We start from the raw sequence: 64995 nt of genomic DNA on the forward strand, positions 1-64995 counted from the left end.
CAGCAGGATATGACTCAGAGAACTTGTAGTGATGGTGTGCTCCTTGACAGATTGTAATTGTGTCACCCCCTCCCCCTTTCTCCAACAAATTCTGTCTATCCCTTTGGCGCCCTAGTCTTTTTAGAATTTCCTGAGAAATAGGTTTCTGTATCGAGTAACTTTTTAAAGGTTGCTCTTGTGGCCAAAGCTAAAGATGTTTCCTAGAGATGAAGGATCTTCCATCAATTGCCATACCCAATAGTATTTTGCTAATAGCCTGGTGGCACAATGTCCTCAGTGATCCACTAATTAAACGGGTCAAATGTTATGTTCGCTGTCAAATCCTTTTTGTATTACTGCAGTGCATTTAAATTAAAGATTAAGCAATTTTTTTTTAAATCCTACCGTATTGTGTATGCAGCTTCAAGGCCGGCCTATTTCATACTTAAAACCCTGTGGGTAGCATACATGCTCCATCTATCTACACTAGTGTTGAGCACTAGTTCTGCACCGAATTTTGCGAGTACTTTGCCGGAAAAGTTCGGGTTCGAGTTCGGTGTTCTGGCATTTAATAAAGCTTTTGAAAGGCTGCCAATTAGCAAGCTTTTAAGCTGTGGGCACTTAGAAGCCATCACAGCCATGCTTAGTAATGGCATGGCTGTGATTGGTTGGTGCATCATGTGACCCAGCCTCTACACAAGCTGGATGACGTGTAGCACCGCCCATCAGCTCTGAGTAGTGCAGGGACAGGAAGTCAGGGACAGTGTTAGGAATCCAGCTATTTGTTTTGTGGGGGATCTATAATGGTTTTTTGTAGGGTGCAATACACCAGCTTTGCATCCTTGACAAAGAAATATAATAATAAATCTGGCTGTTAATTCTGTGGGTGACCTATAGCAATTTTTTGTGGGTTCAATGCACCATTTTTTTACCCCTGACACAAAAATATAATAGTTAATCCGTCTGTTAGTTCGATGGGTGACATATACCCATTTTTGGTGTGAGATACACGTGCACTTTATATGTAACAGGGAAATTAATATAGTTAATCTGTCTGTTAGTTCAGTGGGTGACATATACAAATTTTTGGGGTAAGGTACACCTACACTGCATATGTGACAGGGAAATTTATATAGTTAATACGTCTGTTAGTTCAGTGGGTGACATATACAAATTTTTGGGGTAAGGTACACCTACACTGCATATGTGACAGGGAAATTTATATAGTTAATACGTCTGTTAGTTCGGTGGGTGACATATTCCCATTTTTGGTGTGAGATACACGTGCACTGCATACGTGACAGGGAAATGAATATAGTTAATCTGTCTGTTAGTTCGGTGGGCGACCTCAAAGAATGAGGAGAGCATCAAGTAAGGGACGTGGCCCTGGTCGTGGTGCTGCTGAGGTTGGTGGAGCTCCTGTTGCAGGGAGAGGACGTGGTCGATCTTTGCCAGCTACACGCCCAAATGAAACACCTTCCTCAGGTGCACGTAAGCGACAGGCCGTTCAGCGTCATTTTGTAGGCCCGAATACCAGTGTACGAATGGTGTGGCCAGAACAAGTTGAGGTGGTATTAGATTGGGTGACTGACAGTGCCTCCAGTTCCTTCACATTGTCTCCCACCCAATCCCCTGCTGAAACCGCAGAGTTGGCACCTAGGCATCTGTCTTGGCAGGGGTGAAGAGTGGGTGAAAGATGATGTGGAGGATGATGAGGTCCTAGACCCAACATGGAATCAAGGTCATGTGAGTGACGTGTGCAGTTCAGAGGATGAGGTGGTGGTCACACAGCGCCAGCCGCACAGCAAAAGAGGGAGCAGGGTGCAAAAGCAGAGTGGCCGTCCCCTAGACAGTACGCCTGCTACTGCCCACCGCACCCAGGGACCGAGCACACCAAAGCCAGCTCCAAGGAGTTCCCTGGCGTGGCAGTTCTTCAAACAATGTGCTGACGACAAGACTCAAATGGTTTGCACACTGAGCAATCAGAGCCTGAAGTGAGGCATAAACATTCTAAACCTGAGCACCACCTGCATGACCAGGCATCTAAATGAAAAGCACGAGCTGCAGTGTAGTAGACACCTGAAAAAAACACAAAAGATCTCAGGTTCCTCCTGCTCCCTCTTCTGCTGCGGTCTTGGCCTCTTCCTACCCCTCTGGAGTGACCGTGGCACCGGCCACCCCACAAACAGAGGATGTGGCAACAACACCACCACCTCCACCACCGAGCATGTCCACACTGTCCCATGGAAGCGTTCAGTTGTCCATCACCCAAACACTGGAGAGAAATGGCCTTGAATGCCAGCATTTCAAAATTCCTGGACTTGCTGTCATTCTGTCTGGTGGAGACAGAGACTTTTAAAAACCTTATGGCGGTGGCTGTCCCACAGTACGTGGTTCCCAGCCGCCACTACTTTTCCAGACGAGCCATTCCTGCCCTGCACAACCAAGTGGCGGACAAAATCAGGTGTGCACTGAGCAACGCCATCTGTGGAAAGGTCCACATAACTACCAATACGTGGACCAGTAAACACGGGCAGGGACGTTATATGTACCTAACAGCACACTGGGTAAATGCAGTGGCGGCTGGGCCTGAGGCGGATAGCAGTTTGGCGCATGTCCTACCGCCACCGAGGATTGCAGGACATTTCTCATTGCCTCCTGTTGCCTCCTCCTCCTAATCCGCTTCCTCCTCTAGTTCATCCTCTACCGCCTCTGCATCCGGTCAGCGTAACACCTTCACCACCAACTTCAGCACGGCCAGGGGCAAACGACAGCAGGCAGTTTTGAAACTCATCTGTTTGGGGGGGAAAACCCAAACCGCGCAGGAGCTGTGGACGGGCCTTGAACAACAGACCGATGAGTGGTTTGTGCCAGTCAGCCTCACGCCCGGCCTGGTGGTGTGTGATAATGGACAAAATCTCGTAGCAGCTCTGGGGCTAGCCGGTTTGACGCACATCCCTTGCCTGGCGCATGTGCTGAATTTGGTGGTGCAGAGGTTCCTGAAAAATTACCCCGATATGTCAGAGCTGCTGCATAAAGTCCGGGCCGTCTGTGCGCGCTTTCTGCGTTCTCACCCTGCTGCCAGCCTGTCTGCGTTGCAGCATAACTTCGGCCTTCCCGCTCACCGCTTCATATGCAACGTACCTACAAGGTGGAACTCCACCTTGCACATGCTGGAGAGACTGTGCGAGCAGCAGCAGGCGATAGTGGAGTTTCAGCTGCAGCACGCACGGGTCAGTCGCTCTGCGGAACAGCACCACTTCACCACCAACGAGTGGGCCTCCATGCGGGACGTGTGTGCCTTGTTGCGCTGTTTCAAGTACTCCACCAACATGGCCAGTACCGATGAAGCCGTCCTCAGCATTACTATCCCACTTCTATGCCTCCTTGAAAAAACACTTGGGGCGATGATGGAAGAGGATGTGGCACAGGAGGAGGAGGAGGAGGAAGAGGGATCATTTCCACGGTTATCAGGCCAGTCATTCACAAGTGGCTCGGAGGGTGGGTTCCTGCACAAACAGAGGCCAGGTACACAACTGTCCAGCCAGGGCACAGTTCTGCAGGATGAGGAGGAGGAGAATGATGAGAAGGAGGAACTGTGTTCACATCAGGGTGGCACCCAAAGCAGCTTATGGGCATCAATGGAGCTTGGCTGGGGGGATGCAGAGGACACAGACAATACACCTCCCACAGAGGACAGCTTGTCGTTGTCTCTGGGCAGCCTGGCACACATGAGCGACTACATGCTGCAGTGCCTGCGCGACAACCGCCGAGTTTCCCACATTTTAACCAGTGCTGATTACTGGGTGGCCACCCTGCTGGATCCCCGCTACAAGGACAACGTGCTGTCCTTAATTCGTGCTGTCCTTCGTGATCGGAAGATGCGGTGAGTAGAAGCACACCCTGGTAGACGCTCTGCTGATGGCATTCCCACCTGACATGGGGGGCTCAGTGGAAGCACAAGGCGAAGGCAGAGGAAGAGGAAGAAGTTGCCAATGCAGCTGGGGCACCTCCAGGACCTCAGAAGGGAGGGTTAGCATGGCCAAAATGTGGAAAAGCTTTGTCAGCACGCCACAACAACCAGCACCACCAGCTGATACGGAAGGTCTTAGCAGGAGGCAGCATTTCAGCAACATGGTGGAACGGTACGTGTGCACATGCCTACACGTACTGACTGATGGGTCTGCCCCATTCAACTTCTGGGTCTCCAAATTGGGTACATAAGCTTGCCCTTTACGCCTTGGAGGTGCTGACCTGCCCTGTGGCCAGTGTATTGTCCAAACGTGTGTTTAGCACGGCGGTGTGGTGATCACAGACAAACGCAGCCGCCTGTCCACAGACAAACGCAGCCGCCTGTCCACAGCCAACATGGACAAGCTCACGTTTATTAAAATGAACCAGGCATGGATCCCGCAGGACTTGTCTTAGTAAACAAGCATACCGGCCCCACCCAGCCATTGTTATACTCCAGCGCACTTTCTCTTTGCATTCTCTTTTCTATTTCCCAATGTTTTGGGTTCTTCCCAAATTTATAAAAAATAAATAAATAAATGGGGAAAAAAATATAATAAAAAAACAACAAACACAGTGTTGGCTGCCTCCTCCTCCACCACCACGTCCACCGCCTCTTCAACCTCCTACTCCACTTTGACCTCCGCCTCCTAGTTCAAGATTATTATTTTTAAATTTTTTCTATTCTGTTATTTTAAGTCATTTCCCTGTCCACATTTGTTTGCAGGGCAATTGTCCTGCTCTTACCCCCATTTTGCTTCCTTTTGCAGCCCTCTAGCCCTTACTACGATTATTTTACAGCCATTTTAGTGCCACAACGTTCAGGTCCCCATTGACTTGAATGGGGTTCGGGTTTGAGTTTGGGTCAAGTTCGAGTCCTGAACCAGAACTTTGACCCGAAGTTCGGCCGAACCCAGCGAACTCGAACATCCACGGGTCCGCTCATCCCTAATCTACACCCCATCTTACTGTCTATTGGTTAGGACACCAAAAGAACAGAGAAAATGGAGTAACAGATGACTGCACGATCAGACTACACACAGGGCTTGTCTGTAGTCTGTAACCATTGAGATGTGTAGGTCTGCATAGGAGCCGTATACAGAAAACTGGAGCAGATTCGCAAAATTGGATGCAAAAGTATAGATGTCCTTTAAAGGGTTTTCCGAGATTATTTTTTTGTACTGATGAGCAATGGGTTCTGACACCCGGGACCCCTGCCGATCAGCTGTTTTGAGAAGGCGCCGCTGCCTTCTCGTAGCTCACCAGGCACAGCGCCATACATTGTATAGTGGCTGCGCTTGGCGTCACAGCTCAGGTCCATTGACTTGAACGGGGCTGAGCTGCACCTAGGCCACGTGACACGTGAACGTGTCATCACTCAGCCTAGAAAAAGCAGAGAGACGGCCGCGGTGCTCACAGGAGCACCAGTGCCTTCTCAAACAGCTGATCAGCAGGGGTCCCGAGTGTCGGACCACCGCCGATCAGATACTGTTAACCTATCCAGAGGATAGGCCATCAGTTTAACAATCTCGGAAAACCCCTTTAATTTCCGCTTGACGCAGTTATTCAGAATTAAAGGGGTGGTCTCATCAAAGGCATGATCTCATACTGGTAAGATCTGCCACCAACATCCTACTCCTGTGACCTCTGCTGTCTGCCAATCACTAAGGCTCATGCAGTGGGTCCGCAATATACAGGCACCGGCCGTGTGTGCTCTGTATCACGGATGTGGACCCATTCACTTGGGGGTCCGCAAGATATGGAGCACAGGCAGGGAACGGAAACCCACGGAAGCACTACAGAGCGCTTCAGTGGGATTTCACTCTGTGCTTCCAAACGTTCTATTTTTTTGCGGTGCGGACTGAATCTTGCGGATCGTGGATCCATTCAAGTGAATGGGTCTGCAACCGCATACAGTTGGCCCGGCCCATGTTCCTGAGCCCTAAGAAAGCACTGTCCCGCTTCCTCTGCTGTCGGCTCCACTTTTCCAAGCAGCTGCACTGATGACCCCCACCAATCTGATATTGATTGTTTATCTTAAGGATCTCCATCAATATCAAAGCTCTGAAAAATGACATGTCACCTATGTCTTTACTAAGAGAACCCCTTTAAGTCCCAAAGAGCCTGGGCCTGAAGAATTCGGTGGTTGCCATAATACGGCCCAGTGCCATAGGGATGTCTAATACAATCATAGTTTGGTGTGCAGTTCTTGCTTAAAGGGAATTACAAAGTGGGTTAAAGATGAAATAAAAGTCATATTCACCCTCCCCATTCCTCTATTGCTTGCGCTCCGGCACTTGCTTGCTCTTTACTACTTGGTCCCAGCTCAACACACAGGAAATACCTGCTCATCCAATCATTGGCTGCAGCAGAGACCCGCCTCAGTTGGTGATTGGCTGAGTGGGTCTTTCCTGGCATTTCCTGCTGTCCAGCCTGGACAGGAAGTGGAGAGCAGTGGAAACCAGGGCAGCTGTGGTACGGCAGCAGCAGGGGAATGGTGAGTGTGATTTTTTACTGAGTGCTTATTTTTTTTTTAAATACAACCCCTTTTATGACTTAATTTGAAGATCCACAGATTAGCAGCAGATCAGATCCCATACACAGAACATTATCCCCTTTCAGTCCCTGCTGGGACATATCACAGCTAGAATCTGACTACTACATACTTGTCAAAAATTGTACGAAAAAGTGAAATAACTACTAAACCCATCATCCACTGCTATGTTGTAAAAATAAAAAAAAACTCCAAAGAAATATCTCAGAGTAAACTCTAATAATTTGTCTTTTTTTCGGCTCGCCAGAGCCATACCAGCTTATTATTTCCCCTCCCCTTTTCCTGTTTTCGTTAACCTGGGAATGCTGAATAATAAAAACCATCTTACATTTTGTTTGCCTTGAGACTCATATTGCAAAGTCTGCAGTCTGGTTTAAATTAGCGACTCATTTTTCTCTGCAATAGTTTATGTAATTTTCTTTCCCCTTTTGGATGCCTCTCTCCTGCCTCTATCCTGGTACCGGCAATATATTAGCAAGTTCGTTGGGTGACCTTCATAGCATATAGAGCCGAGACTTGCACCAAATTCTTTCCATATTATCCAAGTAGATGTCTTGGATCCGTTTTTTGAGATGCTGGAGGAAGCCAAACCTTGTCCTGTTTTAATACTTGGCCTCGAATGTCAGACCAATGGTGTAACAATAGGAGTACCAGTTCCACCCGAAACGCGGCTAATCGCCCCACATAATTAGGCACCAGTATCATAAATGGCCCTGTTACACATTTTGCATAATGGGCAGAAGCTTCAAATTATATCTCTGGTTAGAACTTGGATGGCCAGTCTTAGGGGTGTGCTGCCAGTGTTGCAACTACAGAAGGGAGCACCTCATTGTATGAGTGTATTATCTGGAAAACAAAATCAGAAGGTACTGCACAGGGGTACCATCCAACCTATGGTTGACCCTGCAATTGGTTAGGGCCATTGCTCCATGCCACCACTGGTTTTTTCATATTGCTATATCACCTGGCTGAAACATATCAGTATACATCAGGAAAGTGGAGTTGGTGTGCCTGCACATGCATGGCCAACTCCTGGAATTACCACCACCACCACCATTTAGATCTCAGCCAATAGACAAATCACACCAAGCAATAGGACCTCCATCAATATATTATATATATACAGTTGCAAGAAAAAGTATGTGAACCCTTTGGAATTATATGGATTTCTGCACAAATTGGTCATAAAATGTGATCTGATCTTCATCTAAGTCACAACAATAGACAATCACAGTCTGCTTAAACTAATAACACACAAAGAATTAAATGTTACATGTTTTTATTGAACACACCATGTAAACATTCACAGTGCAGGTGGAAAAAGCATGTGAACCCCTAGACTAATGACATCTCCAAGAGCTAATTGGAGTGAGGTGTCAGCCAACTGGAGTCCAATCAATGAGATGAGATTGGAGGTGTTGGTTACAGCTGCCCTGCCCATTAAAAAACACACACCAGTTCTGGGTTTGCTTTTCACAAGAAGCATTGCCTGATGTGAATGATGCCTCGCACAAAAGAGCTCTCAGAAGACCTACGATTAAGAATTGTTGACTTGCATAAAGCTGGAAAGGGTTATAAAAGTATCTCCAAAGCCTTGCTGTTCATCAGTCCACGGTAAGACAAATTGTCTATAAATGAAGAAAGTTCAGCACTGCTGCTACTCTCCCTAGGAGCGGCCGTCCTGTAAAGAAGACTGCAAGAGCACAGCGCAGACTGCTCAATGAGGTGAAGAAGAATCCTAGAGTGTCAGCTAAAGACTTACAAAAGTCTCTGGCATATGCTAACATCCCTGTTAGCAAATCTACTATATGAAAAACACTAAACAAAAATGAATTTCATGGGAGGATACCACAGAGGAAGCCACTGCTGTCCAAAAAAAATATTGCTGCACGTATACAGTTTGCACAAGAGCACCTGGATGTTCCACAGCAGCACTGGCAAAATATTCTGTGGACAGATGAAACCAAAGTTGAGTTGTTTGGAAGAAACACACAACACTATGTGTGGAGAAAAAGAGGCACAGCACACCAACATCAAAACCTCATCCCAAATGTGAAGTATGGTGGTGGGGGCATCATGGTTTGAGGCTGCTTTGCTGCATCAGGCCCTGGAGGGATTGCTATCATCGAAGGAAAAATGAATTCCCAGGTTTATCAAGACATTTTGCAGGAGAACTTAAGGCCATCTGTCCACCAGCTGAAGCTCAACAGTAGATGAATGTTGCAACAGGACAACGACCCAAAGCATAGAAGTAAATCAACAACAGACTGGCTTAAATAGAAGAAAATATGCCTTCTGGAGTGGCCCAGTCAGAGTCCTGACCTCAACCCGATTGAGATGCTGTGGCATGACCTCAAGAAAGCGATTCACACCAGACATCCCAAGAATATTGCTGAACTGAAACAGTTCTGTAAAGAGGAATGGCCAAGAATTACTCCTGACCGTTGTGCCCGTCTGATCTGCAACTGCAGGAAACGTTTGGTTGAAGTTATTGCTGCCAAAGGAGGTTCAACCAGTTATTAATTCTAAGGGTTCACATACTTTTTCCACCTGCACTGTGAATGTTTACATGGTGTGTTCAATAAAACATGGTAACATTTAATTCTTTGTGTGTTATTAGTTTAAGCAGACTGTGATTGTCTATTGTTGTGACTTAGATGAAGATCAGATCACATTTTATGACCAATTTGTGCAGAAATCCATATCATTCCAAACAGTTCACATACTTTTTCTTGCAACTGTATTCCGTATAGGCATCCTATATATCCTTTAACAGGTAGATATTTAAACTAGTAAAATAAAATAAGGTCCAGTGACCCATATACAGTCCAGAGATTCATTCCAGTAGTCGAAAAATATTTCTCTATCTTCAAAAAAAGAGCAGTTAATGCCATCTTCTGTATAAATGAACTTAGTAAAATCCCATCAGTCCTTCTCGGTCAGTATAAAGGGGTTGTCTACTAGAGTCAATCCTTTCTGTATGGCCTATTAGGTAATTGTATGGTGCAGTTGAGGTGAATCCATTAATACGTCCTTCCATTAGCCATAGCAGGTGGCTACTGATGACATGTCCAGAATAATGTAAGCCCATTGATTTGATGTACAACATGATAATATATAGAGTAAGATCCCACCAAAACTTGGTTTTCCAAGTCATACAAACATGATCTAGAGAGGTAGATGTAGTAGAGGTAGTGGGACTCGAAGCAGGGGCATGATGTAGGCCCGAAGAAGCAAAAGCATGATGATGGTCAGAAGATGTAGGACCATGATGCAGGCCCGAAGAAGCAAAAGCATGATGGAGGAGGCCTGAAAAAGTAGGAAAATTAATTAGTCCAGAGGAAGCAAGAAAATCAAGCAGGCCGGAAGAAACAAGAGCATGGTGCAGGCTTGAAGAATCCTCCCAGCTTGTCCTGCTCACCTGGCCGAAAGACAAATACATATAAGTTGGGAACCAAGACTGTCAGCAAATCCTGAGGCTAGCTTTTAATATATTTGACAAAAAGTAGCAAGATATTAGGTATACATTAATTAATATTATAGTATATCTCACTCAAGAAGATGTCCTTGTTGCCCATGAAACTCATTGATATGTCTCACAAGGTTCTCGGAGTTCCTAATATCATTGATAACATAAGCACTCTGGGCCATACAGTGCTAAGTGCATTAACAGTCTCAGTGGGAGAGAACATACTGTACATATACAGTACATAGCACATTATACAGCAAAATCGTTATCTTAGTGGGCCGGTTCTAAATCAGAATTTATTCTTAAGAGTAATTTGAGTGTCTTCTGGCATTTTATACCCATCAGGATGGAAGCCAACAAGTTCTGGATTAAACATATACATCAACCTTCTGTTTTTCATAAAATGTCAGAGCCATAGATGTATCTCAAGTGACTTTCATATGAATTCTGAAATTAAATAATCAACATAAATTACATTTTTGGCAGGGGAAGACATAATCAGGAGGAATTAGTGTGCAGTACACTGCAGTTTACCATGCCAAAACGGCTGGGAGTTCCTGTTCTGCCATGTTTAACACTTGGCAGGGTGGTGATGTCCTTCACAAAAGTCACCATAACAATGATATGCAGGCAACAATTCTAATCAATAAATTGATAGTTTAGAGTAGACTTTAAAGGGGTTCTATGCTTCTTCTCAAGGTGGGTTCATAACTACATATACAGTATATGACAGTCAGACACAACTGAGGACAATTTGGTTATCTGGCAGTGTATCCAGCACACGATAGCCTCAGATGGGGCATGGCAACACACCTGGACAGCTTTACTGCTGTGACCCCCAGCAATCCCATGTAATTTGTGGAGTAACTGAGCAGTAGGTGTTGAATTTACCAACAGCACCAGCACAGGGTAAATGAAGAATTACACAGTTTCCATTAAAACACCGGGTCCTCCACGATTTGGAGCAGTTCTCCCCTATGGCATTAGTGTACTGAATGGTGGAAACTCCAATATTAACTCAAAATTCCCTAATAATTTAAAAAGGATCATCTTACTGAATTGGTCTTCTGTGTTTCTGATGACTTTCACTGGTTTTCTTGAATACCACAGTGAAGCAGATGGATTTTGGAGAGCGGTGGTCTTCTAGAACAATCAGCTTGTGCCAAAGAAGTACTCAATCTATGAAAGTTTTACCAACAGCAGACACCCCTTTAAATAGTTGACATATCTTCACCCATGTTAAACTGGTTCAAGAAGGACACTTTCACATACCAATCCATACTTCATTCTGGTGATATCAACTCTTTGTCTGGAAGACTTGTAAGGTGTTGGGTCACAAACACTCAACCTGTTTTTTTTACTCAAAGCTGTGTTTCCGGAAGTATGCAATTTTAAAATGAGGTCAGTCTTCTTAACATTAGACTTTTGGCAAATCAACACCTGAGAAAATAAAATGTGTGGTTTTCATGCATTCAGATTTGGCTCCTTTAATCCTTACATTCTGAAGCTTAGGATATATTTCTATAGCATTTTCTTGGACAAACATAAAGCTGAAAGCCCTCTGAGGACTGACTCTTCGTTTACTTTTATTTTCATCCAAAATTCACAAACTTGGGTAAGACGTGATAATCCCATCATAAAATATACAGTAAACTTGGAATATATGAATATCTAGCACAGAGTACGATTGCCAGATGTATACCTCGCCTGTATCCAATTGTGTGCTACCTGATCCAGTCCCATTAAATTTCTTTCCAGAACCACATGAATATTTTAGCTTTATTTTCGGCCTTGTTCCCAGGACATAAAATTAGTCCAAAAACTCACCAACTTGTGCCATTTCTGGCAATAAAGTTCTGTATTTCAGTCCTGGACTGAATTTTTTTCCCTTAAAAATATGTTATTGCTTGTCAGAATCCTGTAACTTAGACATGGCTATGATGTCTACACATGAAAAAGACCTATCAAATATTCCATGGGCTGACCATTTGACTGGTTGTCAAGAGCTGTCAAACTTTAATCTCCTAGGACGTAGGTTGTTTGGACGACTTGAAACAGAAAAATTTGTTCAAGTCTTAAGATGACCACACCCTAATAAGTAACGGGGTGGCTGTAGAGTTATGGGGTCTGGACACTTAGAGAATCTTTCCAATAAAGACGTTTCTGGAAAACTGATCAGAGATGATATCTCTTTAAGCTCTGGCTTGGAGATGTTCCTAAAGGGGTTTTCTCATGAAGGTCTTTCCTCTCTAACCCCAGTTGGTCCTTGCTGGAGGAAGCAACAGTCAACTACACATTATCCCTGCATCAGTTCCTGTAGGGGAAGGGCAGTATTACATGTTGACCATTCAAATGAATGGTGGTCCATTTAGTGCTTGGATGTGGCAAGTTTCCAGAGTAGAAGCCCCTTTTAGAGTGTGTTCCCCAGCGATCCTAATAGGGCATATGGACATGGTAAGAACGCCTTCAAAGAGGTATCGACTATTGGACACCCATTAATTAGGATCATCAGATTGTTTATGACTTTCTGATGGACATGACATTATAGGATTTCTCTGACAAGTCCCTTTATAAGGGGTTTCTGTAAAGAAAGCATAAAGGCTTATTCTGAGCATTGAAATTTACTGTATGGGGAATCCATCCTGTAGGTGGAGGATGCAGTGGTGGTTGACTTTTAATGTGAAACAGGGGCCTAAAATATTTAGTTGGGGCCTGTGGGGATTGGCTCTGGTAGGCAGGTTAGCGGACGCAGTATAGAGGCAACAACAAAGTCTTTGAATTAAACAGTTCAGTGTTTATTCACACATTAAGTAAATGACAAAACAAAAAGTCTGCTTCAAGGAAAATAGTTACCTTGTGATTCTGGTGTTCGTTCACACCATGCGTCAAAGAAAAAGTCCTTGGCAAAGCCGAATCCATCTGCTTTCACACCAACAAGGTAGCAGACCTTAATCCAGGCCCAAACTCCCAGGTCCCAACACAGAGACTGACAGAGCTGGCTGGGTTTTTTATAGGCCAGTCAAGACCCGGCCTGGAACCTGGGGAGTAGTCACCCATCCATCACTTTGGCTACTCCCAGTAAGAGCCGTCCCGGATCAGCTATACAGCCACACTAAAATATCAAAGTGTCAATCAGCATTAGCTGTCGCTGACACCTGAAAATACTATCTCTTACTTCACCAAGGCTAGGAACCTTGCTGACACATACCTACTGTAAAAACGACGGACCCTTGCGCCTTCCTACAGGCCCTATAGCAAAAAACAACATGAACACCAAGGATTTGGGAGAAATACTGCAGCACTCGATGTCTTCAATGCAATTCCTAATTTATTCACCAAGAATGCATTGAAGACAGAGTGCTACGGTATTTCTCCCAAATCCTTGATTGTCAGGGGCCTGCTGGGCTAAGGCCTAACACCGCTGGCACAGCCACTTCATGGACTGTCCAATTTGGACCTAACAGTAGTGTTGCTTCATTTTTAGAAATTACCAACATGAACACCTTCAACAGCAAGAGCAGAACATGATAAGCTTATGATTTTGGCATGGATAATGTACAGGATAAATGCACAGTATACTACAAAGTACAGGGATAATAAACACAGTGATGTCACAGTACAGGGATAATGTACACAGCGATGTCACAGTACAGGGATAATGTACACAGTGATGTCACAGTACATGGAAAATAAACACAGTGATGTCACAGTACAGAGATAATAAACACAGTGATGTCACAGTACAGGGATAATAAACACAGTGATGTCACAGTACAGGGATAATAAACACAGTGATGTCACAGTACAGAGATAATAAACACAGTGATGTCACAGTACAGGGATAATAAACACAGTGATGTCACAGTACAGAGATAATAAACACAGTGATGTCACAGTACAGGGATAATAAACACAGTGATGTCACAGTACAGGGATAATAAACACAGTGATGTCACAGTACAGAGATAATAAACACAGTGATGTCACAGTACAGGGATAATAAACACAGTGATGTCACAGTACAGAGATAATAAACACAGTGATGTCACAGTACAGGGATAATAAACACAGCAGTGTCACAGTACAGGAAAATAAACACAGTGATGTCACAGTACAGGGATAATAAACACAGTGATGTCACAGTACAGGATAATAAACAGTGATGTCACAGTACAGAGATAATAAACACAGGGATGTCACAGTACAGGATAATAAACACAGTGATGTCACAGTACAGGGATAATAAACACAGTGATGTCACAGTACAGAGATAATAAACACAGCAGTGTCACAGTACAGGAAAATAAACACAGTGATGTCACAATACAGTGATAATATACACAGAGATGTCACAGTACAGGGATAATGGACACAGTGATGTCACAGTACAGAGATAATAAACACAGTGATGTCACAGTACAGGGATAATAAACAGTGATGTCACAGTACAGCAATAATATACACAGTGATGTCACAGTACAGGGATAATACACACAGTGATGTCACAGTACAGGGATAATACACACAGTGATGTCACAGTACAGGGATAATACACACAGTGATGTCACAGTACAGGGATAATACACACAGTGATGTCACAGTACAGGGATAATAAACACAGCAGTGTCACAGTACATGGAAAATAAACACAGTGACGTCACAGTACAGGGATAATAAAGACAGTGATGTCACAGTACAGGATAATAAACACAGTGATGTCACAGTACAGGGATAATAAACACAGTGATGTCACAGTACAGGATAATAAACACAGTGATGTCACAGTACAGCAATAATAAACACAATTATGTCACAGTAAGGCTACTTTCACACTTGCGGCAGGATGGATCCGACAGGCCGTTTCACCATGTCGGATCCGTCCTGCGGCTATTTCGCCGTGCCGCCGGACCGCCGCTCCGTCCCCATTGACGATAATGGGGACGGGGGCGGAGCTCCGGCGCAGCACGGCGGTGAACGGGGAAAGCCGCCGGACTAAAAAGCCTGGCATGCAGTAATTTTAGTCCGGCGGCCTTTCGCCGTGCACCGCCGTGCTGCGCCGGAGCTCCGCCCCCGTCCCCATTATAGTCAATGGGGACGGAGCGGCGGTCCGGCGGCACGCCGAAATAGCTGCAGGACGGATCCGACATGGTGAACAGCATGTCGGATCCGTCCTGCCGCAAGTGTGAAAGTAGCATAAGGGATAATGAACACAGTGATGTCACAGGTACATGTCGAATAATCACATGATGTCACAGTACAGGGATAATAAACACAGTGATTTCACAGTACAGGGATAATAAACACAGTGATGTCACAGTGCAAGGATATACAACACAGTGGATGTCACAGTGCAAGGAGAATAAACACAGTGATGATCCACAGTACAGGGATAATAAACACAGTGAGGTCACAGTACAGAGATAATAAACACAATGATGTCACATGTACAAGGATAATAGACACAGTGATGTCACAGTACAGGGATAATAAAACACAGTGATGTCCACAGTACAAGGATAATAAACACAGTGATGCACAGGACAGAGATAATAAAACACAGCGATGTCAGCAGTAAGGTATAATATACACAGTAATGTCACCGTACAGGGATAATAAACACAGCGATGTCACAGTACAGGATAATAAACACCAGTGAGTTCACAAGTACAGTGGATAATAACTACAGTGATGTCCTACAGGATATACCAGTGATGTCACAGTACAGGATATTAAACACAGTGATGTCACAGTAAGGATATACACAGTGATGTCACAGTACAGATAACACAGTGATGTCACAGTACAGAGATAATAAACACAGTGATGTCACAGTACAGGGATAATAAACACAGTGATGTCACAGTACAGGATATAAACACAGTGATGTCACAGTACAGGATAATAAACACAGTGATGTCACAGTACAGGATAATAAACACAGTGATGTCACAGTACAGGGATAATAAACACAGTGATGTCACAGTACAGGGATAATAAACACAGTGAGTGTCACAGTACAGGGATAATAAACACAGTGATGTCACAGTACAGGATAATAAACACAGTGATGTCACAGTACAGGATAATAGACACAGTGATGTCACAGTACAGGGATAATAACACAGTGATGTCACAGTACAGGGATAATAACACAGTGATGTCACAGTACAGGGATAATACACACAGTGATGTCACAGTACAGGGATAATAACACCAGTGATGTCACAGTTACAGGGATAATAAACACAGTGATGTCACAGTACAGGGATAATAAACACAGTGATGTCACCAGTACAGGATAATAAACACAGTGATGTCACAGTACAGGATAATAAACACAGCGATGTCACAGTACAGGGATAATAAACACAGTGATGTCACAGTACAGGATAATAAACACAGTGATGTCACAGTACAGGGATAATAAACACAGTGATGTCACAGTACAAGGGATAATAACACAGTGATGTCACAGTACAGGATAATAAACACAGTGATGTCACAGTACATGGATAATAAACACAGTGATGTCACAGTACAGGATAATAACACAGTGATGTCACAGTACAGGGATAATACACACAGTGATGTCACAGTACAGAGGATAATAAACACAGTGATGTCACAGTACAGGGATAATAAACACAGTGATGTCACAGTACAGGGATAATAAACCACAGTGATGTCACAGTACAGGGATAATACACACAGTGATGTCACAGTACAGAGATAATAAACACAGTGATGTCACAGTACAGGGATAATAAACACAGTGATGTCACAGTACAGGATAATAAACACAGTGATGTCACAGTACAGGGATAATAAACACAGTGATGTCACAGTACAGGATAATAAACACAGTGATGTCACAGTACAGGGATAATAAACACAGTGATGTCACAGTACAGGATAATAAACACAGTGATGTCACAGTACAGGGATAATAAACACAGTGATGTCACAGTACAGGATAATAAACACAGTGATGTCACAGTACAGGATAATAAACACAGTGATGTCACAGTACAGAGATAATAACACAGTGATGTCACAGTACAGGGATAATAACACAGTGATGTCACAGTACAGGGATAATAACACAGTGATGTCACAGTACAGGGATAATAAACACAGTGATGTCACAGTACAGGATAATAAACACAGTGATGTCACAGTACAAGGATAATAAACACAGTGATGTCACAGTACAGGGATAATATACACAGTGATGTCACAGTACAGGATAATAAACACAGTGATGTCACAGTACAGGATAATAAACACAGTGATGTCACAGTACAGGGATAATAAACACAGTGATGTCACAGTACAGGATAATAAACACAGTGATGTCACAGTACAGGGATAATAAACACAGTGATGTCACAGTACAGGGATAATAAACACAGTGATGTCACAGTACAGGATAATACACACAGTGATGTCACAGTACAGGATAATAAACACAGTGATGTCACAGTACAGGGATAATAAACACAGTGATGTCACAGTACAGGGATAATAAACACAGTGATGTCACAGTACAGGATAATAAACACAGTGATGTCACAGTACAGGGATAATAAACACAGTGATGTCACAGTACAGGGATAATAAACACAGTGATGTCACAGTACAGGGATAATAAACACAGTGATGTCACAGTACAGGGATAATATACACAGTGATGTCACAGTACAGGATAATAAACACAGTGATGTCACAGTACAAGGATAATAAACACAATGATTTCACAGTACAGGGATAATACACACAGTGGTGTCACAGTACAGAGATAATAAACACAGTGATGTCACAGTACAGGGATAAAATACACAGTGATGTCACAGTACAGGGATAATAAACACAGTGATGTCACAGTACAGGAATAATACACACAGTGGTGTCACAGTACAGGATAATAAACACAGTGATGTCACAGTACAAGGATAATAAACACAGTGATGTCACATTACAGGGATAATATACACAGTGATGTCACAGTACAAGGATAATAAACACAGTGATGTCACATTACAGGGATAATATACACAGTGATGTCACAGTACAGGGATAATACACACAGTGATGTCACAGTGTAGGGATAATAAACACAGTGATGTCACAGTATAGGGATAATAAACACAGTGATGTCACAGTACAGGATAATACACACAGTGATGTCACAGTAAAGAGATAATAAACACAGTGATGTCACAGTACAGGGATAATAAACACAGAGATGTCACAGTACAGGGATAATAAACACAGTGATGTCACAGTACAGGGATAATAAACACAGTGATGTCACAGTACAGGGATAATAAACACAGTGATGTCACAGTACAGGGATAATAAACACAGTGATGTCACAGTACAGGGATAATAAACACAGTGATGTCACAGTACAGGGATAATAAACACAGTGATGTCACAGTACAGGGATAATATACACAGTGATGTCACAGTACAAGGATAATAAACACAGTGATGTCACAGTACAAGGATAATAAACACAATGATTTCACAGTACAGGGATAATACACACAGTGGTGTCACAGTACAGAGATAATAAACACAGTGATGTCACAGTACAGGGATAAAATACACAGTGATGTCACATTACAAGGATAATAAACACAGTGATGTCACAGCACAGGGATAATAAACACAGTGATGTCACAGTACAGGGATAATATACACAGTGATGTCACAGTACAATGATAATAAACACAGTGATTTCCCAGTAGGGAAATAATAAACACTAATGGCAAATCACAGAGATAAGTGCAGCAAAAAGTTTTTCGGACATTTCTCAGACCACATCCCTTTGTAATAGGCTACACCACTTTTTGTCCCACGCACCACCCCCTCAATACACTTGGGGAGGATGCAACATCCCAGCACCACAAACAGTTAAAGTTCTTGTTCTCCAGTAAAGCAGTCCCTCCATGTCGCGGCAGAGAGATTTGCCATTTTTTTCGAGACTCTGGATGGTCTCCCCTTTTACCTGGAGCCTCCCAGATTTCTGGTACAGTTGACAAATATTAGATAGATTTCCCCCGTGGTGGCTTACTGCCAGGTTTCCCAGAGTACAGCTAATCCCTGGGTTTCCTGGCAGGAGAACACTTTGTAATCAGTTTATTGTCAAAGAACCCTTCCAGGGATTGTGCAAAGCGGAGAACCCCTTAATGAACAGACTAGTTGGTTATATCAAGCCTGATAAGGTTCTTTGCAGTTGCGAATAGGAGATAAAGGGTTTGGCCTCTAGGAGTTCATCTCAGCAGGAGCCCAGGTCCTCTAGCACCCCTGACTGTCATCTGGTCTCCTGGGTCCTCTTCCACCCCCTGCCTATCATAAGGTCTCCTGGGTCCTCTAGCACCCCTTGCCTGTCGTCTGGTCTCCTGGGTCCTCTAGCACCCCCTGCCTGTCATCTGGTCTCCTTGGTCCTCTAGCACCCTCTACTTGTCATCTTGTCTCGTGGCCTCTTTGCTGCTGTTCTTTCTCCAGAACGAAGTCCAATGAGCGGTCAGTCTGGTTCTTCCTTCATGTGCCCCCATTGTTCAGAAATCAGCAGTTGCAGCTTTGTTTATTCAACTCACTTTGAATCACGTTCCTTAACTTTGCCAAGTAGTCTAGACCTATAGTCATTCCAAAGTTATTTAAGATTAATTTCCCTCTTAGCCTGACGGGGCACCTCCCTTTCCTCAGCTACCAGCAGAGAGATAAAGTCATGTTTGATGTTAGCATTGCAGCTGGGAACATTGCAGCCATCAGAAAAGGCCTCTCTCAGCATCTGAAGCTCTGGATGAACCCAAAGCATCTTGGCTCGTTTACTCTGGACCACATTATAGCCAGGTGGTCAGAGAGAGAACATTGGGCAATGTCGGGGCATCAATGTGTACAACATATGGACTGTTGAAGTGGTCACCCATCATGAGGTCAAGATGACGTGCAGCAATTATAGAGATACTAACCTGAAGCTTTTTTATCTTATTGCAAAATATGTAAAATGTCCCACCTACCATGTGTTATATCTAATGTGTCTTATTATATGGTAAAGAGGTTTTTGAGCCTCCTCAGGCACTAGAGCTCAGGGGCAGCTGCTAACGCTACACCCCCAATAACTACACTCGCTAAGTCTATGACCTTTAAAAGGGTTCTCTGGGAATTAAATATGGATGACCTATCCTGATATATGATAAGTGGTGGTCAAACTCACGGCACTCCTATCGATGAGCTGTTTGAAGGGCCTCCGTCGCTTAGCCTCATCCAAACACAACGCCGTCCATTCTATAGTTCGATACTGAAGTGCTGTAGAAAGGCCATATGATCAATGAAAGTGATGTCATAGGCCAAGGAAGAGGCCACAGCCCCAGGGCCCTCTGAAAAGGCTGATCAGGAGGAGTGCCAGGCGTTGGATCTCCACCGATGAGATACTGGTGACCTTTCCTATCAACATTTACTTCTTCAATCCAGCTCTTTCAAATACCACCTATATATATATATAATATACTATCTAGGGAGGTCCCTTATTTGGAGCTTTCATCCATTAGCTACAAAGAACATCTCACTCTTAAAAGACCTACCATGTGCATGTGTTATATCGATAGCTTATTGATTCCAATGGGATCTGTGTAAAGCTACATGCACAGGACCTTATGTACTTTGCAGTCACCTATCTGCGGATACTGAATGTGTGCACCCCTAGTTTCAGTGGCTTCGTTGTCAAAATGCCAATTCTTGTCTGCAAAATGGACAAGAATAGCACATGTTCTATCATTTGTAGCATTGACTATATCTGATTGCTACAGTAAGACAACTATCTTAAGGGGTTTCCCAGGATTTGGTCCCTTTTTATGTAGGACCCCTAGGGTGTAGCAGCCAGGGGCGGACTGGGAACTTAAAGAGGCCCTAAAAAAAAATTACTAAAAGTGGCCCGTTTTGTAGTCAGTTCCAAATCGATGGAAGGCAGGGCCAGTAATACCATATTGTGGCACATTATACCCCCCCAACAAAGCAAAATATAACAGTCTATCACAAAATACTGCTAACAGCACAAAATACATCCCCAAAAACTTCCATTGGCTGGCCCCCTGGGCATCGGCCCACCGGGGAGTTCCTCTATAAGGTCTATGGCCAATCCGCCCCTGGTAGCTGCTAATAAATAAAAAATCATACTCCCCTGCTTCCGCCACTGCGGTCCTGGCACCCCGGCTCTGCTCATTAATCTGTTGGTCCCCGGCTTACTTCCGGTTGAATTATGGGTTTATGTGCGCTGCTGAAGCCAATGACTGGCCTCAGCAGCATGTGACCCAGCAGTGACATGCCACTTGGGCACACGTCACTGTGGTGTGTCTGGTATTGCAGCTCAGGTCATTTGAAGTGAATGGGGCTGAGTTGCAGTACTGTACAGAACCTGTGTGTTGGCGAGGTGCTGTTGTTGGAAGAAGGTTCATTACTCTGCTGTTTGCTCATGCTTCCATTGTATGAAAGAGATCTCATGGAGCAGTGAATGGGAGCCAACTAGGAAAGGTGGTTGGGGCCAATCTGAAATGAGACCCAGCTAAATATGCCCCCCATAAGAGCTGAGGACATGATAAGCATGTCTTTTCTGCCTACTGTTCCCTCCTTGTTTGGTCATTTGTGGTATGGTGGGAGTCGCGTACAGACCTTCCCAGTCTACCCAATAAAAATGTCTCTAACAACTTTTCTTTAGGACCCTGATCATCAAATCCTAGGTTTTCTGCACAATGTTTGAAATATACAGTTGCAAGCAAAAGTATGTGAACCCTTTGGAATGATATGGATTTCTGCACAAATTGGTCATAAAATGTGATCTGATCTTCATCTAAGTTACAACAATAGACAATCACAGTCTGCTTAACCTAATAACACACAAATAATTAAATGTTACCATGTTTTTATTGAACACACCATGTAAACATTCACAGTGCAGGTGGAAAAAGTATGTGAACCCCTAGACTAATGACATCTCCAAGAGCTAATTGGAGTGAGGTGTCAGCCAACTGGAGTCCAATCAATGAGATGAGATTGGAGGTGTTGGTTACAGCTGCCCTGCCCTATAAAAAACACACACCAGTTCTGGGTTTGCTTTTCACAAGAAGCATTGCCTGATGTGAATGATGCCTCTCACAAAAGAGCTCTCAGAAGACCTACGATTAAGAATTGTTGACTTGCATAAAGCTGGAAAGGGTTATAAAAGTATCTCCAAAAGCCTTGCTGTTCATCAATCCACGGTAAGACAAATTGTCTATAAATGGAGAAAGGTCAGCACTGCTGCTACTCTCCCTAGGAGTGGCCGTCCTGTAAAGATGACTACAAGAGCACAGCACAGACTGCTCAATGAGGTGAAGAAGAATCCTAGAGTGTCAGCTAAAGACTTACAGAAGTCTCTGGCATATGCTAACATCCCTGTTAGCGAAACTATGATACGTAAAACACTAAACAAGAATGGATTTCATGGGAGGATACCACAGAGGAAGCCACTGCTGTCCAAAAAACATTGCTGCACGTTTACAGTTTGCACAAGAGCGCCTGGATGTTCCACAGCAGTACTGGCAAAATATTCTGTGGACAGATGAAACCAAAGTTGAGTTGTTTGGAAGAAACACACAACACTATGTGTGGAGAAAAAGAGGCACAGCACACCAACATCAAAACCTCATCCCAGTTGTGAAGTATGGTGGTGGGGGCATCATGGTTTGGGGCTGCTTTGCTGCATCAGGGCTTGGACAGATTGCTATCATCAAAGGAAAAATGAATTCCCAAGTTTATCAAGACATTTTGCAGGAGAACTTAAGGCCATCTGTCCACCAGCTGAAGCTCAACAGAAGATGGGTGTTGCAACAGGACAACGACCCAAAGCATAGAAGTAAATCAACAACAGAATGGCTTAACCAGAAGAAAATACGCCTTCTGGAGTGGCCCAGTCAGAGTCCTGACCTCAACCCGATTGAGATGCTGTGGCATGACCTCAAGAAAGCGATTCACACCTGACATCCCAAGAATATTGCTGAACTGAAACAGTTCTGTAAAGAGGAATGGTCAAGAATTACTCCTGACCGTTGTGCACGTCTGATCTGCAACTACAGGAAACGTTTGGTTGAAGTTATTGCTGCCAAAGGAGGTTCAACCAGTTATTAAATCCAAGGGTTCACATACTTTTTCCACCTGCACTGTGAATGTTTACATGGTCTGTTCAATAAAAACATGGTAACATTTAATTCTTTGTGTGTTATTAGGTTAAGCAGACTGTGATTGTCTATTGTTGTGACTTAGATGAAGATCAGATCACATTTTATGACCAATTTGTGCAGAAATCCATATCATTCCAAAGGGTTCACATACTTTTTCTTGCAACTGTAATTTCTATCTAAACTTCCGAAGCCCAAAAAAAGATTTAAAAAAAGCCTTAGTAGAAGCACATATCCAACCGAGGCTCTCGAAATGGCCACAGTCAAGTGACAGAGCCTGAGCAAAGCCTGAGCCCACGTCACCCCAAGGACCATGTGGTGACATCGCTGTTTCTTATTCCAGGCCGGAAGTCCATTTTCTTTTGAATGAGATCAGATGTCCCCGTCCTTTGAAGCTATTTTTGTTATGCGCTGACTTGATGGAGCTACAATCAGTAGGGACCCAGACCTCAGCCTCCGTTCTTACGTTGGCATGTCCTTTTCAAAATATGTCCAATATGTGGGCTTAGAGCTTCGGTGGCGTGCCGTGTTGCAGACTTCATGCCACGGGGCAGGCATTTGGTTTAAATTGAACACGCCAAATGTCTTCCAGTTGCTTTTTGTTACGGCGATTAGATGAATGATAATCAGTCTGGAAGAAGGAGTCGTAGAAATGTCAAACAGTTTCCATAGTAGTTCATATTTTCATAATGATATTATCCAATAGTCTTATTACCATGAAGTGGGGTTTGTCCGGGACCCCCAAAAACATTTTAAGATCTTCACTTACCTGCTCAGTCCTGCACCAGCACCACCGATGCTCCTGGAGTAGCCGGGCATGTCATCACTGCAGCAGAGGAAACATTGACTGCTGGATCCACAGATGAGTAACGATTCTTTTATTTATTTATTTTGGGGGGGGGGGGTGCACATGGCCGTGTCCATGTGTGTTCTATATTTTTCTCACTTCCATCGATAGAAAGGTCAAACATAGCCATAAAAATACAGACGTATGCGTGGCCCCATAGATATGTGCTCCCGACTGGAGCTTCGAGTGCAAATGCAACGCCCATGTTGCACCTATGGGCTCATTTACATAAAGTACAAAGGCTTATTTCTCCAAATTGGGGCCACATGTGCTCTTCTTTTAACTGACAAGCACACATCTACACAGTCAGAAGGTTTTATTTCCAGGTATGTATTGGCAGAGTCCCTAAATTCATTGCACCTGATCCGCGACCACTTGCGGTTTGGTCTTGCACTTTCTGCATTCAGACAAGGAACCTGGACTCAGTCTTTGGATCCCCAACGATCAGACACTTCTCTGCGGATAGGTTTTCATTGTGAGAAAACCCCATGAAGAAATCTTCAGCCACCACTTATAGTAGTTCCTTTTCTGTCCACCTCAGGAACGTTAGCGATGCTCAGACAAGTGGATATAGATAAATCACGTATTCTTGAGGAATATGACCCAATGCATCTGCAGCGGGCCAGTCCCGTGCCAGGGGTCTCTTCTACAGGTGTTATGAGAGTTTTTTTGTGACGCCAGTTGCATTTCAACAATGAGGGACTAGGTCCCCCTAATGTAGAAGGTAGTAGTGGAACCCAGGTGTAGGAATGCCAGAGTGGTGTAAGGGTTGCCTATAGTGTCCCTTTAGGTGTGGCTTTTTCACTTGTCACGGTGCTCCTGCCTGGATATCCGGAAACCCCAAGCATGGTCATCCGCAGCAGTGCAAATAGGGTTAACAGTTGCGGGATTGGTAGAATAAATGGAGTCCAGACTTTTATTGAAGTTGAAACAGCTTTAATTGAACTTTACTTCAGGGAACAGTCTTCCAACTTTATCGTGGTTATCAGCAGATTCTCCGCAGGGTACACATTAGGCGGGGAAAGTAACACGCCACTCAGACTTCCACCCATCTTAACCAGTGCTAGAGTCCAGAATTCTAGATCAATCAGTCTCTTCCCTCTCTAGGGCCGGACTTCGCCGTCAGACATAGCTCTTGGTACCCTGTACCAGACTAGAGTGGTCAATGTCAGCTAGACTGCAATTTAAGTGTACGTTGCTATGGGCAACGGCAGCAGAATTGGTGCATGGCTCCTTTAAGATTCGCTGCAACTGCTCGATTGTGGGGAGTATGATGCTCTAGCAGGCAGATTACAGTCTTTAGCAAGGTTATTTTCCCCAGAAGTACTCACTCAGACCTCTGGACATTGCTTTTCAGAGTCCAGGGAAGAAGGAACTGTATTTTTTCCCTTTTCCAAGATGGACACTGCTTCACTTCCTCTTTGTCCTCCTGGGAACTTGTACCGAACACTTTAGTTCCTTCTGCTGTAAGAATGGTTCCTCTGTGGTGGCTGGCTCTTTGGTTCCCTCCCCTCCGCTGGATGGATGCCTTCCTTTCACTACACAGGTCCAAATCCAAGATGGCCGATTAACCCCTGTTTTGCCACAGTGCTGCAATCGCTGCAGATTCACACTCTCCAGCACTGTGAGTAAATGCAATAAAGTCTCTTGTAGGGGGTTTTACAGGCACTAAAGTAGATCCTCTGTAGTCCTTGAAGTATAGGGGCACACATGTAATCCTGTTCGTAGACGCCACTGGATTGCAACATACGGGCTTGGTATAACGTTGAACAGCAGCAACGTTCATCAGAAAACAATCGTGGTCACCAGCAAGCTTTGGCATAAGTTTTGGCTGGCAAACACATTCAGCTCTGCTACATCTGAACTCTTCAGCTCTGCTATGCTGGCTGGATTAACTAGAAACTTTTCCTTCTTCTGCTGTAGGCTGCAACGTAATCTTCTGTAGTCCGACTCTATCTTTATCTGTATCTCTGTCTTTATCTTTGTCCAGGGAATCTTTTCTTCCTGGCTTCTGAGCCCTTGGGCCCAGCAGAGCAGACAGTGCTCTGCTGGCCGACACACAGCCTTCCCCTTACAGGGGGTAAGCTAGACTGACTTCTAACTAACACCTCCCTCTCTAGTAGAGGGCTAGAATGGATAGAAGGTTCCACTCCAGGAAAACTAGCTCTGCCAATGCTGCCGCCATCTGCTGGTAGACCAGGTACATTACACTTTAACAGTTGCAAGATAGGAAATACATCTTCACATTATGCAGGACATGGAAATAAATGCATATGATGACACAGGATAAACCATAGGAGATAGTGGAGGTGCAAAAAGGTGGTAATGCCACTCTGGGGCATTACACACCATTTCCAGCTCCTTTGTTGAAGCCAGGAGGTGCGCAAACATGGAGACATCAGCCACTAACTGCTACAGTGTAGAAACCATACTGTGGCAGGAAGCACAAAGGTAAGGAACCCATACAGATGCTACAAAGTATGCAGCATTTTTTAGGTATTTTAAGGTAACCCCTGTGGTCACAAGGTATTTAATAAAAAATAATTTTTGCAGTTTGTTCTAATATTATACTTTATTAGATGCAATTTAGCAGGTAATGGTAATCCATACAGAGGATGTTAGACGATGCAGGCAGCGCGGTAGTCGGAACAGCAGTCATTGTAGCTGCTGCATGAAGCATTACAGTTACAAGGGAAACTCTTCCCGCTTGCTCCACAGCGCCCCACACAGGATTCAAGATTCACCCCTTCGCAGTCACATACTCCATTAAGAGAAAGGCCTCCACTTATACCAATATTAGAACTGACGGCAAAACGTTGACCAATGTATGATGCTGCAAAGGAATAGGAAAGAGAGACTATTATCATATATTCTACATGGACAGCCTGACTGTAAAATATGACTTTTGGGACTTAGGATAGGGCATCCATACGTGATCAGTGAGGGGCCGCTTCTGCCACTTTTGTCGATCAAATGACTGAAATGGCCAAGGATCGGACAAGGAAAGAAATGCCACATTCCTGCTTCTCTTACTGGTCAGGGGTCGGTCTACTCATGTCTCATCAAAGTCCTATTTTTTGGGTTTCGGTAAGGAAATCTCACGTTCCTGGGTGTGGTTCTGTCTCACTCCTGTAATTGCTAGAGCTGATTTAATGAGTACTCCGTGGATTACAAAGGGGTGGTTGTGTAAGTAATTCTGGAACCAATTCATCATCCGAAAGGATCCATTATAATCAACTGTCATCACGGTGGCGGGTCAATATTTCCAACCAGTTAGAGGGGTAGCCCCAAGATACAATCGCATCCTCTGTAACCAGGAAGGGCATAAATAGCTGACTGGTGGGACCCCCACCAATTATGAGAGTAGCAACATCATGCCTTAGGTCAGTGATGGCTAACTCCAGCTGTGTTGAAACTACGACTCCCAGCATGCTCCATTTATTTCTATGGAGTTCTGAGAACAGCCAAGCAAGAGTACGTCATGGGAGTTGTAGTTTTACCACACAGCTGGATAGCCATCACTGGTCTAGGTCTAGCTTTTACGTTGCTGCTCCATTCATTCTGTATTAGACCGCCGATGATAGCCGAGAGCTGTATCCCTGGCACTCCTGTATGAATGAATGCTCAACCTGCCGCTCTATTCGTTTGGGGGAGACCTTTTTCAAGTGTTAGACCCCTTTAATTGTGAATTCTGGGACATATACAAGGCCCCATAGTAAACGTAAGCAGGCAGAGTTTTATTATTTAAAGGGACACTTCCATCAAAATTGTTTAGCACATATTAACAATCTATATGTGAATATTCTATGGATTTTTTATATAAAAATATGGGTGGGTGGGTTGCTGGATAGACAGTATATTTTGTCTCCCCAGATATTCTAGTTCCTGTCTTTGTCTGGATTTTAAGCACGGCAGAGAGTCTTACATAAAGCGTCACTAACTTTTCACTAAAATTTGCATTACTCAATAGTAAAGTGTGTATAAATGAGGAATAACGCTACTTCTGGCCATTATATGACTTGTATCTGGCATTTTTTAGCAGCATTCTTCTGTGCATAGTGACTGTGTAGTTTGCAGTTCTCTCAGACATAGTGGTGGAGAATAGCTGACATCCACTTCACACACAGAAAGTAAAGGAGAATCTGCTTCCTAACCTTCTCTTACTCATTCAGAACCAGCCCCAGAATTATGGAGGACATTACAGAGAACTACTTACCTGTATGTCTGTGCAGTTAGCACTTGTGCTAAGATAGAAACTCCCTATGTTGCTATGTCGCTAGGATATGCCCCCATTGTCTGATAGGGGCGGGCCCCACCGCTGGGACCCGCACCTATATTGAGAACGGAGCCCCAAAAGTGGTGGAGGGAGCACTGCGCATTTGCAGCCGCCCTTCATTTATTTTCGATAGGACTGACAAAAATAGCAGAGCACTGGCTCGGCTGTTTCTGTTGGGCCCATAGAAGTGAATGGGAGCGGTGGCCGATCATGTGCAGTGCGCTCCCGTTCACATCTATGGGGAGAGTGCTTGGTGGTGGCCGGACCAGAGTCCTCCAGCCACCACCTTGCAGGGCTTCATTCCCGATATAGGTGCGAGTCCCAGCGGTTGGACCCGCACCTATAAGACAATGGTGGCATATCCTAGCGATATGCTCCCATTGTCTGAGATGAGACAACCCCTTTAAGACCATGGGAGTCATTTACCAACTGATATGCACCGGTTTTCTGGCGTATATCTGTTGCAGACTGCGCTGTAATCTGTGACTTTTCCCTGCTCACGTTGGCGGGGAAGGGGGAGGCCACTCAGACCCATCTCATTTATAAATTTCTACGCCTGCTTTAGGCCGAAGAAAATGTTCTAAAGCTGGCGTAGATTTAGACTGGTAGTGGATGCGCCAAAGTTATGAAGAGGCCGGCACCTCGCCAGCGCAGGGGTTATTAGGGCCGGCGTCAAAAATGCTGGTCTTAGTAAATGACACCCCCCGTGTGTATATATTTGTATGTGAGTAGATACTGCATAGGTATACATGCCCTGGGTAGATACTCCTAAACTGGGTACATTTTACTCTGAATTGAATGTTATACACCAGGGATGCCCAACCTGCCCAACTATAACTCCTAGCATACATCTATCAGGGCATGTTGGGAGTTGTAGTTTTGCAACAGCTGGAGGGCCGCAGGTTAGGCATCCCTGTAATACACAATAGTAAAACAGCAATAGAAGGAGAGATGTTGGGCTAAATAAGTACAGCTCCACGGTGCTCATCAGGTTCTGTTTATTGGCAGCAGGATCATCGCTCCATCAAGATCACACTTTACAAGACGCCCCATAGTCCGCACAGCACCTGTTACTGCTGCTGCAGGAAGCATTACAGTTACATGGGTAGCTACTGGAATTGGCACCACAGCGCCCCACACAGGATGTGAAATCCACCCCCACACAGTCGCAGACGCCATTTAGGGACAGGCCTCCACTTATACCAATACTGCCGCTGATCGGTAACTTCTGATTGTTGTACAAAGCTGAAAAAGTAAGGGAACATGCCCCATTCAGTATCCCACAGACCACATGTTTTACTACATCAACATCTGGCATTCATATGATTTAGGCTGCAGGGTACCTGGGTGGCACAGACCTGATTGGTCCTAATCCATGGGTATTATACTGAAATAGATGCCCCCTGTGTCTGTAATTAAAGAGGTTGCCCGCTTTATTTATATTGATGACCTATCCTCAGTCAATATCAGATCGGCGGGGGTCCAACACCCAGAACCCCTGCCTATCAGCTGAGCAAAGAGAAGGCCACGCTCACTACGGGCGCTGCCTTCTCTTCACCGTTTACCTGCTCACTGCGATTGCGATGACGAGCAGGTAAAGAACGAAGAGAAGGCCGCGCTTGTACGAGCATGCCCTTCTCTTCAAAAAGCTGATTGTCGGGGGTGCCAGGAGTCGGGGGTGCCGATCTGATGTTGATCACCTATCCTAAGGACCTAAGGATAGGTCATCAATATAAATAAAGCAGACAACCCCTTTGAGGGATCTAGTAGATAGGGTACTTGAGATAGTGACGATCCTGACAAAGAAGGCCAGGAGGACCTCATGTGATCAACACACTGTGGGACAAGTCCACCGAAAAAGAACTGTCAGATCCTTCCAGGAGGTTGGTTAGGGCAGGTTCACAGAACAATGGGTCAGTGTGACACGGCATAAGGACAGCCATACATGGAAGATAGCTGACGGACAAATCCTTTTTCAGCCAACAGCTTTGACTCCCAATCTTGTCAGGTTTGGCCAATGTCTCCTTGTCCCTATGGGTTTGGCTGACATAAATCTAATGTGCATGAAGAAGCCGATAAAGTGTGCAAAATCAAATAAGGATAAAGGCTGGGGAATACATAGAGTAATCAAGATGGACGCTTTGGGTACTGTATTTTCACACAGTCTTATCCTACATTCATAGTTGGGGTTCCTACTTCCATCCTGGAGGAGAGAAGAACCTGTTCCATCACCTTGTCTGGGGTTTCTGAAGAAGGTAAGGCCTGTGCAAGTCCATACTGCCCATTGAGTAACCTGAGGCTAACCTGAGCTGGACCTCTCACATTTCTAGGGCCAGGGGTAGACATAGACTGGCCATAGACCCTACAGGAAAATATTCCAGTGGGCCAATACCCAGGGGACCACCTGAGCTCATGGTCGCCGGCTGCATATATAATGAGAGGCAGCAGTAGAGGCAGCAGTATTTTGTGCTGCACTGTGGTATTTGGTTCTGCTGAGGCGGTATTTTGTGCTGCACTGCGGTATTGCTAGCCCCACCTACTACTGTTGTCCTTGCCTACTTGTGTTGCCCACTTTCTGTTCATTTGGACCTGCCTACAACATAGGGCCTCCTTTATGGGGTTTTTTCAGGGCCACTTTAAGCTCCCAGTCCACCCCTGCCTAGAGCCCCAAAGCTGGGCCATATAGTAAAGCCAGCACCTGGATCTTAAATTTTTTGTAATTGCATGTAATTAAAAATCTACTACAGCCAGTGAGCTATTCAATAAAATGTAGCACCAACTGCTGTTTGTTTTTTTCCTTATTTCTTGTCCACCTCACTGAGATGGTCGCACGCACTCATGTTTAAATCTTCAACTGTCATCTGCCGTATGTTCTGTTAGAAGCTGTGGCAGTTAGAAGGAAAGAGCTGCAGCAGAAAGGACATTCCTCCTGAGCTGTAATAGGGAGAGAGCTGCAGCAGAAAAAAGAACACACCCCTCGATAATGGATATGCTCCCTCTGAAATAAATCTGTTAGAGCAATTGGTGCAATGAATGTGGAGATCTCTGGATCCATCTGAGGTACAGGGCTGGTTCTAGCTTTGGTAGGAAGGGATTGTCATCTAATATATGATATCTGGCATAACCTTTTTAAAGGGGTTAGAAGAACATAGCTGGTTTCTGCCAGGACTGTATCTGGCGAATCTGCTCAGCTCCACGGAAGTGAATGGGGCTCATCTGCAATACCAAAGACAACCTGTGGGCAGGTGAGGTGCTGTTTTTAGACTATGCCTCATAGTCATCTAATACAATTTGGAATATAAAAGGAAGAGCCTCAGGCTGCCATCTTCTCTTCTCTTTTGCAATCTACCGTATTTCCAAATGGAGCCCCCAAGCTTTTATGATCTGTTACTCACAATCATCACGTATCTCCATCTCCACGGGGTAGTGATCCGAGACAGGCATCGGCCTAAGGCGTAAAGATATGAAGCAGAATAACCAACTGAGTAGATCGTTCAGATTAGGCATCTAAAACAGGCAAACCCAAATGTCATGTAGTCCAGGCCTCACCATTTCATATGTAAGACCGTATGCTACGTGGTAGTTGAAAGCTTTAGCCGTGCCTGGAATGACTGTGTCCTGAAAACGAGCTCCACCAACCACCAGCCTGCAATCAGAAGATGTAAGGAGAAGAAAGAAGGAAGAAAAGGGGTTGTTCCAAGTTAGAAACTTATCCAAAAGATCACGAGAACAGGGTCCACATGTCCCCGTAATAATGCAGCAGCAAGTCACACAGGCGTGCTGCCATTGCCCTCATTCTCGAAGAGACTGTCAAGAGACAGCTGAGTCCTGCACTTCCAGCGAGCCCGTGAGGAGTCGAAGCAGAGGATGGGAGTGGTAGTGGCCCTAATGATGTCACAGTGTACTCCCTCAGGCCATTGCTCCCTGGGGTCGGTGCAGTGAAGGAAGGGCACCCTGTGTTCCCTTGGGTCACTCCCTGTAACTGTGAGCTCTCTGCCCGATGGTAGTTTGGGGGTGGCCATGGTATATTAATGTCCATTTGGGTGCTAGGCAGGGTAAGTGTTGGAAATGCAATGGACAGATTAAGCTTAGCAAGAGTCTCTCTTTACTGTATGTTGGATTGAAGTTGTAGTAATATCCAACAGTAGTTTGTATACAATGCAAAGTCCTCCCAGGTGTCCCATCATGAGCTAAGCAGATGGACTTGGCCAATCTGTGGCCCTCAGATTACTCTGCCAAAAATATCTGCTATACGGATCTCTGGTTATTAGCTTTGCTCTGGCAACCCTGGGTATAGTGTTGACTATTCTGTGGAGCATAGGGTGTCTTAACTTGTTATCCCTCTTCAGAAGCAGGGTTTGTATCTCCTTAAACTGGGTTACCTTGCTGACTCTCTTTCTGTAGCCATGCAAATCCTCCACCTTTAGGCTGGGTTCAGACCTGAGCATTTTACAGCGCGTTCCTACGCGCTGTAAAACGCTCAACAGGCAAGAACCAATGATTCCCTATGGTTCTCATCTGAGCGTTTTACAGCGCGTACGATCACACTGTAAAATGCCCAACGCCCCAAGAAGTACAGGAGCTTCTTTGGGGCGTCTTGTCGCGCGTTCCCGTACATAGACTTCCGGGAAAGCGCGACAATGGGCGTTCGCATACTACCGGAGCCGCGTATGTGAGACACCGGAGAATCGCGCATACACAGCGCTCAGGCCAGTTCGCTCAGGTCTGAACCGGCTGTTAGTTCTTGCTTGCTTTCATCTCCTGGAGCAAGCAAGGCTCCAGGGCTTGGAGCTGGAGTATATTGGAGAGGAGCACATGGAGACTGCTCCTTCTTCTCCCTCTCTTCAGGTACTTGTGGCTGGGATCTTCTGGAGATAGGTGGTGGAGTTGCCCCACACCCTGAGCTCCAGAAAGGGCTGGGCCAGTATTGTTGACTCTGGCCATGCCTGGCTCATGCTGGAACAACTGAGTGCTCGGTACATAGCATTAACATTACAAACATTATATAACAAACCAAATTTTGCAGATACCCCCAGGTCTAAGGTACTGTATACTCAGCTGTCTCCAGCAGTCCCATGGCATTTGGTCTTGGTTAAAAAAAAACAATGGTCATCTCCAGTATGCTATGAAAAATCCACAGCGCTCCTTCAAACAGCTAATCGGCAGGGGTGCCGGGAGTCGAGCTGCCACCAATAAGATATTGATGACCTACCCTGAGGATAGATCCTCAATATTTACCTCCCAGAAACCTTATATCCTCACCTATCGTATGGGCAGTGAGTGTTGGTGCTCACAGTAGAGTCTTCAGTATCTCCAATCAACCACTGGAGGCTGGATTCCTGACGGAGTCGAATATTTGGCCAATGGGAACTCTTCACATAACTGCAGCCTGCATTGTAATCTCCAAGGATGAGGATGTCCTGCAGGGATAGCATGCTTAGAAACCATTCTTTGCTAAGGAGGTTTGTTTCTTCTTAATTCTTTTTACAATTCAAACTACAGCAACCATTATACAGGTAGGATGCAAAAGGTTTAGTCACTAAGTCACCCCAACATTAAAGAAAGTCCTAGCCCCTGCTTTCTCCGCCCTCCTCTCTCCTCCCACCTCATCATTCTGAATTACAAAAGAAAGGCCTGGATTTGTAACCTACTTGCACAAGCTTGGGCATAGGTTGAGATAAGGGTGAGAAAGACTAAGGCTGCCCGTACACATTCAATAGCTGTTGGCCTTACGATCCTTTGGCCAACAGCTATCTCTCCTGGCTTCCCCATAACTATACACGTTCAGTTCGGCCAAACGTGTCTGTGTATTCCATGGGGAGAGGGGGGAAAGTCGCCGGCAGACACTTCTTAAGCTACTCACAAATGCGTCAAAGAAATCCGGCGGGCTGTTCTCTGGATCCATGATAGGAGCCGCACCATTGACTATGACAGGATGCGGTGGAGACCGCTCCCCGGAATATATATCAGGATTCATAGTCTAGCCGAATCCCAGCTGATATGCTGGGGAGCAGCCGGATCCTCGCCACATCCCATTATAGTCAATGGGGTCAGACGGGCACATGGCACTATCTGGCTATGCCAGATCCGGCGAACAGCCTGCCTGATTTCTTTGACGCATATGTGAAATGTAGCCTTTTCTCCTGGGGGAACAAACAGATCAGGCGAAAATATTCATTTTGCCCGATATCATCTGTCGGGCGAGAGTCGGGAACTTAATGCGTCAACCAAACCCACCATTCACAGATTTGGCTGACTTGTGTAAAGATAAAGATTTAAAGAGAGACTGTCACCAGGAAATTCCCTGATAAACCAGGTACAATGTCCTGTAGGGCTAGCTCAGCTGGATGCAATGATGCCTTTCACGTAGTGATCCCTTTTTCCTCATTCTGCTGAAAAGGTGCTCCCCCTACTTCCTTTGCCAGCCCCTCCCCCTCCTTCTTGATTGACAGGGCCAGGTTCCTGCATAGTCATCTCGCCTGGCCCCTAGTCAATCCAGGAGAGGGAGGGGCTGGCAGAGGAAGCAGGAGGAGCAAGGGTGCACACAGTGGCCTGGGCCCGCCCTCTATGAACTTTACTGCTCATTTGCATATAGATTAAAAACTGTCATAAAGTATAAAGATGCGCTACATTTATCGTACACCATGAGGTGCTGTTATAAATTTGTCTAATTACGTTCTAAGCTGTCTAAATATTAGACAGTACTAACAAATCTACTCCAGTGCGTTTTACTATTTTTCTTCAACTTGCGATAAGCACTACCAGTCAGATTTGTGGGTGACCATCCACCTTTTCTCACCATAAATTTTTTTAGATCCAATGTAATGTGCCAATTTCTCAATATCTCTTTATAGCAGCCTGAAGTACATTTTTTAGATACAAAGCTCCAAACCCAGAGTAAAATTCTGGCTGCCAGTTGCCACCACTAGAGGGTGCTCAATGCATACTGTTGTAAAGAGGTTATCCAAGACCTAGCAGGTTCTGAAAACAGACCTTAAAGGGGTTTTCCGGTACATCAGCGATGGCCAACCTGAGGCTCTCCAGCTGTTGCAAACTACAACTCCCAGCATGCCCAGACTACCTAAGACTACCTACAGCAGGGCATGGAGGGAGTCGTAGTTTTACAACAGCTGGCAGTGGAGATTGGCCATGCCTGCCATAGATTCATACTTACCTGCTTCATGGCGCCAGCCAGTTCTCCAGCGGTGATGTGGCCAGAAGCAGCACGTCACCACTGAAGCCATTCATTGGCTGCAGTGGAGCACATGACCGTGCTCATAGCCAGCCAGATGCAAACAGTGCAGGTTCTGGAGGATAGCAGGGGCAGCGCTGAGGACTGGAGAGGTGTGGAGCAGGTAAGTACAAATCTTCTGTCTCACAGCTATGCTGCGGGCACTTGATAAAAAAATTTTTTTACTGGAATTACACATAACACCCCTGTAGGAGAAAGTTTGTAATTTACTCACTGTTCGAAAGTTGTGTGAATCGGTCTTTTGGGAATCCATGATTCACCTTTTCTGAAAAATCCATCTTCCACCGACGTCCTGTCCTTTTACTAGGTTCTCGACCTGTTCTATGGACAGGACATGACTTCTGCTGATGTGGACGGGTCCAGAACAGTTCCTCTCCATGGCGCATGAGTAACTCCTGAATCCGCCTCTGCGTATGCACCAGGGAGAGGAAGGGGTCAGCGGAAGTGATGTCCCCATCTATAGTCCAGGCTGGGAACCTGGTAAAAGACATGATGTCATCAGAAGCTGGATTCCCATAAGAGAAGCGTTATGTGACCGGGTTCCCAGGAGGAAGCTCCACGGCGCAACGTCAGAATGAAAAGTACAATAAAAACTTCATCCTACAGATGTCTTATGTGTAATTAAAGTGAGTTTGGGGGACCCGCTGTGTCGCAAAAAGCCCTTTGATGTTAAAAGGGTTTTCCGAGATTTTTCTACTGATTACCTATCCTCATGATCGGTGGGGGGTCTGACAACCAGGACTTTGGCCGATCAGCTGTTTTGGAGTGACACCAGTGCTCCTGTGCGTGCCACGGCCTTCTCGCAGCTTACCAAGCACAGCGCCGTACATTGTATAGCGGCTTTGCTTGGTATTGCGCCCAGCGCAGTTCACTTGAATGGGGCTGAGCTGCGCCTTGGCCACGTGACCGATGAATGTGTCATCACTGGCCTAGGAAAAGCTGAGAGAAGGCCACGGAGCTCACAGGACCACGGTGCCTTCTCAATCAGGTGATCGGTGGGGATCTCAATCAGATACTGATGACCTGTCCTGAGGATAGGTCATCAGTATAAAAATCTCAGGTCAATGTATTAAAGGGATTCTGTCACCAGGTTTCACCCTCTGTCAGATACAAATATGCTGATGTTCAGGGCATCTTCACGATTCCTAATGTGGGCTTATAAATGTCATCTGTAGGCTTATTTTGCTAAAAAAAAACAGCTATTACTAACCTGTCAGTCAAAAAAATAAGGTGCCCAAGGGGATGTCAATGGATGCAAAGGTGCCGGCCGCACCCGCCGCCGTTCGTGCCCAGCGCCGCCTTTCCAGACTTCTGCTGCCGCCTCCTAATTCTCTGTGCCACCTCTCGCTCTCCCTCCCCCCTCCTCCTGCTGTAAGATCTCGCGCATACAGGGGTTGAGCGAAGTGCCGGCGCATGCGCACTTCGCTGTATGAAGCCAAATGGAGAAGTCCGCACGGGCGCATCAGGCAGAGCCCTGTGTGCAAGCGCGAGATCCTACAGCAGAAGGAGGGGGGAGGGAGGGAGAGCGAGAGGCGGCACAGAGGATTAGGAGGCGGCGCATAAGTCTGGAAAGGCGTCGCTGGGCACAAACGGCGGCGGGTGCGGCCGGCACCTTGCATCCATTGACATACCCTTGGGCACCTTATTTTTTTGACTGACAGGTTAGTAATAGCTGTTTTTTAGCAAAATAAGCCTACAAATGACATTTATAAGCCCACATTAGGAATCGTGAAGACGCCCTGAACATCAGCCCATTTTTAACTGACAGGGGTGAAACCTGGTGACAGAATCCCTTTAAGTAAGCTCCCCCTAGTGGATGCAACAGGAAAACAGAATTTTATGTTTTGCCTGTATGTCTCAGCATGGGATTTGGTGCTCTGTATCACAAAAGCATATAAAAAAAAAAAATGAACGTTGACTGCTCTGCACAGTTCAGCAGGTCACATACAAGGGATTCAGGAAACATAAAAGGAGGCCCAGAGGTTACTACTGGAGGGGAGCACAGGGAGAAATAATAGATTCTGGGAGTGAAACGCTGAATTCATCAAATATGGAAACTTCCAGAAAGATTTACCATCCCACCGGATTGCTCCTTTGTGGCCCTGCTCCCCCAAGTAATCATCTTGTCTTTCTCTTTATAGCAGAGGTGGGTTATTCAATGCAGGAGACTGCAGAGCTATTATGTTCAGTGCTACGTGTCTGTCACTGTCATTCATCTGCTGTAATGTCGAGAACGTAGGAGCCTCATAAATACAAGAGAATGCAGCAATAATAAATCGAGGAACCTCCAGAAGTAGGCGTTGCTTGGCGTCTTCCCACACGTCATAGAGACCGTCCACCTCCCGCACTGCATAATCTGGGCTGGTGTGAATGGAGACCAGGGCAAAGTCCTTCAGCTCTAAGGAAGAAACAGGACAACAAAGAGTTTCTATACAGCAATTGTAAGAACGTGTTTCTTGAGGTTTACTCAAATGTTATATTATTATTGGATTGCACTTTGCTTTACTTGCTATGTTGAACGGGAGCTGAGATACAGTAACCAGGCAGGATCCTTGTCGTTCCAGAGCTTGAGAAAACAGTTGATCGGCGATGGGTGCCAAGGGTCGGACTAACACCAATCACATATTGATGACCTATGCCTATACCTGTGGGCTTCCAGCTGTTGCAAAACTACCATTCCCAGCATGCCCTAATAGCTGTAGACTGTCCAGGCATGCTGGGAGTTGTAGTTTTGCAACAGCTGGAGGCCCACAGGTTGAGCATCCCTGACCTATGCTAAAGAAATGGGCATCGAGTCTTGGAAAACCACTTGATGCACTAAAAAAGAGGGATAGACTGAGGTAATAAGCCAATGGCCACCAGGAACTGAGGACAAAACCAGTGGATGTGAGGGAACACACAACCAATGCACGTTAAGGACTAAAATACAACATAGGGCACATTAGGGACTTCAACACCCAGCCAAGGAACATCACGGGCGAAGACGTAAAGACAAGGGATATCAGGGACTAAAATATACAACCAATGGGTATAAGTGACCAAACATAAAACTGATAATGGATATCAGGGACTATAGATAAAGCTGATGGACATAAGGGACTAAGACACACAGCCAACGGGCATCAGGAACTAAGACACACAGCCAACGGGCATCAGGGACTAAGACACACAGCCAACGGGCATCAGAGACTAAGACACACAGCCAATGTGAATCATTGACTAAAAGACACAGCCAACGAGCATCAAGGACTAAGACACACAGCCAATGGGCATCAGGGACCAAAACACACAGTCAACAGGCATCAGGGACTAAGACACACAGCCAATGGGCATCAAGGACTAAGACACACAGCCAATGTGAATCATTGACTAAAACACACAGCCAACGGGCATCAGAGACTAAGACACACAGCCAATGGGCATCAAGGACTAAGACACACAGCCAACTGCATCAGGGACTAAGACACACAGCCAACGGGCATCAGGGACTAAGACACACAGCCAATGGGCATCAGGGACTAAAACACACAGCCAATGGGCATCAAAGACTAAGACACACAGCCAACGGGCATCAGGGACTAAGACACCGCAAATGGGCATCAGGGACTAAGACACCACACAAATAATAGGCATCAGGGACTCAACATAAAACTGATGGACATAAGGGACTGAAAGTGGATTTAGTCAGAGAAGGACGAGGAGAAGCAGATTGTCAGGAAGGAAATGCTCGTTAAGTGGAGCAATCACAGTAGGAGTTCTCATACAGCTTTACTGTTTCTGGGCAGCAGAGCCCTGTTTAGACGGCATATTCTGCTGCCCAGAAAAGATGATTTGCTTGCAAGCGCTAACAACAGTTTCACCCGATGAATGAGCGTTTCGTTCATTGGGTGATTGGCTGCACCTTTAGACAGGGCAGATTGTCAGAAACATTTATTCCGTGTAATCTTCCCAAATATTGCCTGTCTAAATCCACCTTAAGACACACAACCACTGGGCATCAGGGACTAAGATACACAACCAATAGATATCGGGGACTAAAGATAAAACTGATGGACATCAGGGACTAAGACACACAGTCAAAGGGCATCATGGACTAAAACACACAACCAATGGACATCAGGGGCTGATACACAATTTATGGATATCAGGGAATAATTTAAAACTGATGGACGTCAGGGTCTAAGACACCCAACCAAGAGACATCAGGGACTAAAACACACAACCAATAGGCATCAGGAACATAAAATAAACTACAAAACCATGGGCATCAAAATATAATCTGAAAGACCAATAGACAATAGACATTAGGGACTAAAAGGCAGAACCACCTGGCAAACCCAAGATACAGTAAATTGATCATGAATACCTCAGCTCAACAAATAAGCTTCGAGAGAGCAAGAGGCCCACATACTGCTCTCGGCAGAGGTTCTCTAGTGCTGAAAAGGCTTACATGGTCCAGAACCTCAATGACCTCTGCCAAGTGGGTGTGAATTATGGAAGGAGATAAACATGGAACCGCTATTGCCATGTGATCGGGTCACATAGTCCTTTTTTTGGATGTGGTAACTGCCAAGGCCGAGAAAGAGTCCAATCAATTATCAGGAACACTCATTGGCGACAGCTGCTCCGTGTAAATGTTCTACCGATGGTGGGTCCTCTTAAGCGGCACAAAAAATCCTCATCTGTTGGCAGCACATCGCCCTGTGCAACTTCACTCCTCATCCACTGTTGTGTCCTAAAAATGCATCTTTTTAGGTGGGTCTATCACATTCTGTAGGGTTAGGTTCACATCTGCAGAACATAACTCTGGTGGTCTTTTCCTGCAGACGTGCAGACTCAGAATTACCGTATCCGGCATAGCCGCTGTATCCGCTGAAGAACAAAGCAAGGATTGAATAACACGTTTTATAAGGTTGGTGAGAAGTGGTCCATGTAGACCTATCTAGTTGGATGGTTTTATAAGACGTTTTACATGGGACTGTGGGAAATTATTGGCTTTATAACTACTAAATAATAAAATGAGATGAGCAGACATTATATTCAACTTTTAACCCCTGACATATGTCATGAAGACCACCCCCTCCCCCCCGGTGCCCTTCCACCACCTGCGCTAGTGTGCTATACTTCGTTCTTCCTCACCGTAAAATCCCATTACGCTGTCACAATTTCGCATTCACCACGCGGTGTGATTAAGCAGCTCTATAGTACAATCCGGCCTAATGTAATGCAGATGTGGTGCCGTCCATTATATTAAAGCCCCACCTTGTGGCCGCTTCTGTTACTGCAGTGAGATGTTGCAAACGACTGTCTAAAAATTTCTGCATGTGGACCTAGACCTAGCAACAGGGCCAAATACACTACCGGAAAACGAGAAAAAGAACGCTTGGAGGACTTGAGGAGATTGATCACACATACCCCGGCCGTGGCCGTATTGCAGCCCGCAAACAGCTTAGAATGGGTCCGCAGTCCAGAAGGTGCTGTGGGCAACGGAAGCACGGAACCCCACGGAAGCACCACGGAGTGCTTCCATGGGGGTTCTCTCCGCACCTCCGCACCGCAAAAAAATAGAACATGTTCTATTTTTTTCCGGTGCGGACGGATCATAGACCCATTCAAGCTGATCTGGAATACACACGGATGTTGCCTGTGCATTAGGGACCGCAAATTGCTGTCCCCAATGCACGGAACGGTCGTGTGCATGAGGCCTAAGAGCTCATGTACACGACCATATGTATTTTGCAGTCCGCAAAACACGAATGTGCAAAAAATTAAAAATGATGACATCCTTGTGACATCCATGTTGCATCCGTTTTTTTTTTTTATTGCAGATCCATTGTAACAGTGCCTGTCCTTGTAAAATGGACAAGAATAGGACATGTTCTATTTTTTTTTTTTGCGTTACAGACTTGCAGTCATTTCCGTTTTTTTAAAACCCCGTTGAAATGAATGGTTCCCTATACGGACCTGTAAAAAAACTGAACCGAAATGGAAGAAAAAATAGGTTCGTGTGCATGAACCCTAATACTGGGTGGCATCTACTCTTGCTGCGATACACACTGCCTCCCTGGCATGGTAACGGTCCTATAGGTGGTGGACATCCTCCTGGGAGGGGGGTCTGATAAATTGTACTGTATATTTATTAGTGCGCCGGATTTTAAAGGAATTGTCGTGGCGTAGAGACAGTAAGTGGAGCTTACTGGAGTGGAGCCGTTGCTTTTGGTGGAAGTGTACCGCTGGCTGGAGCTTCAAGTAGTAGTAACTAAGGGATCATTTCTGGTGTTGTTATTTTTCTTTTTTGTTTTTTTGTCTCTCTCGGAGTTGGCCTTCCTCTTTGTGGGTGGGTGGGTTGGGTTTTGAGTTTGTATGTTTTTTCATCTTTATGTATATTTTTCTAAATTAATAAAATAAATATGTAAAGGCTCTAAAAATAATAATAATAATTTCTGATCAGATGACGCCTTAGGTTAGGGCTACATGCATGAAGATCGTAATTCAATGGCAGTAGACAAAAAACTGGTTTAAAAAGGACGCTGTTCCACAAAAATATTTTAATAAAAAAAACACTAAAACAATAACGATGAGTGCAAAACTGGCCTCCGAAAGGCATGCGACCTCCTTCCTCAGGCACGTAAAAACAGAACGCGAAGCAGAAGGAATATATAGGAAATGTTTCCACCCACAAAATAAGGGCTCATTCACACAGCCGTATGTTGCTTTCCGCATCTGATTCGCAATTTTACGGATTAGATGCAGACCCATTTACTTGTATGGGGCCCCGAAAGATGCGGACGGCACACCGTGTGCCGTCCGCATCTTTTCTTCCGTTCCACGGCCCGCAAAACAAATAAAACATGTCCTATACTTGTCAGTGAAAATCGGGACGTGGCCCCATTGAAGTCTATGGGTCCGGAAAAATGCGGGATGCAATCCGTTTTTATGAAGACATGCTGAACTGTCCTCAAAAAAAAACGGATCCGCATTTTTGCAGACAGCAAAAAACATACGACCGTCTGAATGAGCCCTAAGGCTACTTTCGCATCAGCGTTTTGGCATTCTGGTTTTGGGATTCGGCAGAGCATCTTAAAACCGGGCCAAAACGGTTCCGTTTAGGGCCAATGCATTCTGAATGGGGTATGCCGTTTCGGCAGCATTCCGTTTTGTGACCTGCAAGCGTCGGTTTTGTGTCCGGTCATCGAAAGAGAACAAAGCGGATCCATTTAGCACATCAGGAGGCATCGGTTCATTAGGACGCGGTTGTGTTAAATCAAAATGGAGCAGACCGGATCGGTCATAAAAACAACGTCAGTCAAGAGTGTCGGATCAGTCACTAAAAATAAAATCAAATTCTAAGAAAATAAAATGGATCCATCACCCCATTGACTTGCATTGTTTTTAGTGACCGATCGGCGTTGTTCCATTTTCTTTTCACACAACCGCATCCTAACAGAACGGACGCCTCCTGATGTGTTAAATCAAATGGAACCCTTTTGGTTCGCTTATGAGATCCCCTGCATTTTGCGGAACGGAACTGCGGACCCATTCATTTCTATGGGGCAGCACGGTGTGCTGCCCGGATCGGCAATTCCGTTTCCGAAAAAAATAGAACATGTCCTATTCTTGTCCGCAATTCTATCCTATTCTATTAGTGCCGGCAATGTGCGGCCCGCAAAATTGCGGAACGCACATTGCCGCTGTCTGTGTTTTGCGGATCTGCCGATCCGTGGATTCGCAAAACACGTTACGGACTTCTGAATGGAGCCTTGTGAACTCTATAGGGGACGGGGACCTCTATGCATCTATAGCAGGATATTCGATGATTTCTATATATGTCTATATACTGGAATATGTGTAGTCTCCCCAGTACCTGTGGTAAGTGATGAAAAACGGGCAACAAAGGGTTCGCGGATGAAGACGTCCGTGCCGCAGTTTTCACAGCCGTCGTCGTAGTGATACCATTCTGTTGGCTTCAGGATGTCCTCTCTGCAAAAGGGAAAAAAAGAAGACAAGGGTGAAGCACAGCTCATTAACCCAGCTCCATCTGGCGGGTGTTTTTTTTAATGGGGCGACACAATCTGTTCTTCACCGTCAGGCATCCTTTATATCTATCATGGTCCAAGACGCTGCCAAGACAGGTGTTCACATCTCCCAACCCCGAAGAAATCGGACCTGACTGATGCTGTCAAGTGTAACTGCGCTCACAGCAAAACCCGGCCTGACTAATTAAGGTGCTAATTTTCTTAATTTAGGTCACTCATCTTATGAGCAGCCTGTCGGAGGTCTTCAGACGGGTGGTGTTCACCGAGACCACCCACCACCTCAGTCAGTGACTGCTGTGCAAGACCGACATGCAGAATGGAAGCCGATATTGAGATGCATTTTTATAACATATATATAACATATATATATATATACATATATATATATATATATATATGTATATATATGTAACACCCCGGAGTGGTGTTACCACTACTGCACCCTGCTACTATCTCTAATGGGCTAATATAATGTCATCAGGTCCTCCACAATGTGCATTCATAAATCTTGTTATGTAACTGTTTATTACATGTAATGTGCCTGGTTCACCAGCAGGTGGCAGCGTAAATGGCAGAGCTATCCTTAGAGAAAATGGAACTGAACTTACCATTCCATTCTCCCCCCTTTGGGCAGAAGTGGGCCAGTCCTGCTCGCTACCAGAAAGAGGTAGGGCAGTTCTGGTTTGTTCTGGTTGAGACTCCATGTTGGAGCTGCCAGGATTCTAACCTAAGTCCGACTACAAGAGTGAAGTGCAGCATAAAGAGGAAAGAAAGACACCAAGTTAGTACAGCAGAGCGAGATAAAGAAATAGCAGAGTTGAGTTTGCCTGAAAGTTTAATGCTAAAGCCTGCTGGAACCAAGACAAAACCTCAAAAATGTTTGAAGAAGTAAAGCCGCCATTGAACTTCATCTCAAGTATGGACTCAAGTTATTCTTTCAAATCCCTCAATTATTCACCCTATTTATTGCTTCGGAGCCAAAGCCTGGGGTCCAGCCGTATCCAGGTAGGAGCACCGTGACACATATAAAGAGACATTTTAGGCCACAACATACCACTCAGCATTTCCAACACCTGGGACGCGTTATAGAGAGGGCCCTGGGGGGAGGTGCCCGTTGCATATATATATATATTCCCATACTCACTTACCTATATATATACACATATTTCTCCCGGTACGTGCTACGGCCCAGATGGTCAGAAATCAGCAGATTGTAGTGTAGACCTGTGGCCCTGTAAAAGACAGATAGAGAATATACTTACGCTGGGCCCAGACACAGAGAAATAATCCGCCTGCAGATTACATTCTAATTAGGGTTGCCACCTCTCCCAACAAAAAATACTGGCCAAGTTAAGCCACACCCCAAAGGAGGTGTGGTTGTGGGGGTGTGGCTTAACACAGGTGTTAAGTTGCTATGTCATAATATAGCACCCATTATTATTAATGCCTCCATTAGCACTCACCCAGAATTACTAATGCCCCTATTAGTGCCGCCAGTAATGGTAATGCCCCCATTAGCACACCCCAGAATTAATAATTCCTCCATTAGCGCACCCACAGAATTAATAATGCCCCTATTAGTGCCCCCAGTAATGGTAATGCCCCATTAGCACACCCCAGATTTAATAATGCCTCCATAAGCGCGCCCCCAGAATTAATAATGCCCCCCAGTAATAGTTATACCTCAATTAGTGCCCCCCAGAATTAATACCGTAATGCCTTCATTAGCACCCCCCAAAATTAATAATGCCCCAATTAGCGCCCTTCAGAATTAATAATGACCCAATTAATTCCCCCCAGAATTAAAAATGCCTCCATTAGCGCCACCTAGAATTAATAATGCCCCAATTAGCGCCCCCCCCAGAATCAATAATGTCCCCATTAGTACCCCCCAGAATTAATAGTGTCCCCATTAGCTCCCCTCAGAATTAATGCATCCAGTAATATTAATGCCCCCAGTAGTGCCCCCCAGTATTAGTACTGCCCTCAGTAGTGCCCCCCAGAATTAATAATGCCCCCATTAGTGCCTCTAGTAATAGTAATGCCCCCATTAGTGCCCCCAGTAATAGTAATGCCCCCATTAAGGCCCCCAATAATAGTAATGAACCCATTAGTGCACCTAGTAATAGAAATAACCCCATTAGTGCTCCCAGTAATACTAAAGCCCTCATTAGGGCCCCTAGTAATACTAATGCCCTCATTAGGGCCCCCAGGAATACTAATGCCCTCATTAGTGCTTCATTCTCTGAACTGAACGGCTTCTCTTCCCCGCAGGATGCTCAGTGCAAAGAGATGATTACAGCTTCCATGGTAATTACATAAACTGCTGTGCACTGAGCTCCCCCTAGTGGTGGCTCCAGGCAAACAGCTTTGTAGTTTCAAAGATTTTATTGAATCGTTTTAATCGTAAAATGCAAAGTTGGAAAAGCTAATAGGACGTATCCGTATAGAACATGTTCTATCTTTTTGCGGAACGGAAATACGGATACGGAAAGCACATGGATGATACATGTGCTTTCCACATCCGTATGTCCGTTCTGCTAAAGATAGAACATATCCTATTCTTAGCCTCAAAATAAAGTCAATAAGTCTGCCAAAAAAATGGATGTGTCATCCGTATTTTGCGGATCTGCATTTTGCGGATCACAAAATACATACAGTCGTGTGCATGAGGCCTAATATAGAACATTACATAGATGTCTATAACCAGATTTTGTAGAAAGGAATGTATTTAGGGCATGACCAGGCGGCTTGTAATAGCGGTAATGTCACGGCCTATGGTATGTTGTGTGACACTTTCCTTCATTTGGTTGTCCGTGGCAACGTGTGGTGTTGAGTGCGTGTGGTGGCAGTGTCCCAGCCCTATGGCTGATCCCCAGGACATGATTGTCACACATGCCGTTGCCCGCGGCAACAGGTGAAGTGTGTGGTTTATGTGTGTATTCCCCTTTAAGTGGCCGTCTTCCCTTGCCTTGTGTCTGAAGGGTTAATTCCCTTCTGTGTGTGTGAACACTGGGTGTGTTTGTTGGGTGTGGCTACTTGGGCCTATAAAGCCTCAGTGTTTAGCACGTGTCTGAGGGGTACTTCAGCCATGGTTAGCTGGAGCAGCCTCCTGTGTATTCCACCTGCCAGTGGGGGCCACCCTTGTGGTCATAAGTTTAGGTTTTATACTGATGTTCACCTGATGTTTTCCTTTCTTATCTGTTATTGCAACTATGGATGTCCTGGTTACCTGTGTGATATGTGTGCTGTGTCCCTGAGTGTTTTGTGGACATTAGTAGTCATGCATGGGTTCCAGTCAGCATGGCTGTGACAGGTACGTTTGGAACTACCCTAGTTCGCCTGTCATATCTGTATGTTGTATTTGTTCCCCATTTCTTGCAGCTTGGCCAGTGAGACTCCTGTTCCTCCGCGTCCAGAAGGAACAGGTCGTCTTACCCTCACTCCTAGTTCAGGGACCAGTCGGAGGGTGAGTAGGGATCCGAGGTTCCTGAGCATGGGCCCTCCTACCTTCAAGGTCGGCCCATGCAGCTAGGAGTTAGGGACGGATTAGGGATGTTCTAGGAGGTGACCTGCTCCCTAATTCTCTCGTCCTGGCCGAGCAGCGGTTAACATCTTTGGGCATCGCACGGCTGAGGGTTTTCCCCATCAACAGCCGTGACAGGTAAAGTCCACTTTTTAGGCGGTATGCGTGCTTGTGTAGCAGGAAAAACATGAATTCTGTCTTGTGGGGAGAATGTAGCAGAAGGTTGATTCAGGCCCATTTTAAGCCGTCCAGAACCTTTCTACTAGTGATATTTCCCACAGCTGCTGAGGGCGTATTTAACTCGGCCATTGCGCCCATAATTGTGTCCCTCCCGGTCGGTGTCCGACATTTCCGCCTCAAAATCTGCTTTAAAAAAAATGCTTTAAAACTGCCTCCTATTACTTTCGATGGGAAGCAGCACTTATTTTTTTCCCACGTGGAAGAAAAATGCAGTGTGCCCCATCTTGGGGCAAAATCCGTGTTGAATCTCCCATTAAAATGAATGGGAAATGCAAAAAAAATTAAAATCGTACTTGTCCGTGTGGAGTTTTCTGCACATTTTTTGGCACAGATCTGAGCCAAAAAAACATGAGCCGTAAATGCAGTTTTGTACTGAAGTAAACACCCATTCGTAAAAAAAAAAAAAAATGCTTTGAAAAACATGTGATATAATGCGTTGAAAAACTGAAAAAAATTTGTAGGTGGATTTTCAAAATCTGTCCTGTGCAAATACTCTATGAGTAGTATCTACCTGCCACTGTGAGTAACTATAACCACCCTCATTGCCGCCAGCATTACCGTCCTCTCCAACGCCACCATCCCTGAGGTTTGGGCTGCTGCACATCTCCTTGTAGTCCCCCAATGCTTCTTTCATACGCAGGGATGGCGGGTCCTTGTAGCAGGCCAATTTTCATTACATCTAACTCAGAGAGGGGTAGGACCAGCCTGCCACCTAGCAACTGAGCCCAGGCCCAAGGTAGAAATACAGGGCAGCACTTTTTTCCTATAGTGTGCAAGCGCGACCACTGCTGCTGGATTGCAGGGTGGTCGTAACCCCTGGAAACGAGCAGTGTATAATGTGATGAAAAAATGAATCCAGCCAGCAAAGGAAGCAATATGGACAATCACAATAGATTAGTAAGTGCCTTACATTAACTTTCTCTACATGATAAAGCCAACTTCCTGGAGTGACGCAACCCCTTCAACCCTTTAGCAGTGATCCAACGGGTCACTGCATGAATTCCCAACTAACCACTGGATGTAGTAGGTGGCAGTAGGAGGCATTCTGAGCATTTTTTCTAAAAAAATAAAAAATAATCACCCCTTTAACTACCCGAGTCTAATATCGGACATCAGTCCCTGTGTCATAAAAGGAAACCAAACCAAGATTGAAGATATCTGGTCATTTAGGCTTCCATGTAGCGGATGAGAGGGGGGCTAGCGGTATAGTTCTTGGCTATTATCTTTGCAACAAATCGACGAGTACGATCAGTGGTATTTATAAGTAGGACATGTTGGGAGTTGTAGTTTTACAATTGGAGAGCCATTGGCCGCACTGATGTAATGTCGATGACGTTGTTTTACTCACGCGTTCAGCTCCTGGACAAGTCTTATGATGGCCGTGTTGTCTTTACTCATGACCTCCTGAACAGCGATGAGTTCATATCTTCTGAGGATCTGCAATCATAAAAAAATAAAAAAACATGAAGCATAAGCAGGGATGCTCAACCTGCGGCCCTCCAGCTGTTGTAAAACTACAACTCCCACCATGCCCTGCTGTAGGCTGATAGCTGTAGACTGTCCGGGCATGCTGGGAGTTGTAGTTTTGCAACAGCTGGAGGGCCGCAGGTTGAGCGTCGGATAATAATATGAGAGGACACACTGGGTCCACCGTCGCCACCCCGTGACGCACATACATCATTAGGGCATATGGAAAGCGGTGGTCTTAATGAGACAGCCCCTTTAAAGAAGACCTGTCCCTTCTGCTGACATGTCGATTTTAGTACTACTTGCATTCCCTCTGTAAAGTTTATTCTAAAGCATCTATTCTTATGACTCTATGTTGTGCTATTCCTCTCTTAATCCTACTAGAATTTACAAACGAATTGCCAGCAGCTTGCAATGAAGGTCTATCTGAATGTTACCAGTTGGGGGTGTGCCCCTGCATAGTCAGACACCGGCAGCACTAATTGGATAGTGTGAGACCGTGCAGGGACACGCCCCTAACTGGTAACACCCATCTGGACCTTCATGGCAAACTGCTAGCAATTCATTCACATGAATTACCAGCTACATTCAAGTAAATGGGGCTGAGCTGCAATACCAAACACAGTCAAAGCACAAGAGCGGCGCTGTTTTGGGGGAAACAAAACCCTTTCAAGGGCATACATAACAGAGTAAAATCACAAGGCTGCTATGGGGCCCTTGAAGTGAGGAGGCGAGGGCCCTATAGCAGCCTAAGCAATAGATGACATGCTTTTTGTTATCGGTTGGCTGGAACTTGTCAAGGACTCAGGATAAGTTATCAATATATGATCTGTGGGGGTCCGACTCCTGGCACTCCAGCTTTTTGTAGAGCCTGTGGAGCTCCGCGGCCTCCTCACAGCTACCAGGCACAGCGCCGGCCATTGTATAGTGGCTGTGCCTGGTACTGCAGCTCAGGCCTATTCACTTGAATGGAACCGAGCTGCGCCCAGGCCATGTGACTGGCCTAAGAAGAGGCCGCGGAGCTCATGGAGTGCCCAAACTGATTGGTGGGGAGGCTGGGAGTCAGACACCCCCCCCCCCCCCCCAACGATTAGATACTAATGACCTATCCTGAGGACCCCAACCCCTTTTATAGGTCTTGAAACATGACTAAGCCAAACCAAGAACCTTCCCCAAAATTAAAAGTGGCCCATCTGCTGTTTTGGGGGTTGCAGGTGATCTATGTGATGGTCCATACTAAATCTTACCTGGATGAGAAGGCTTAGGACGGTGGGGTCATCAACCTTGCCCACTGCAAACCTCTCGATGTTAAAGGAGGCGATTTTAAGGGAGAAACCCGCCTGGAGAAAGCAGGCCACCAAGGCCACCAGGATCACGGACTTCATTCTTCTTATAGACAAGAAAGACAAAATTGCATTTCCAATGTAATTGAGGAGGATATGGCCCATGGTAAGAAGGGTAAGAATGCAGAGGGGTGGGGGATGCCAGGGGGATAGGGTTACGGGAGAGTCAGAAACTCCGCAGGACAGGCTCGACTCCAACAGTAGTCTACATGGGGCATCCTGATATTCTCACTGCTGGAGAACCGCATCGTAATACGGATTGCTGTGTAGAAAGCTGCATGTTAAAGGGGTATTCCGACTGTTAGAAGTTATCCCCTATCCACCGTATCCTGCATAACTATTGGATGCGATACGAGAATGGGGACCCCATACCCCTCAGTGCGTAGGCCGGCCATGCATACAGTTGCTCCATTCACCTCTCACAGTCAGAATACCCCTTTTAACCATGGGATTTGACGCAGATTTGCACGGACGGGGGTATTCCGTTCTCATAAAGTGATGGCGTATTGCTAGCATATGGCATCACTTTTTATAATCAGTAATATTCCGACCCCTGAGACCCCCGCTGACCCTGATAATGAGAGCTGATTCAACATCTTGGCCCCATTCACAGTTTTTTTTTCCTGCCCAGCAGCGCTCCTGACCACCCGGCTCTGCGGGGGACTGCAGCCAGCCCCATACAAGTGAATGGAGCTGTGCTGGAGTTCCCCTGCACAGTAGGTGGCCAGGACACCAATAGTGCAGGGAACATCTGTGAATGGCTCGGCAGGGGTCCCAGAGATCAGGAGGCAGCCGGTCATACAGTAATGGCTTGTTTAGGCCTCATGCACATGCACATGCACAAAAAACGGATCCGCAAAAAATACGGATGACATCCATGTGCATTCCGTAGTTTACAGAACAGCCTGCCCCTAATAGAATAGTCCTATCTTTCTCAGTAATGCGGACAATAATACGACAAGTTCTATTTTTTTTGCGGAACGGACATATGGAAACGGAATGCACGCGGAGTAACTTCCGTTTTTTTTTTGCAGACCCATTGAAATCAATGGTTTCGCATACGGTCCACACAAAAAAAAAAAAAAACGGAACGGGCACGGAAACAAAATATGTTCGTGTGCATGAGCCCTAAGTCTAGAAAAGCCATTTTCCAATTCCGATAATAAAGGGGGATCCCTTTCTTGGGACCTCCGTAAATTAACGATATTGGACGCAGCTACAAAGAGTATCCCTGCGTCTGGAGGACCTACCGCTTCCATACGTTACCAGAACAGGCCATTAGTTGTAATGGGCGCCATGTAATACTTTGTTTCCCCTGTGGTGGCGCTGCAGGGGAACTGAACACTTGCTGCCAGGGTTCACCTACTGATTGTGGGTGATCACTGGAGGTCACAGCATCGTGACACCCTATGGGCAAGTTATTGTTTATTTCAAAGGGGTTCTGCTAGAAACCCCCCCCCCCCCCCCGCACTTTACTGGACCTGTAAAGGGAAAATTACTTACCTGCAGCAGCCAATCACTGGCCGCGGTGGTGACCGGCTCCTCTGACAAATGGTCACATGATGCAAGGGGATCTGGTCTCCGATGCGGCCAGTGATTGGCTCCTGCGATGTCAAAGCAGGCAGGGAGCCAACACCGGGAAGCAGTAAGTAAAAAAAACAAACAGGATCCGGTAAAAAAAATAATAATAACGGATCCTGTTGCATCAGTTGTCATCCGTTTGAACCATTTCCGTCTGAGATCCGTTTTTTTTAAACGGGAAAAAAATAAGTACTGTACGGAGGACATTATTTCCGTCTAAAAAAAACGGATCTCAGACAGAAATGGCTCAATGGGATGACAACTGATGCAACAGGATCCGTTTTTTTTTTTTTCTCTCCCTTCTTCTGACGGTTAAGAAGAACAGAAAGCTAAACGGTGATGTGAACTCAACCTAAGGGCTCATGTACACAAACGTATTTTCTTTCCGTGTCCGTTCCGATTTTTTTTTGCGGACCATATGCGGAACCATTCATTTCAATGGGTCCGCAAAAAAACAAAAGTTACTCCGTGTGCATTCCGTTTCCATATGTCTGAATGTCCTTTTATGGTCCGCATTACGGACAAGGATAGGACTGTTCTATAAAGGGGGGGGACAAGCTTCCCTAGCGTCATCCGCAATGCTAGGGAGGCTCGTCCCCCGACACTGGATGTTTTCATCCACGCACAGGGAAAAGCAGCAGCAGCGGCGGCGGCAGTGCGGGGACCAGGAGAGGCGCAGGGAGTCAGGTAAGTAGAATCAGTGTGAGGGGCCCGGGCATATGGGGAGGGGGCATTTCCAGCCTCAGATAACCTCGCCACCTTATCGAGCAAAGCATAATACATTTTCCATACTGAGGATGGCCCATCAGTATCCGACTTGGCCGGACCTGTAAAGGGAAGCTTACTGACCTGCTTCCTGGCACCGGCTTCCCGCTCCTTCTTCTCCTTCCGGCCTGCGATGCTCCGCTGGGCTCCCTCGCTGCAAACATCTGGTTTGACATCTCCGCAGCCAATCACAGGTCGCGGCGGTGATCGGCACCCCTTACATCATAACAAATGGTCACATAAAAACAAGGTGATCCGGTTTCTGACGCAGCCAGTTATTGGCTGCGAAGATGTCAAACCAGATGTTGACTTCGAGGGAGCCCAGAGGAGCATCGCAGGCCTGGAGGAGAAGGAGCGGGGAGCCAGGAAGTAGGTAAGTAAACTTCCCTTTACAGATATGGCCCAGTGGGGGTAAGGTTTGCTAAAAAAAATAAAAAATTTAATAAATAAAATTCTTGCACAACCCCTTTAAGTGATCAGAATTCAAAAGTTACATAACGTTTACTTATGAACACAACAATATGGCAGACCGGGCGATCTGTGAAAAATAAAAAAAAACTGAGGAAAAACACTTTACCTGCTGCACTGGGATCCTGCCTGGATACGTGTGGCTGGAGCATAAAATCCACAGGAAGAGACTGCGCATCGTCCCTTTTATATGAGGTCCGGTGAGAAAGTAAGGCAGCACCCCACCTGGAGCGGTTTTCTATTTGATCTCTGTAAACAAGCATATTTATCAGTACGTTGGAGGCCATGGGTGTTTTGAGAAATGATCATAGCTAGAGCTAAAAATCGCACTGGAGTGTGCAGCAACCCCAATTCCGAATAAAGGTCAGGACGCCGTGCAAAATGTAAATAAATATGCATCAAACCAGAAGGAAATGGTCTGCAAACCTCATAGACCCGTATATAACTCACTGTAGATCATAGAACACATCAGATGTTGATGTTCGGTTTTCACCTAAAATACTTTTCCACGTTATAAGACGCAATTTTTCCCCCCGAGAAGATCAGGGAATGTGACTGCAGAAGACACTGTCGGAATTAGAGAGTAGCGGCGGAGCAGGAGAGGTAAGTGAATTTTTGATGGAAATATAATCTGAGGTCTGACATGGGGGGGTCTGATGTGAATTCTGATGGGGGTCTGATCTAATATGGGGGTCTGATCTGAGATATGACATAGGGAGTCTTATCTGATATGGGGGTCTGATCTGAGGTCTGATATGGGGGTCTGATCTGAGGTCTGACATAAGGAGTCCGATCTGATATGGGAGTTTGATCTGAGGTCTGACATGGGGGGTCTGATCTAAGGTCTGACATGGGGGTCTGATCCAATATGGGGGTCTGATCTGAGGTTTGATATGGAGAGTCTCATCTGATACAGGGGTCTGATCTAAGGTCTGATGGGGACTGATCTGAGGTCTCATATGGGAGTCTGATATGGAGTTCTGATTTAAAGTATGACATGGGGTCTGATCTGAGGTCTAATATGGGGGTCTGATGTAAGGTCTGATATGAGGGGGTCTGTTCTCAGGTCTGATATGGGGGATCTGACCTGAGACCTGATATAGGGATCTGAACTGATGTATGATAAAGATTGAGGGTCTAGTTCTGGGGTCTGATGAAAATTGGGTTTCTGTTCTGAGGTCTGAGGAAGATTTGGGTTCTGTTCTGAGGTCTGATGAAAAATATTTTTTTCCTTATTTTCCTCCTTTAAAACCTAGGCGTGTTATCATCAGGTGCGGTATTTAAAAAAAATTACAGTATTTTATTGGACTATAAGACTCTTTTTTAGCACTGTTATAAAGTGCCCGCATCTTAGTCAGGGTGGTCCAGTTTTAATTAGTAGAAAATATTTATTTTCCAATTTCGTGTTGTCTAACAATGGGAGAGCGTCTTATGGGCCGAAAAATCCAGGTAACTCAGTTAGAACTTGATGGCAGTAACATATCTGCATTGAGACTCTGAGGAGCTGGTGTAGAAGATGGGAGTGGCCCTGAAGAGGTGTTGGGTCACGGTGTACACCTAAGGTTTCCACCTTTCCCAACAAAAAATACCGGCCGAATTAAGCCACACCCCAAAGGCAGTGTGGTTGTTGGGGAAGTGGCTGAACACTGGGTGTTAAGTCGCTGTCATACTGTGGCTCCCAATAATATTAATGCCCCACAGTAATAATAATGCCCCATTAGTGCCGGCCAGAATTATTAATGCACCCATTAGCTCCCCTCAGTAATGGACCCATTAGTGCACCCCAGAATTAACGCCCCACATGAGTGCCCCCCAGTAAGAGTAATGGCCCCATTAGTGCCCCCCAGTAAAAATAATGCCCCATTAGTGCCCCCAGTAAGAATAATGCCCCTATTAGTGCTCCCAGTAAGAATAATGCCCCCATTAGTGCTCCCAGTAAGAATAATGCCCCCATTAGTGCCCCCAGTAAGAATAATGCCCCTATTAGTGCTCTCCTGTAAGAATAATGCCCACATTAGTAACCCAATAAGAATAATGCCCCCATTAGTACCCCCAGTAAGAATAATGCCCCCATTAGTGCTTCCAGTAAGAATAATGCCCCAATTAGTGCCCCTAGTAAGAATAATGGCCCCCAGTAGTGCCCCCAGTAAGAATAATGCCCCCCATTAGTGAGCCCCAGTAAGAATAATGCCCCAATATTTGTACCCCCAGTAAGAATAATGCCCCCTTTAGTGCCCTCAGTAAGAATAATGCCCCCATTAGTGAGCCCCAGTAAGAATAATGTCCCCTTTAGTGCATATCGCTAGGATATGCCCCCAATATCTTTAGAATGGAGCCCACAAAGTGCCGGGAGGGGAGAGGAGCGGAACGGGGACCACACTTGCGCAGCTGCCCTCCATTCATTTCTTTGGGAGTGCTAAAAAATAATCCTATTTTGTCCAGGTCCTCCACAATGTGCATTCCTAATCTTTTTATGCAACTGTACACGGCAGAGCTATAGTTAGAGAGAATGGAACTTGCCATTCCATTCTAATCCCCCTCTAAAGAAAAGTGGGCTAGTCCTACTTTAAGATGGAAGGGTGGGGACCAGTTAGAGTTAGTCTAGTTTATCCCCAGCAAGAGGAAGGGAGTTTAGGGGCACGTTTCTGCTGGAGTACCCTAAGCTCTGCTGGCCATGGAGGCATAAGCTTGAAGCCTCAGAAGCCAAGAGCATGGTCCTCTGGCAGAACCAAAGTCCGACTAAGGAGAGAGGTGCAGCATAAAGAAGACATCAAAGTTACTAAGCTAGCCTGTCAGTACAGCAGAGATAAAGCAGAGTTGAGTTTGCCTGCCAGTTCATGCTAAAGCCTGCTGGAACCAAGACAAAGCCTGAAAACTGTTTGAAGAAACATTTATTCAAGTAAAGCTGCCATTGAACTTCATCTTAAGGTCTGGACTCAAGTTATACTTTCAAATCCCTCAATAATTCCCCATTTGTATTGCTTTGGAAGCAAAACCTGGGGTTCTGCGGTATCCAGGCAGGAGCACTGTGACACACAATTAGAGACATTTAGGCTGCACTACACCACTTGGCATTCCTACTAAACCTGGGACGCAATATAGGGGCCCTGGTGGGAGGCGGCCTGATGGACAAATTGGGCGTCACGAACAGGATTTACTTTTCTGCCTTTATGCTACAGACCTACAGAATTGACAAAGAACCCCCTTAAAAATAATTTTACTACGTTTATTCCGGATAAACAGGCACCGGATTGTGAGCAACGGCTACCGAAGGGGTTAATCCGCCATCTTTGCCAATGATGGCGTATGTTCTTCTTGTACATCAAGAGCGGGAAAACAGGGAACCACCCAGCCCAAGCGGGCGAAACAGTGACTGTCACGGTACCTTCTGTGACAGAGGTTAGAAGATCAGAGAGACTGACTGCACGTGAGGTTAACTGACAGTCTCTTGATTCTCAGTGTTCTTGTTTGGTAATGACTACACTCCTGTCAGGTGCAGCTGGCGGTCATTACTGCTTCCCTATTTAGTTTGGTTTCACACTTCATACCAGGCAGTTGATATTCTCTGCTTGGATTTGGAGGAGTTGGTGTGTGGACCTTGCTTGTGTTCCTGCTCATCCATTTTCCATAAGATAAGTTGTACTGCTCTTGTATTTCGTTGTTCTTTTGTGCTTGTTGTTGTTACTATACCTCAGGGAGACGCTGGTGCGTTCACCTGGGAAGGAACTAGTAGTCTCATACCCTTTCACTACCTTTAGGGCATCTCAGGACTACTAGGATTTAGGCGCCGGCGTATGTATTTTCTCACCTTCGGGGTCTATACATAAAAAACCCCGCTTTTTTGTTTGTATCGGTGCGGCAATGGATCCTATTTCTAGATTGGTAGGACAACTTCAGGGGTTGTCTCTGGGGGTAGCTGACCCCGGCACAACCGTCTCACAGATCCAGAGACCCCAGGTGATGTCGGAACCAGGTCTGCCCTGAACCTAAGGTGGCTCTTCCGGACAAATTTTCCAGGGTAAGTGACAATTTTAGTCGTTTCAGGGAGTCGTGCAAATGATATTTTAAACTGCATCCACGCTTTTCTGGGGACGAGACTCAAAGAGTGGGTATAATCATTTCTTTGCTAAAAGGTGACGCTCAGTCTTGGGCGTTTTTGTTGCCGACCGGATCACAGTCCCTACAGTCGGTAGATTAATTTTTCAGAGCTGTAGGGATTATCTATGATGACCTGGATCGGATCTCCCTGGCCGAGACCAAGTTGCGTGGCTTACGGCAGGGAGGACGTTCTGCGAAGACCTATTGCTCTGAATTTAGGAGATGGGCTACGGATACGGAGTGGAATGATCCTGCTCTCCATAGTCAATTCTGCCAAGGGCTATCCGAGGGCCTGAAGGATGCATTGGCGTTTCACAAATATCCAGAGTCATTGGAGGCGGCTATGTCCCTTGCTATACGTATTGATAGACACTTGAGGGAGAGATCTAAGGTTCCTCACACTCAGGACGTACTATCATATAAGGTGGCTGCCTCTTCAGACACTTTGGGTAAAGAGACACTTGATCACATGTCTGGTGATGAGCCAATGCAGCTGGGGCAGGTACCCCTGGATCTGGTAAGAGACACTTGATCACATGTCTGGTGATGAGCCAATGCAGCTGGGGCAGGTACCCCTGGATCTGGTAATAAGAAAGATGAGACTCTTAAAATGAGACTCTGCTTTTTCTGTGGAAAAGGGGGACATTTTGTTAAACTATGTCCTTATGTTAAATGTCTAGGTGAAAAAGAGAAAAAAAATGTGTTTAGACTTCATCTCACTCTTGGTGGTGTGGGTGGAGAATCTGAGAAATTACTTTTGTCTTTTGCCGGTAGTACCCGATTTCTCCTGCCTGCCAAGGTGGCACCAGACTCCAAAACTGTGGAAATTGAAGTATTTATTGACAGTGGGTCAGGGGTTAACCTAGTTGATGGTCAGTTCGTTCGTATGCATGGTTTGACAACAAGTGCATTGGACAAAAATATTTCAGTGTTTGCTTTCGATTTTGCTCCTCTCACACAAAATATTTATCACAAATAATGCAGGACATTCGTTTAATGGTGGGTAATTTTCATTAAGAATCCATTTCGTTTTTTGTGCTGGAGGGTCTGCGTGGTTCGTTCACCTGGGAAGGAACCAGTAGTATTATTCCCTTTCACTACCTTTAGGACATCTCAGGGCTCCTAGGGTTTAGGCTTCGGCATATGTATTTTCCCACCTTTAGGGTCTATACATATTGACAGGAGTCAGGGCCAGATCTAGGGGTTTCCCAGGAGGTGACCTTTCCCTTCTCCCTAGCCTTGAGGCCTAGTTTTTTGTCCTCTCTCCCTTTCTGGTGTCCCTCCTCTCCCCATTATTTGTGACAGTGACCCTGCCCACCGGGAACTCCCCAGTCCAAGCACAGGAAGTGAAGACTCCGCCCTCAAGGACTCGCCCCACTTACCTGGTTGTTCCAGCAAGCCAGGGGAAGACAAAATGGCTCGTCCACTCAGGCCTAACCCTGGAAGCCACCCTGGAAGAAGTACGAGTCTCTCAAGGGCAGCGGAACCTGGAGAGAAAGCCTGAGGTTCCCGCCGTGACGGCTGGTGTGGTGGAGGCAGCTAGAGCGTCCACTCTGCAGCCCAGAAATGTCCACCCATCTGCTCGCATCAACCCGATGGTCCCACCGGCGGTCGTGGCCCACACCCAGATGATGTGGGATTATAAAAAAGCCGTAGAGGAATGGGAATTCCGAGTTTTAGGCCACCCGCGGCTGGGGGATCTGCAGCTGGAGAGATGCCTGGGGGCCGCCTTGTGGTTTCCCATTGAACGCGGCAGCGGCTTCCTGCCAGACGACGCGGATGGTGAGGAACTCTTTGTGGGTCATCGTTCTGTGAAACGCCCCTACCTCCCTCAGGCCTGCCATAGCTTATATGCAAGAGACCGGGTAGAGTACACCCCTATGGGATGCTTTGCTACTGGGGTAACACTTCTGAACAAGCCACTTATCCGTACTCCGGTACCTGAGTGCTGGCAAGAGGATCCGGCAGCCGCCTCCCGTTTGCGCTGCCTCCAAGAGACGGCGGAGGGAGTCCTCCGCTTCCAAGAAAAGCCGCAGCCCCAGCCAGAGCCATTGATCCCGGGACTGCCGCCACCTCCAACTTTTCTGATGGGATACCAGGCCACGACGGCCTTCTTATATAACCCCACAGTAGTCAACTACCAGCTTCCCTGGAAGATGGCGTCGGCAGCAGCCAAAGGTACTCAATTTCCTACTCCTAAGACCCAGATACCACAGCCCTGCAGCTGGAGATCCTGAGCTCCCCTGCCCCGGCGGGAGGTTCAGGCAACCTAAAGCAACAAGTGTCCGCAGCCATTGCCAGTTTGACCACCAGATCATTATCCGACATCTCCACTAGAGGGCAGTGGAGTACTGCAACAACAGCATGGCTCGCTGACAAAGGGCAGGAGCGACCCCTGATATCGTTCAGCAGCTCCAGCAGTGAAGAGGATTTCCCATTCCTCCGCTAAGGAGCAGCTCTTCAGGCAAGTTGAAATAAAGAAAGTAAAATCATGGACATTGGGAGCCACAACATGGACTGAACTTGAAGGGTGAGAGCCTGTTGGCCCATTTTCTGTTTTTGTTGCCCTGTATGGTCCTCACTCAGATGGACATGGTTTGTAAGGACTCCCCCCCCCCCCCATCTGCAAAATACCTCCAAGTTTTGCTCAAGAGCGCTAATCCCCTATTTTCCCCCTTCTCAGGTTAAAAGGGAACCCCACCTGTCCTAAAGGGTTCTCATTAAAATTGCTGCTATTTGATACCATACCTTATGTGGATTACAAAATTACTTTTATCTTTTTGCACTATTTTTGTATTAACGTTTTACAGGCTCTGCAACGTTTAAGCACTTTAGCCCATTGTATGGACTCTGTCATGGGTATAGCAATGTGACCTCCTATGCACTTTTTGAATGGAATTTGGACTTTATATTGTTAGCCAAATAGTATCCTTGCTTTATTGCTCATATGGACTGCCTCTGAGGACGCTGAATACTAATGGTCCCACTATGCCCTGTATTAGTTGTAAGTAAGAGCTGGTATTTTATGTGTCAGCAGCAGCGATTGCTAATTGACACCTTGAGATTTATCATGGCTGTCATAGCTGATCCTGGACTACTCTTACTGGGAGTAGTCAAAGTGCTGGGTGGGTGACTACTCCCCATGTTCAAGGACGGGTTTTGCCAGGCATAAAAACCAGCCTGCACTGCCAGGTGTGGTGGATTTACCTCCCTCTGACAGTGGAGCTCAGGAGTCCGTGTGCTGTGAACCGAGGGCTGTGCTGGGATTTGAGGTTTGAGCCGGGCTGGAGGACTTGATGAGGCTGAACTGCTAACAGGGTGTGAATTAACACCCAGGAGAAAAGGTGACTTTTATTGTTCATGGACTTTCCTTGTGTAAGAACAAACAACAAGCCACCTGTGTTTTGTGATACACCTTATCTGCATTTTGTTATACACCAATGTGTGAATAAACACCGCTGTTTGATTCAAGAACCGTGTACTTTGCCTCTATACTGCATCCGCTAGTCCTAGGTACCAGAGCGAATCCCCAGATAGTTTAGAAAGCTTGGGTATTATATTGTATGATTTGCATATGCCCCTTTTCTCTCCAGACTTGAGAGGGAAACGATCCACTATTTCCTGTGTCTCTGGGTTCATGTGCTGTTGCTACACAGGGAGGACCAAGTGGTAGAGTCACAAGCACTCTCAACATTTTTAACGGGTAGCCCTGCTGCTATATGTATGTTCCTAAGTGCCCTAAGGTACTGTGCACTGCCCTAAGGGGAATGTGAAGCTACCAGTTTAGTCATCAAGGGGACAAAGGGTAAAGCATGATTAGGCCTTGGTGCTTGGAAGGGATTACAGGATGAAGCCACCCTTCTGTTTGCGGGCGTCTCATAGTATCGTGGAGGGATTACAGTACATGACACCCCCACACGTCCGGTGGTACTAGAGCTCGCTATCCACACAAAACGGGAGTATTTGAGCACTTGGTGCAGACTTTTTGGTTCTCTGGTTATTACCGAGAGGGAAAATTGTGAATAGACACCCTACTTATACAGGCAGAGACCTAGTGGTAGCTGTTGCTATATTAGTATACGTATGTCATAATAATAAATAGTCTCATGCAGCACTTTAACTTTTTCTTGGGTGCCCTTAGAGCACACCCTAAGCACAAGCCTAGGGCGGCTTGGATTTAATTAAGGGGGTATGTAACACCACAGAGTGGTGTTACCACTCCTGCCCCCTTCTACTATTTCTAATAGGCTAGCACAATGTCATCCTATGTATTTTTGTCCAGGTTCTCCACAATGTGCATTCCTAATCTTGTTATGCAACTGTTCATATGTAATGTACCTCGTTCACCAGCAGGTGGCAGCCAACACGGCAGAGCTATAGTTAGAGAGAATGGAACTTGCCATTCCATTCTAACCTCCCTCTGGAGAGAAGTGGGCTAGTCCTACTTCTTGAAGGGACCAGTTAGAGTTAGTCTAGTTTACCTCCCGCAAGGGGAAGGGATTGCAGGGGCACGTCTCTGCTGGACGTGCCCATGCCAGCCAGAGCACCCTAAGCTCTGCTGGCCATGGAGGCAGAAGCTTAGAGCATGGTCCAACTAAGGAGAGAGGTGCAGCATAAAGAAGAAATCAAAGTTACTAAGCTAGCCTGTCAGTACAGCAGAGAGAAAGAGAGAAAGCAGAGTTGGGTTTGCCTGCCAGTTCATGCTAAAGCTTGCTGGAACCAAGAAAAAGCCTGCAAACTGTTTGATGAAACGTTTATTCAAGTAGAGCTGCCATTGAACTTCATCTCAAGGTCTGGACTCAAGTTATACTTTCAAATCCCTCAATTATTCCCCCTTTTTATTGCTTTAGAGCCAAAGCCTGGGGTCCAGCAGTATCCAGGTAGGAGCTTCGTGATACACAATAAGAGACATTTAGGCCGCACTACACCACTCAGCATTCCTACTAAACCTGGGACGCGATATAAGGGCCCTGGGAGGAGGCGGCCCATTGCATAAGCGCCATAGAAGTGAATGGAGCGGTGGCCGAACATGCACAGGTCATCAGTATCTGATTGGTGGGGGTTTTGACACCCGGCACCCCCACCGATCAGCTGTGGTGCTTCCGTCTATTTTCATCCCGAATTTGCAGGGACTGTCCATACAAAATCAGTACTGCTGGCATCTACTAAATAGGTCATCAATACTGTACTGCCATAAAACCCGTAAACGACTGCATAGTAGGAATAAATATAAAAGGTTGAAATTAAAGTTTGAAAAAGTAAAAAGAACGAAGGGGAAAAAAAATCGAATTTCTTTAATAAGTCACTTATTATTGGAGATTTTTTTTTTTACCCTATACAGAAATGGTAGAGCATTTTTTTAAAGGTGTTTTTATTGTTTACAAAAAATCCACCGAAAAACAATATAAATTTGATATCTTCATAACTGCATAGGTTGCAGAGTGAATAGCGTCAAAACAAAACTAGTAAAAATGGCTGAATGGCGGTTTTTCCTTTCCTAAAAAGGTTTCTGAAAGTTTTTCAGTAAAACTTATATGTACCCTAATGTGGTGCCATTTAAAAAATGTAAAAAAAAACAAGATCTCATACGGCTACATAGAAGGAAAAAATATAAAAATGTATGATTTTTAAAAGGCGGGGATGAAAAAAATAAATAAAAGATTGCCAGGTCATGAATAGAGATGAGCGAAATTCGTTCACGCTTCGTTTGGTGGTGAAAAAAAGCAGAATTGCGTTATGGATTCCGTTACCACGGACCATAACGCAATTCTATGACTGAATGCCTTTAGAGACATTCCGTTATTCATTCCGTCATAATAGAAGTCTATGGGCTGCAAAATGGACCCGTCCCGTTTCCGTTACCTGCATAAAGGAAACAGGACGATTCCGTTATGCAGGCCATAGACTTCTATCATGACTGAATGAATAACGGAATGTCTCTAAAGGCATTCCGTTATGCATTCCGTCATAGAATTGCATTATGGTCCGTGGTAACGGAATCCATAACGCAATTCTGCTTTTACCACCAAACGAATCGTGAACGAATTTCATAACATGAAATTCGCTCATCTCTAGTCCTGAAGTCTAAAACTGGTTGTGCCATTAAGGGGTTAAAACCTATGTTGACTACTGCATGGGGGAGATTTATCAAAACTGGCTTAGTTTCCCGTGGAAACCAATCAGATTCCACCTTTCATTTTTCAGAGCACCCCTGGAAAATTAAGGGGAAAGCTGATTGGTTGCTATGGCCTACGAAGCCAGTTTTCCTTTACGCCAGACACACAAGAAGTCACAGACATCCTCAGCGACCAATAGCAGGGGTCGGGTGGGCGGGGAAAACTGACAACAACCAATCAGCGGACCGTAAATATACAGTCCAGGCTGCGCCGTCGTTTTACTTCACCAATCGCGTTGCAGCAGCGAAGCGCTGTAGCCAATCAGAGCCCGAGGCGGGGAGCGGTGAAAATGGCGGGTGGTGTGGAGGTGCAGGAGGCGACTGAGGTGTTTGCGCGGCTAAAGGTGAACACGGCGGCCGTAGAGAAGGCGATGGCGGATGTCAGATTTAGTGGTCGTCTGCAGCCTGTCACTTGAGGAATACGTCTCCCAGCATGCTGCGCTGCCCTCGGGGCATGCTGGGATTTGTAGTTGCTTCACCACAGGGTCACAGCAGCATGGTTGCTGCCCTGGAGCCTTAATTGTGATGTTCCTCTGTTATTCCTCCTGTAATTGTGTCACTACCTAGATGACTGGGGGGTTACCATTTATTTTGGCAATAGGAAGCTTTCCTGCAGGGAAGAGCTGATGTAGGGTCACGCTCCATTCACAAGTGTCTATTTAGCCAAGATTTCCAGGAGGAATAATTGAGTGATTTTGTTTATTATTATTATTATTATTATTATTTTTATTTTTAATTCCTATTAGACTAGTAACAAGTTATCCCTAGTAGATTGGGGAGAGGGGCTGACCGTCTCATAGACCGTGAATGTTGTGGATTCATGTGGGAGAACCCCAGACTCTTGTGATCAGTGGGGGTCCCACCAGTCTAGTTAGTGGATAGAAGATCATACCCCTTTAAAGACGAAGGAGCCGATCTACAGCAAAGCCCCGAGGCTCTGTTCACATCTGCGTGACCAGCGGCGACTTATAACGGGGTCCGATTACTTTTTTTGTCAATGTAAAAATTGGCAGAATCTGCAATATGGACGCCGGAGCAACTGCTAGAGAGACAGATGTGTACAAGCTGACAGGAAGCAGAGGTCTTGAAAGTGGAGGGCTTGTCTGGACATTTTCATAAGGACAGATCATCAATATCTGATCGGTGGGGGTCCGACACCCGGTGTATGAGGGGTGGCCGGCTCCTCCTAGACCAGCGACATCACGTTCATCGGCACGCTCAGCCCCATTGAAGTGCAATGGACTGCAATACCAAGCACGGCCACTACACAATGTATGGCGCTGTGGCCCCTACCGATTTCACAACCCTGGAGAATCCCTTTAGGCCTCTTGTACACACACGTTTTTTCTTTTTTTCAGTTTTTTGCGGAACCATTTATTTCAATGGCTCTGCAAAAAAACGGAAGGTACTCCGTATGCCTTCCTTTTCCGTATTTCTGTTTAAACATAGAACATGTCTTATTATTGTACGCATATTGGACAAGGATAGGACTGTTCTATCAGGGGCCAGCTGTTCCGTTCCGCAAAAAAAAAAAAAAGAATGCACACGGACGGCATCCGTATTTTTTGCGGACTGCAAAATACTGAAAAAGCCATACGGTCGTGTGCAAGAGGCCTTGGGGTCCATTCATTTTTCTTTTCCAAATTTCCGTTCTGTTTTTTGCAGATCTGTGTTTCCGCAAAAACCTT

The 64995-nt window shown here is 45.6% G+C and overlaps 1 protein-coding gene across 1 annotated transcript; it reads right to left on the reverse strand.

Annotated features, from left to right (window-relative positions):
* Window positions 1-29494: 29494 nt before the first annotated feature.
* Window positions 29495-53161, reverse strand: LOC122919627 (deoxyribonuclease-1-like). The gene is made up of 10 exons (XM_044268761.1): window positions 53144-53161; window positions 50125-50263; window positions 48759-48847; window positions 44793-44876; window positions 43473-43588; window positions 37894-38006; window positions 33619-33776; window positions 31906-32002; window positions 31752-31804; window positions 29495-29601 (listed from the first exon to the last, which is right to left on the reverse strand). Exons 2-9 carry the CDS (start codon window positions 50260-50262, stop codon window positions 31757-31759), a joined length of 843 nt encoding a protein of 280 aa, XP_044124696.1. The 5' UTR covers window position 50263; window positions 53144-53161; the 3' UTR covers window positions 29495-29601; window positions 31752-31756.
* Window positions 53162-64995: the final 11834 nt, after the last annotated feature.

Source organism: Bufo gargarizans, chromosome 9 (assembly GCF_014858855.1).
Source record: "Bufo gargarizans isolate SCDJY-AF-19 chromosome 9, ASM1485885v1, whole genome shotgun sequence".
Classification (NCBI taxonomy): domain Eukaryota; kingdom Metazoa; phylum Chordata; class Amphibia; order Anura; family Bufonidae; genus Bufo; species Bufo gargarizans.

Excerpts from the sequence above, each read along its gene's own strand:
- LOC122919627 (XM_044268761.1), bottom strand. The coding sequence starts at position 50,262 with ATGAAGTCCGTGATCCTGGTGGCCTTGGTGGCCTGCTTTCTCCAGGCG. Across the intron at positions 44,877-48,758 it reads CTTGTCCAGGAGCTGAACGC|GGCCACAGGTCTACACTACA; the intron begins GTGAGTAAAACA and ends TGTCTTTTACAG. Across the intron at positions 31,805-31,905 it reads ACGGTCTTACATATGAAATG|GCCGATGCCTGTCTCGGATC; the intron begins GTGAGGCCTGGA and ends TTTACGCCTTAG.